Source organism: Trichogramma pretiosum, unplaced genomic scaffold (genome assembly GCF_000599845.2).
Source record: "Trichogramma pretiosum strain Unisexual culture from Peru unplaced genomic scaffold, Tpre_2.0 scaffold147, whole genome shotgun sequence".
In the NCBI taxonomy this organism is placed as follows: domain Eukaryota; kingdom Metazoa; phylum Arthropoda; class Insecta; order Hymenoptera; family Trichogrammatidae; genus Trichogramma; species Trichogramma pretiosum.
The window spans coordinates 1-69058 of NW_019640817.1; the positions used below are offsets into that span (position 1 = coordinate 1).

General features: G+C 42.7%; 5 protein-coding genes across 8 annotated transcripts; 2 read left to right on the plus strand and 3 right to left on the minus strand.

Annotated features, from left to right (window-relative positions):
- Positions 1–36: 36 nt before the first annotated feature.
- Positions 37–48331, minus strand: LOC106651607 (regulating synaptic membrane exocytosis protein 2; the record flags this gene model as incomplete). The annotated part of the gene is made up of 17 exons (XM_023462450.1): positions 47895–48331; positions 46816–47023; positions 30196–30732; positions 29671–30109; positions 16851–17004; positions 16469–16661; positions 14623–14839; positions 13134–13433; positions 11326–11629; positions 11027–11269; positions 10735–10923; positions 6924–6950; positions 4375–4552; positions 4120–4295; positions 3861–4042; positions 3542–3776; positions 37–2208 (listed from the first exon to the last, which is right to left on the minus strand). Coding segments are annotated over exons 1-17 (5870 nt in total), but the record flags the coding sequence as incomplete, so codon positions are not given.
- Positions 23223–28919, plus strand: LOC106651606 (ankyrin-1-like). Of its 3 annotated transcripts, none has more exons than XM_023462554.1 (2): positions 23223–23750; positions 25336–28919. In XM_023462554.1, exon 2 carries the CDS (start codon positions 25379–25381, stop codon positions 28901–28903), a length of 3525 nt encoding a protein of 1174 aa, XP_023318322.1. In that variant the 5' UTR covers positions 23223–23750; positions 25336–25378; the 3' UTR covers positions 28904–28919. The 3 variants fall into 3 exon arrangements, with proteins under 3 accessions (XP_023318322.1, XP_014225673.1, XP_014225672.1); XM_014370187.2 differs by lacking the exon at positions 23223–23750 and adding an exon at positions 24407–24612; XM_014370186.2 differs by lacking the exon at positions 23223–23750 and adding an exon at positions 24407–24578.
- A 3656-nt stretch (positions 48332–51987) lies between the features above and the next one.
- LOC106651356 (exostosin-3) lies at positions 51988–56740 on the minus strand. The gene is made up of 9 exons (XM_014369804.2): positions 56279–56740; positions 55623–56163; positions 55138–55530; positions 54608–55056; positions 54326–54541; positions 54046–54256; positions 53311–53972; positions 53126–53230; positions 51988–53049 (listed from the first exon to the last, which is right to left on the minus strand). The coding sequence occupies exons 1-9, from the start codon at positions 56465–56467 to the stop codon at positions 52945–52947; spliced, it is 2871 nt and encodes a 956-aa protein (XP_014225290.1). The 5' UTR covers positions 56468–56740; the 3' UTR covers positions 51988–52944.
- Positions 56741–56828: 88 nt separating this feature from the next.
- On the minus strand, positions 56829–59730 carry LOC106651357 (X-ray repair cross-complementing protein 5-like). Of its 2 annotated transcripts, XM_023462486.1 has the most exons (13): positions 59674–59730; positions 59499–59586; positions 59302–59418; positions 59017–59237; positions 58811–58942; positions 58658–58742; positions 58455–58595; positions 58205–58388; positions 57926–58059; positions 57720–57860; positions 57506–57639; positions 57080–57434; positions 56829–57017 (listed from the first exon to the last, which is right to left on the minus strand). In XM_023462486.1, exons 2-13 carry the CDS (start codon positions 59517–59519, stop codon positions 57003–57005), a joined length of 1680 nt encoding a protein of 559 aa, XP_023318254.1. In that variant the 5' UTR covers positions 59520–59586; positions 59674–59730; the 3' UTR covers positions 56829–57002. The 2 variants fall into 2 exon arrangements, with proteins under 2 accessions (XP_023318254.1, XP_023318253.1); XM_023462485.1 differs by lacking the exon at positions 59674–59730 and having other exon boundaries at positions 59499–59658.
- A 3758-nt stretch (positions 59731–63488) lies between these two features.
- On the plus strand, positions 63489–65220 carry LOC106651525 (zinc finger protein 714-like). Its single transcript, XM_014370052.2, has 3 exons — positions 63489–63646; positions 63721–64085; positions 64147–65220. The coding sequence occupies exons 1-3, from the start codon at positions 63621–63623 to the stop codon at positions 65085–65087; spliced, it is 1332 nt and encodes a 443-aa protein (XP_014225538.1). The 5' UTR covers positions 63489–63620; the 3' UTR covers positions 65088–65220.
- Positions 65221–69058: the final 3838 nt, after the last annotated feature.

Genomic DNA, 69058 nt, shown 5'->3' on the forward strand with positions numbered 1-69058 from the left:
TCAAAAATATTAACATTTACAAAAAATTCCGCTAACTTAACTAGTCTGCCGGCGTCGTCGCGCGAACTCGTAGGCACGTTTGATAATCTATCGTCGTCGTAATAAAAATAAGGCACATTTTCGTAGCGCGCCGGCTCGACGGTGGCGATCGTCGCCTCGCCCCGACCGTCGGCCAGCCATCGGGCTCTCCTCGCCCTTCGTTGTCCGTCGCTGGCGGCGCTGATCACGCCACCGTCGCTCGTCTCGTAAACCGATGATTGTCGCTGCTGCTGCTCTTGGTCGTCGTAGTAACGATCGGCGCTGCCGTCGTAGCCCTCGTCGTCGACGACGCTCCAATTGTCGTAGAGGCTAAAGTTGGCCGCGTCGCCGCTCTTAACGCGAGGAGGCGGCGGTAGCCGTTGATAGCCGTCGCCGAGAGGCATGTTTTTTCTGCGCCACCTCGACAGCTCGGCGATCTCGCGCGCGAACGCCCAGTCGCGCTCCGTGCGAAACTGCGGCGGCGGCGTGGGACCGCCCCGGGCGACCTCGTCGATGCTGCAGTAAATGTGCTCGCTCGGGTCGTAGCCCTCGTTGTCGAGGCCCTGCTGCTGCGTGCTACTTCTACCGGCGCGTAATTTTCTCCTCGCTCTCCGATCCTCGTCCTCGTCGCCGCTGGGCAGGTAAATTTCAGTCTCGCCGCAGCTGAGCTCCGAGTCGTAGCCGTACATGAGCCTCGGCCTCGCCTGGTCCGCGTAAAATTCGCACGCCGCCTGGTCGTTCTCGTCCAACTCGTTCTCGGGCTCCTCGCGCGGATCCACGAGCAGCTGCAGATCCTTCTCGCGGGCCTGGCGCTTTTTCAGGTGCCTGCGCAGCTTGGCGTCGGTGCCGGCGTCGTAGTAGGACCGGCTCCGATCCCGCAGAGCCGGTATCCGGTCGCCGTAGCCCTCGTCGCTCAGCTCGAGATTGCGCTTGATCTTCTGGCGGGCCGTCTGCAGACTGTCGTCGCTGAACACGTTGCCCGAGACTGCCCGCGCCGGGTGACACTCGAAGCTGCGGCTGCGCCGGGCCAGATGGGCGTTGGCCACCGCTCGCTGATGCTGATGCTGACGCCTGCGGCTGCTGCTCCAAGTGGACGACGACGAGCGGCGGCTGTTGCTGTCCAGGTAGTCGTACTCGAAGCTCCGTGCCCTGGAGGAAAGGAGGGATCTACGCATGCTCGATTGACGGGTAATATTCGCGGGGTTGTGCTGGTGGTGGTGGTGGTGGTGGTGTCGGTGGTGATGTTGTAGTAGATGTTGTTGTTGTTGATGTAGTTGTAATTGTTGTTGTTGTTGTTGTAGATTGTAGCTGTTGTTGTTGTTGTTGTAATTGTTGTAATCGAGAAGCCGCTGATAGTGTCTTCTCGGTGCCGCCACGACGGAGCTGCGCATCAGTTGGCTCCTGAGTCTCGCCGCGTACTGGCTGGGCAGCGAGGCCAGGGCACTGCTGCATCGTCTGCCGCCGTCTCCGAGCGACGACGAGCAGGCCAGCGTTATGTCGGCGAATCGCTTGTTCTTGGCGCGAAACTTGTCGATCAGCCGCTTGTTGAAGTTGACGCTGAGACAGTCCTCGACGTAGATCTCGGGTATGCGATTGGCGTTGCCGTTGTGGTGGCGTCGCGGTTTCAGCAGGAAAGCGTCGGTGACGGTGTACTCGCTGGTCTCGGGGCTGTTGTGGTGACTGTTGTAGCGCAGCAGGCCCTCGTCGACGGTGCGCGAGCGCGCGAACGGCGCGCGTATCTTCCTGCAGAGCGAGCGCACGACCGCCGACTTGCTCCTGACGAGGGGATGCTTGCCGCGATGATTCGAGGGTGTCGTCTGCGTCGTCGCCGTCGTCGTCGGTCGTGTCATTGTCGTCGTCGTCGTTGATGCTACTAGCTTACTACTTTCGACTCTCGGCGGTGGTAGCGGCAACGGCGTCAACGGCGAGTCGTAATCGTCGTAACAGCAACAGTCGATATCGTCGAGGTCGTCGACTTCGTCGTCGTCGTCGTTCAGCAACGACGAGTAGCCGTTCATGTTATGTCTATTGTTGTTATTGTTACTACTAGCGTCGCTACTGCTCAACAGCGGACAATGGCATTCGCTGCAGGGTGACAGCCTAAGTCGGTGCTTGCGCCTAGAGCGCCTAGGGGGTATCAGGGGTATTGGGGATACGACACCGGGTATATAAACGTTTTTAACTGTCGGTCTGCAAACAATCATCAATCTCATGTAATTATAAAGGTTCGTTCTCCATAATTACCAATTCGCAATTCATTATTTTTTATAACTCATAACTAGCTTTAAATTACTCAATGGATCCTTTACGCTAGTGTGTGTATATATCTGTTTGTGTGTTTCGTTTGGGTTTGTTTTTACGTGTGATCGAGTATGTTATTGTTTTTGTGTTCGTGCGTGGGTCATGTACGATGTAATTCGTTCTCGAGAGCACCCATTCTTTTTCGTTTATCGAAATATCCCAAAGAAAAATGTGCGGGTGCACTGTGCAACTACACACAGACTTCTTTCAATGATTTTTAAATGTTATAATAATGCGCGACGCGTAGAATGGGACGCTCTCGATCGATCGATCGATTTATCATTATTGTATCGCGAGTAATCGAAAACCCGCTCGCTAAATGGACATTGGTCAAGTGCATGAAGGAAGTGCATCACTACTGCTGACTATAATGATGATAATGCTACCATTGAAAAACGTCTCTCTCTCTCTACTCATAACGTGGTGTTATCGTCTGTCGATTGGTCGATGGCGACGGGCTTATGATCGAGTTCGGAGCGGGGTGTTAGGGCCTCGGTTCGCACATTAGGCGTGTTTATGTACATCAAGTATGTATAGGTAATGATCCAAGCGATATCGAGGGTTTGCAAGCACATAGGATAGATCCATACACAGAGAACTAGTCTAACGTATAATTCTATATAACGGGGACGCATAGCGATCCTCAATGTCCATTTAACTGGTGGGGAATTTTCCTTTATGTCTCGGCCCCCATCTTTTTTTTTTCACAAAGTTTTCGAGCTATCAGACTTGAGAATCGATTGAGTCAACAAGTGCACTCGTGGAATTATGGCGCTTTTTATCGTGCAAGTATCGCGCGCAAGGAGTCTGAGAGCTGGTAACTTTTTTGTTGTTTTTTTTTTAATTCCTCCGCACTTTCCGATAATATTACAGAATCAATGTGAGTTTTCAAGTTGTGACTCGGGGTGCGTGATGTCTCGATACATACGCGCTTACACGTGTGCGACGATACATATAGTCGATAAAATTTCTAATCTCTCTTTACGCACGTGTAAGTGCATATATACAATTATATAATACGGATTCAATAATCATATCATGTTTCGTGGCGATGGAGTTGTGAATCAAAAAAGAAGAGATGGTCGAGGTTACGAGAGGAAAGGAAGGTAAGAGAGGAGCCAGAGTGACGATAAAGGAGCTTGTGTGTGTGCGCGTGTCCAATATATGTAATAATATAGAAAAGAGAGGCGGCGAAGTTCGTTGCGCGCTTGTGTGTACTCACATGAGCCTGGAGCCGCGCGGCCTCTCGGATTGCGTGCTGAAGGCGCTGCTCGTCACCGAGCCGATGCTCTCCATGTCGGAGTCGCCGAGATCGGCGAGCACGTCCTTCTCGGGACTGATGCGGCCGCGCCGCGACCTGTGCATCCTGTGGGCGTGACTGTGCGAGAACGAGTGCGGCTCGTAGCTTATCGACGGCAGATCCGAGTCCGACAGACCGCTGAAGCGTCTCTCCCAAACTGCGTGCAAAAATATATACACGGTAGCTCTTGGTATTTATGATACATATGATGAAAAGTCGTTTTTCTCTCTCTCTCCGTTACCTCCCATACTGCCTTTGTACATGGTGTGCATGGGCCTGTTGCGGTGCCTCATGAGTCTCGCCCTCTCCTCGAAGTCGTGCGTCACTCTCTCCTTGAGGGCAGCGTTGAGATTGGCTGGTATTTGAGGCAGTTGGCGTTTTTTCGGCGAGCCCGTCGGCGTCACTGTGGCTGATCTCGAAAATCTGTGAAAAAAAAAAATACTCGTTACGCCAATTCGAAATTACTTTTTTTTTCAGTAAAAAATCCGCGTATAAGAGACCTGTTGGTGACGTAGCCGCCCATCGGGCCGTAGGGAAAGGCCCTGTGGTCGGGCGGCGAGAGCGACCGATGGCCCGTGGGGCTCTGCGATCTGCCCCGACAGTGCATCCTCGGCGAGTCCATGGGCACGGCGCTGAGGGATCTGTGACTGAGCATCGCCACCCTGTGCGGATCGTCCTGTATAAAACGCGCAAAAGTTGATTAAAATAAAATCACCGAATATAAACTTGGCGTTGCGCAATCGATGATTACTTACCGAGAGCTGGCGAAAGTTGACCTTGCGATAGGCCGACTGGTATCCGGACATGGAGGCCGGATGCTCGCGCAGACCCATGAGAGCCGCTCGTTTACGGCCCTGGGGCGACAGGTCACGGCGACTGCGATGCTCCCCGTCGACGCAGAGCTCCTTCTCGGGCGGCGGGCTGGAATAGTGGCTGCACGAGCGAGCGACAACAAAAACAAAAGATTAGTCGAGCGTTGACTTTGGAGTATACGAGTTGTTATGTCCATGCGCGATAATGTTTTTTTTTTTTCACTCGTATTGTTCAATACGCATGTATGCTATCTAAGAGTAGGCCTCGCAGCGATCGCAAACGACATTCAAATGCACATCTAATGTTATGTATATAATGTAAGGTATATATATATGCGTGTGGTTGCGCTCGTCTCTCATCTTTTTCCTCTTTAATCGCGTGTATGTATGCTTTTTCACGAGGATGATAAATTGCGCTTATATATGAATTACACATACGAGTATACACACGTGAAAGCTGATATGCGCTCGGCTATGTACTACTGCTGCGCAGCTATACTACTACTGATGCTTGCATGTCGCGGGGAACACGTTCGAACGTCTGTGCGCACGGTATATCATAACGTTAAAAAGATCGGTATATATATAATACGAGCGCGTCTCGGGTCTCGTGGAAGTGCTCTGCGGCACTGAATTTTTGCGTTTCTTCTTCTTTTTTTTTTTTTTTGGACTCATTTCATTACGTACACACGACTCGTCTGCGTGACGACTACTTTATACATATAAAACCGCAACCCCCTCGCGTACAGCGCGTGTGTATGTATGTATACGTAACGGAAGCGGGCCAATGTGTCGCATACAAAGTACAATATATAGCTTTGCGCCGAAGAAAGAAACGTGTATATAAATGAACGAAAAAAAAAACAAGAAGTAGAAGAAGAAGAAGGAATATAAGGCAACGCGAGTATAAAGTATAAAAAACACATATTATATACCGTGCCCGCGTTTACGCAGAAGGTTTTGCATCGTACGTGTGTTGGTGGGTGTGTGTGCGTGCGCGAGCTGCAGCACTGTTGGATCGAATCCAAGTGCCGTTTCATGGGGTCGCGCGCACTGCTGCTGCTGCAGCTTTAAAGCTCGCTCTGTACATCCCGAATTGACCCACACACACACACAGACTCGCAGAGATCCCGACGCGACCAAAATAACCGAATCAAATTGACGTATCCCGACGACGTCGACTTTGTCCAGAATATAGACATGTCTCTCTCTAGCTTTTTCTTTCCCTCTCGGAGCTGCTGCTGGCTGGCGCAGAGCAGCAGCAGTAGTAGTACCAAGCCGCGTATAGCCGCGCCGCGCGCTTCGACTGATGATAACTTTCTAGGCCAACCCAACAAAGAGAAACCCGACAAAAAGCCCGTTTTTCTTTTTCTCTTTCTCCACGCGCGCAACTCTGCTCTGCTCTGCTCTCTCTTACTCTCTCGCGCTCTTTCTCTCTAACCCCCCGCGTGCGAATCGTATAGCCGTCCCGCGCGCTTCGACATTGCAAAAATAAAATTTACGATTTTGCATTCACGCGCGATTCTCTCTTTTCTATAACGTCTCGGTATATAAGTAGGATATTTTGCACACGCATACAAAAAAAAAGAACCGTATAATAATTTCGAATGACGAATTGCGAGAAAAAAAAATAAAGTATAAGATGTATAAGTAGCCAACTTGGCAGAGAAACCGGCGGATAAAATTACGAATGTATAAGACGAATTTTGCAGGACTTCGGCCGCGAACATATTTTTTTGCTTCTTTCTTTGTTTTTTATCTATTCCGCAGTGACAAATGCGGAAACGAACGAAACCGAAAGTATACGCGCGTTTCGATAGGACAGAGAAAGAGAGAAGAAAAGAAATTTGGCCCGGTTCCGGCGTGCGGCAGAAGATGAATTTCACTGTCTTGCGACACATGAATGTTTCAGTGTATCAATAGTCAAATCCGTAGCATTGCGGATCATTTATACTTTTCGTTAGGTCGGTGTGTTACTACAAATATTTCATTTTCAATTAACAGCATATTGTTTTTTTCTCGATATGGTACGGTTTATCGTGGGGTATGAAAATAACGATGAATTGGTTTTACAGAGCATTTACTGCATGACAGCAAGTAGCATAACAATACGTAACAATCATCAGGCGTTTCACTAAGTTTTGTAAAAGCCACTGCTGATGTAACAATAATGCGGCATCTAAATTGGCGATACTTGGCGAAACGATTAAATCTCATTGGCGATTTGGATATCCATCGATCACTATCTATTATGATAATACATGGATCAACATGATCTACTTTGGTACTTGGAGCGTTACAATATTGTATTTGTAAATTACAAATGATACCATTGAAAAAATGAGAGAGGCAAGCTCGGTGGGGACGTTCAATAATATCGATGTATATGGATTCAAACGATGATTTCAGAAAATTACATGAGTGGGTTGAAGCAGCGCATGATTTTTGAATATAGATATACAGAAAAATATAGAATAAATCATTGCTCGTACCGCTTATAATTTGGCGGCATATGAAACCTACAAAAATATAATCACAAGGCATTGTATCAGAAAAACAGGAGAAAAAAAGTCAACTGAGTTTTTGTATTTTCGTTCTATCAATTCATATTTAAAAATTGTATCGATAATATATGAGGTATAATACACGAAAAATAAAAAGAAGAGACAATACAAGTGTACTTCACTGCGGCGCGCGTATATATAATATGTATTTCATTCTTTTCAAGCAAAATTGTTGAACTCTACGTGCTCGCTATCTCTCGCTCTCTTTTTCTCTCTCTCTCTCTCTCTCTCTCCCAGGGGCCACCACAGGTGCGAGATTAAATAATTGATATTCGAAACCTTAGGAGAAAAAGAAAAAAAAAAGAATGGAATTGTCTGATACCGCAATTTTTTTCTTATTTTTATAACCATTTCGAAATTCGATACCTCGCGCAAAGTTCGAAACGACGTGAACGCGCAGTGTGGTGGTTGGTCTCGCGTTATATTTTATACACTCGAACTCTTCGACGAGTTATCACAATTATACGGTAAAAAATCATTTTCTTTTTTTTTTGGTTTTGAAAAAGGTTAATGTCACTAGCGTAACACGAGAGCTTGCACAAGCTTCGTTAATTGCGCGCACGCATAGCACGACATACCCATCGTCGCTGTAATAATATTGCAGATCATCACTGATCATGTTCGTCCGATGACATGTTGGCGAGGTATTGGCGCAACGACGCAACCTCGATCAGGAAAAAAAATTACACACACACTCACGCACTTAAATGAAAAAACAACAGCTCCACGAAACCGCACCGAAAGCTCGAGCGAGCGAAGAAAAGTCGTCGCGGCGCGTCGTGCCCGCGCACTACTGCGGCGGGGTAGTAGTCGCGATTCCATGACTGTCGCGACACGCGAAACCCACTTGAGTTATCCTATTAGTCGCGTATATATTGAACGTTTTATTAAATATGCGGCTGTGCAGCGGTGGCGGTTTTGTAGCGGGACCATCTATCTATACACACGTAATATAGCGGCTGCAGCGGTGGTGGCGGCGATGCGGCCGTGTGGGTGGGAGAGAGTCGAGCTTGCGAACGTTGTATACGTGTGTCTGTGTGTGCGTTCGTGTATCGGCGCGTGCACGCGAGTTCACTGCAGCAGCAGCAGCAGCAGTCAACGCGTCTACGCGGCGACCGAAACGCGAACGAACGAGATCGTCACACTTTCCAGCAGCAGCAGTAGTCGCGCGCCGCGACTCCTACGCGCGTTATACATATACACACATCGATATGCAACGCGTCATATAAATATAATAATGTTCACCACCACCACCACCACCGGTACAGTATGCACTTGCATCGCATCTCGGGGGGCGGGGGAGAGGCTTCGGAATATCAATCAAGTTTTCGATTAAATTCGAGAGTAACTCGTTATGACGATTGAGCGCGCAGACGACAAATCGGCAATATTATTACGTGGTATCGTAACGAGGACGAATGAGGTTTATAATATAGCGGAGAGAGATTCTCGTCCGAGGTAAGCGAATGCGGTGACTTACGAATTCAACAATTTCATGGCATGGCCCAGCACTACAAGCTCTTTGACGTAGCAAGCAAGCCGCTCTCGAAGCTCGTAACGTAATTAGCCGATGATCGAAGTGTAACTTTTTCGAGACACATTGCGACACACACACACGTACACGCGCGCAACTTTGGAATTTTCACTGTACGATTGCTTGGCACTTGGCTAATAAAAAAACGGCGCACTATTTTTCACGGGCTGCAGTGACACTGACACTCGACCATCGGAAGCGCACCCAAAGCACACGATCGGCACTAAATAACTATGAACACACACATCGTATCAAACAGCAGCTGCAATTATGCGGTCGTATTTTTATTATTATATAAAAGAGCACGTAAACAGATGTACACGCTGGAATGACAGCAGCAGCGAGCAAAACACATTTTTTTATCATTACATAGCTGCGCGGCAGCACGAGACTTGCGAAGCGAAGCGAACGAACGAGCGAGCGAGCAAGAGAGAGAGAGGTAGAAAAGAACTTGAACTGACGAACTAATCCGGTGATTGAGAGCAGCGGGTAAGTGGGGCTAGCTAGCTAGCCAGCTCTGCTGCTCTGCTCTGGCCCGTTGTTAATAAACACTCGCTCAAAGTTGTACTATCGGGCAGCTGTAGTATTTATGTATAAAACAGCGAGACGATGTGATCCCTCGGAGCTTTATTTCCGATCCGGTCGCGGCAGGTCCTGCTGCTGCTGCTGCTGCTGCTGCTGCTTGCTCGGCCAAAGGATCTAGATCGACTGTCCGCATCGCGCTCTGCACCCCCGCGAGTTTCTGCGAGTTTCTGCCAGCCAGCCAGTGCAGTCAGCAGTGCAGTGCAGGAGTTCTCTCTCTCTCTCTCTAACTTGGGCAAGTGCACGCTGCTGCTGCTATAGCGATTGGCTTGTTGCCCAGTTTTATAACTTGGCTCGCGCTCCAACGTAGAGAGCTCCGCGATGTACGTTGATGTATGTATACGCGATCTCCGCTGCCGCCATCCACGGCCGCCGTCGTCGTCGTCGCGACTGCTCTTGTTACTACTGTACTACTACATGGCTATATATATATATAGCTACTGCTATTACCGACACACACTCGTGTGCTGCTGCTGCTGCTGCTGCCGCGATCACTGACGACGCGCTGCCCCACGCGTAAATGCACGTACGTATATATACTCGCGCGCGCGCGAGTGCACACACCCCCTACTACTACCACTACTACTACTACCACTACTGCCGCCGTAAGTATAACTACCCTTTCTTCGGCCCCTACACCCGTATATCTCGTATACGTGCGTTTTCCCCTCTTTTTCTCAGCTTTCTTATTCGTGTGTGATGTACGAGGCAAGAAAATGAAACAAAGTAAAGCCGAGACGGGGGTGTGCGAGGTTCTCTCACGGTAGAACAGAGCCACGTTATATATGTATCGCGCACAAAAAAAAATGTGTATGTATACGCGTGCATCCGAGTACACGCGTATAAAAGCGCGCGACACGGCATAACTGTGAGATACGGCGAGCCGAACAAACTCTGGAGCTTCAGGGGGTCTGAGCTGCTGCAAGCTCTCGATGCGCGGCCAAGCTCCAAGCTGCAAGCTGTAATGCACACACACACACACACACACACACACATAGAGACACGTTATCGCACACATTTCGATGAATTATTCCTCTCTTGGCCCCCGTTCGAATTCTCAGTTAGGGTCGTATTATCGTATCTCGTACGTTAACGAAAAAAAAAGAAGATAAGAGCGAACAATTTTGCTTTCTTTTTTCAAAAAAAAAAAAAAAAAAAAAAATTACATACATCGAGCCAAAATTGCTCTTGGGTGCACACACACCCACACACACAGAAGTAGAGTAAAGATGCAAAAAAGGACGCCTTTCGCATGAAGTACACTCGTATTATACATAGCGTCGTAATAGTAATTTTGCGCTCGAGCCAAGCTGCTGCTGCTGCTGCTGCTCGTCGCGCACAGTGTATGTACGAAACTAATAACTTGTCACATATTCGAGATATCTCGCTCTTCAAGATATCTTGCATCCCCCAACGAATATATAGCGGTATTATTATATATTCGTTTTTCAACTTGGACTAGATCGTTCTCCTCCCCCCCAAAAAAAATGAAGTGAGCGAGAGATGGAGAAGAAGAAATTTATAACTTGACCCTCGAGCTACGCGGATATCATCCGTGTATCGCGCACAATGTATTAGAGCAAAAAAAAAAGAAAATAGGTAATAAAAAAAATGACGTTTTACCTGGAAGAGCTGCCGATACTGCTGATGCTCGCGCCATCGGCGGTTCTTCGGTGCTCCCTTGAGCCGTCGCAATCCGTGATGTCGCACTCGGACGTGTCGGAGTCGCTGAGCCTCGAGGTGGTCGACGGCGGGCTCAGATGGCAATCGCCCGGAGTCGTCACTATGTCCTCGCTCGCGTCTTGATAGTAACTGTATACGTGTTGAGCGTTAAAACAAAAAAAACGTCGTCAGCTAGTCGAGACAACCAAAAAAAAAAAAAAGGACGAAGACCGCAGAGCACAATGCTACCGACCTGGGCTGACGATGCTCGTCGAGATAGTGCCACTCGAGCTCCTCGTTGAGCAGCGACGGCGTCAGGGCGATGATGACCTCGCCGAGGAAGTCGTTGGCGCCGTATCTGCCGTAATCCCAGACGGTGATCTCGAGCGAGCGCTGCCTCAGATCCGTCCACCTGATGCCGCTGTAGACGAAGCTTTGGTCCCATCTCGGCTCGTTCGTGTTGGCCAGCGTCTTCGTTCGTCTCTTGGACTTCTCGCTGTAAAGTATATAGGTTTGAAAAAAAATTCACTATTTTTCATTAAATCTTCTTACCTTCTGTCCGGGAGCAGATACATCTTGGCGTAGGAGCTGCGCGGCTGGCCGTTCTTGCGCGGTATCAGGCCGGTGGCGCAGACGATCGACACCACCAGCTGCAGACTGGCCGCGTCGAAGCTGAGCTTCACCTGGAGCCGGCCGCCGACGCTGCTGCCCGCCGCGACGGCCGGCGGAGGTCCCTGCATCGTCCTCAGCTGTCGTTGGTTGGCGGCGTATCGCGCCTGGCCGTAGAGATCCGGCGAGCCGGGCGACGTCACCTTCACCATCGGCTTGTTGTTGCTGCCTCGGCCGTCGTAGAGCTCTGCGATCGTAAGATACACACGGTTTTTTTATTATTATTATTCGACGCCATCCAACACCTCGTGTCTCCGTTTCGCATTTTTCTCTCGTCCTTTTTTTTTTTTTTTTTGCAAACTTATGCAAGAATAGGAAATAGATACTGTATATAACGGGCGGAGGATCAAAAAGTTTCGGGTCGTTCAAAAGTTCGAGGCTTGTTATACGCATTTAGAACGCCGCTCGAGCACTCGGGCACTTTTCTACCCGATATCGATCGGATATCTCGTCGCAGCACCTCTCGACGTCCTGGCACACAGTGTGAATGCGATTTTCGAGAACCACCCAAATTAGCCCGTGTATTCCTCGTTCTCGTTAATTAAGACTAGCGTAATAATATACTTTTTATATACATACATTTGTTCGTGTGTATTTACGTTGTTACTCCCATGAAGGTTCGAAGGGAACAAGCGTAACGACAGGGATCCCTGACAAAAAAAGCATGTCTAGCGTTTCAAATTAATTACGAATGTATAGGGTGGGAAGGTAACACTTTTTTTTTAGGCCTTACGTGGATAATTCGCTTCCATTCTGGTCCAAGCACACTCGGATAGATGAACGTTTACATCGTATATACGTACGCGAAATATTGCTGAAGCATCAATGTATTTCAGTAATTTTGCTTCCGTCGTCGTTGATCGAGTGCACTTTTTTTTGTGATCGTTATGCGAACAGTTAAGATATTATACGTATGAGAAATGCGCGAGTACAGCTGGCACGATGAGATGCAAGAATACATCGAGATTTTTTTTTTAATTGTTATTCAGAGAAAGAAAAGGAAAATAAAATTTAAGTATAGGCTCGTGTAAACACAACATACTTGATAAGTGAATGAATGAGAGATACTTTGTATAATTAATTACACGTGAAAAATCGGTATTGTGCAATCAAAGGTTTAACATCGATTACAAAAATGATAAAAAACGACAGCAAGATGTATCATATACTTAACGTGTGGAGTGATCGTGTCTAAAGTGATGCCTATACAAGAGTATGAATTTCATGAAGGAAAACACGATTTTGTAATGAACATGAGATGTATTCATTTTCCAAAATATTATCATTTCCTCTAATTATGAAGCATAACAACAGTATAATTATCGTGATAGCTATTATAAACTGATAACTAATTATTATTCTACTTCTAATTCAACGTATCTATTTCTCATTCTACCAAACTCGTGTACCATTTTGTTAGATCAGAATATTATTTATTGATTATCTTATCGAGTCTAAATATATTTTATATATTAATTTAGAGGATATTTATTATAGAACGACGTTTATGGACAAGGTAACATTGATTTTCTAGAAAGACGATAATAATAGCTATTATAATGATGAAAAAAAGGGGGATCGAAGCTCGGTATTAATTGGACGGGGAGTTCAGGGAATGGGAATTGATTAAAAAAGAAAAAAAAACCCAAGGATCAGTGCTTTAGGTCCTTACATTATCTATAACTATTCACCTTTCTGTTGATTCGGCTGGCCGATAATTCCCGAGCCGTACTTGGGCCTCCACTGGGCCTGAGCGGCGAAGCGTCTCGCTGCAGTGGGCGTGAGACTGGCCGCGTTCGGATCGTGCTGCTGCTGTTGAACCACCGGACCACCACCACCGCCCATCATCGTCGCGAGCGACTGCTTGCTCGTGTCTCGCGCGACGACGAGCTCGACCTGTGGCTCGGCCCGCGTCATCGCTATTATATCGCTAACCTCCTGGAAGCTCTTGCCCTGGAGCGAGTGGCCGTTCCATTCGAGCACCTCGTCGCCTGTATACACACGACACACAACCACCACCACCATGGTGTGGGCACGACATGCAGATACCACTCAGAGGCAATTTTTTTTTTTTTTTTTGCGTATACGTGTGTGTATGTTCGTGTCTTGATGTTACTACGTACTTTTATACGAGCTAATTCTCACATTTAATCTAGTAACGAGACGTCACTAATAATTGCTTTTCGTCTCTGGTAGAAATGCTCAACGTTAATAATGACCCAATGACCAAAAAGAAAGACAATTTGAAATGTTTCTAAATTTCATTATAATTAATTTGCTGTTTTGGCGATTGTCTTATTACAATTGTGTTAAAAAGGTCAAGCGCATTTAAAATGACTTGAAATTGAATAATTCACTGTTTCAAGAAAATTTAGACTAATTGTCAGTAAATTTGAATACGATAGTACTACTTTGAGCTTTCAACACTAGATGGCGAGTAACTTTATCTGTAAATCTGCGAGTGGCAAAGCCAAAATAATTGTATAAGTCAAAGCACGGTTTTAAAGAATTTGCAGAAGCTGTTGAAATTTTTTCATTGGCAAAAAACTAGCCATAAAATGTTGAGCATTCCTTCTGCCATGAGGTATTCAGACAATTCTTGGCAACGGATCTTAAGTGATTTTAACTAAATCAGTTCGGTTCTAAGTTTTTTCTAAGGTGCTCAAAAAAGTATCATTCATTCTCATTTCGAGTCTGCTATTTGTCGATCGATATGTGGCAAACTTGCAGACTTGAATAATTTCTTTTGCGTTGTTTTGCAACTGTGACAAACTATAAACTATTCGAGCGACTCTCGGCAACTTTTCAATCGGTCGAGAAATTAATATTTCTCTCGAGAGATATCGGGCGAAAATGTTCATTTCGACGTTTCTTAAGAATCTCGATAAAATTTCAAACTAAAGTTGCCAAGTCCTTCGAACATTTATCCGACTATTTGTTGAGGCTATTTTTCATGCACTTTCTAAATTAACCATAACAAAATCATTTACGATCCGATATCACGAATCTTAATACCAATAAGTTTTCGATACATCGTATTTAATGATGGTTTTTCAGCTCACTTACAGTAACGTGAAAAATCTCTCAACAAAGTGATTTAAAAAAACAATGTCAGTGGTGTGTGTCGAGTGAAATTTTTGATGAGAGAGAGAGATTGAGCATGATTGATCTGATTCTCACCGATTCTCAATTGTCCTTCTAAATCGGCGGGACTGCCCTTTTTAACCTTTTCGATGAGGGCGCCGATCGTGCCGTCGTCCAGGAGCTTGCCGCCGACGACCTTGAGCCCGAGTATGCCGCTCTGGCCGCCGTCCGGGCCGGGCGGCAATTTGCACAGAACCATGCGTCCGATCAGCTTCTGTCCGTCGCTACTGGGGTGCCAAGGCGCCGCCGGATGCTAATGAAACGGCGCACGTGTGTGTATGTGGGACACGACACAGCAACGAGAGATGAGTCAGGCCCGGTATCGATATTATGTTTTTTTTTTTTTTTTTTTTCCGAACGAATGATCGTAGTCGGGCCAGTTTTAGCGGTGCGCAGATTAGCGTCAACGAAAAGTATTATTCATAGATACTACTCAACGCTAACACTGGTCGAAGAGGTAGATGTTATGACTTTGAATAAAAGTAAATACAATCTACGCATACATTACATATAAAAATTCAAAGCAACAATTGAAAGTACGAATCAACAAGCAGATGTGCGGAAAAATTGTTCAGCTGAATTAAAAGCAACTACGTTTCAAGCTATAAAAATGTACGCTACAGTATAAGCTACAAAATATTTTAACTTGAAATATCTGTGCGGCATACTCGCAGGCAAATACTATAATGGGCTGTATCGTGACGAGATAAAATTAAAATGTTAACCGAAATACGTAATACTCTTGCAGAGAAACTTGACTACACAGTGACACACGATACATCATACATTAAAATTGAACGAGTTGGTTTGTATTTAGTTGACACTTAATTTTTGACAGTGATACAGCCCATAAGCACAAAATTCATATCTTTATATAAGCGTATTGTTATGTAAGTTGAATAAATGTATTGTATGATTTAAGTTGTATAAGTCATTGATGATTGGTTCGTGCAATAATTCATGGAATAATTTGGTATCGAGTAATTTGGGTTGATTGCGTTGGGTTAATGGATGTTTAATCGAAAAATAAAATTAATCTCAGTTCGAAACTTCTCGTTTTCTTGAACGTTGCATATGATACATTTCTCAACCGATTCGAAATGAGTCTTTAGGAAGTCTCATCGAAATGAAAATTGATTATGGGTAAAAATGAGTTATCGTTATGTAGAAAATTTTACCTGCCCAACTTAAAAAACTCAAGCGCATAAGGAAGATAAGTATATAGTTCATTGCATTCAATCAAAAAGCAACTCTAACGAGTAAAAAAAATGAAGCGCCTTTTATATATATCTGTATAGTGTGAGAGCACTCACGCTTGCTAGACTAAATGAGAGATTCTTGCGATGAGGATGACGATAAATTGATTTTTTTTTCGTACCCATTATCAACTGAAATACTTTGATGGTTTAGCTGATGTATTAAAATTTTCCCTAAACAATTTTTTTTTTTAGTCGAGCATACGTAGGGTAAATTTAAAAGATGGAATCAACCTAGCGTCTACTTAAACAAAACACTATTCGTTTAGTTCCCAGCTGATATTCTAGATTAATAAATTGTTCTACAGACTTGCTTTGACGACCGAGAGCAGCGGATTTGCTTCGGAACAAGATAGAAATTGAGAAAAAAAAAGTACAGCAATAGGAGCAAAATTGTAGCGAGCGCCACGCCGTCGATCGTCGATTTTCAGAAGAATCAATAATTATAGATTTCAAAAAAGTTCAATAAAGTCATTATAATAATACGAGCGCATAGACGTAAGTCAGAGTACGAGATTGCGGTACACGACTTCGTAGCAGATAAAAAAAGAAAAGATAAATTACGAGCGTCAAAAAAACTAGCGAGTCAAGTTTTACACCGGTGCAGCAGCTGGGGGGTGGTGTACCTTGAGCGTACTGTTATCGCCTCTGTTGCTGTCTTCGCTGCTCGTGAAGTTACTCGACGTCTCGATGCCGGAGTCTTTGGTCGCGCTGTCCTGGCTACCTTGGCGATCGGCTTCCCAGGACCAGTCCTCCTGCGAGTCGGCGCTGGTACCGCCGTGAAAGCGAACCGTTTTTTTCTCCCTTCGCTCGGTGAATCTTTTTTTGTTTTTTTTTTCGTTTATACGCCAACCATCGTGTACGTAATCGCAAGGGCCGCAAGAAACAACAAGGCATAATCTATCAGATGCAGGACTTTTTTTTGGTTGATTATCAAGCTCGGGCGTGAGTTGATTTAGCATTTGTTATATAGGGGGAGAAAAAAAGTTCAAGTAATTGTGGACAGACCTCCGACTGTCCGCGATCCGATCGTCGCCGGAGCGTCGAAAGCTTCTGCGCGCGAGGTTGATCTCCTCCTTGCTCGGCGGCTGGCGCTCTCCGTTAAATACGAGGCTAGCTTCGAGGCCGTTCTCCCCACCGTCCTCGTAGTACTGCTCTTTCCCTACGAATAAATCACAATTTTTGGCCCAACAACAACAACAAAACAGACGGTCGAACTCGTAAACAAAGCTCTACGCTATTTTAGCTCGCTCTTGAATTTCCTATCGAACAACGTTGAATTTCGTTTCAACGACCGCGAGATTTCTAATCTATCGCTAGATTCGGGCCTAAGGTAAATACGCATGACCTAAAGCTAGTGCACAAATTATGCAATTTGCTCGACGATACTTTTGCGTTGCGGTGCGGTGTCTTCGCGCGACAACTAGCACCGCAGCTCGTTAGCGCGTTCTCTCGTTTCACGCTAGCCACGATTGCGATTTCGAATCGTTCGAAAGCAAATGTTTCGTTTTCTTGGCTCGTTTAATCAAGAATGAAGGGGGGTTTCGAGGGAGAAAAAAGAATGGAATATTTTTCAATTCAACCCCCTGTGTCTTTTTACTGTATAGATTATATTGTTTTAGAGTATCACAGAGATTTATCGGCACATAATATATAAAATAGGTGATAAAGTGTGGGAGGTAAAAAATGTCAAGTGTATATAAAAGAGATTCAGGATAGAAGAGATATATATACACAGCGACACATTGATATATGTATAAAAAAAAGCAAAAGCTCAACTGACAAATATAAAGTATCCAGACAACGAGGCAATATATATAGTACAGTCGTTGGTGGTGAAAACAAGTAGTACAAGTAAAAATTCGGTCGTACGCCATCTCGAACTTGTATACAATACACAGCATACACAGAAGCGAGCCCCGATATATCTGCTGCGAGGTACGGGAAGTTTTTTTTTCGCGCGACGAATGTACAACAACAGCAGCAGGCAGAGTAATAAGCGATAATTGAGTCGCTTGTCGCACACTCGGGCCTGCGAGAGTTTGTCGCGAGCGAGCGCGAGCGGAGAAAACAATATTATGCAGCGGTGCGACGATGTAGCACGTTGACGACGACAACGACGACGACAACGGGGGATAAAAAAAAATCGATCCGATGGAAATCCAAAAATGCGTGTACACGCTCGCGCGCGCGCGCGACACACACATAGCTCAACAGCAGCAGCGAATAAGTCATAACGAGCTGCTCGCGCGCCCCCGAAGTTTCTCCGTGGCAGAGTTTCGTTCCCAAACTTTGAACTTTTTCCAACTTTACACAACTATACTTGTGTGTGTGTGTGTGTGTCTGTGTATGAGTGTGCAGATGCAGTTTACACACAGTAGCCACCCCCGCCTGCCGCATACAGCAGCCCCGCAACGGCGCGCGCGAACAAACAAATCGAAACTTACTTTATAAATCGAGGTGTCTACGCGGGGGCGATATATGTGTGTCGCTTATCGGCGTTAAGGTGTGTAGTGTGTCATATACGAGGGGACGGTAGTATAGCACGGCCGGTGCACACGTGTGCAGCGGCAGCAGCAGCTCGTTTTCCGTTTATTTATACTCCGGTGCAAGCAGCACGAGCTAAAAAAAAAAAGAAAAAATATCTCGTCGTCGTCGTCGTCGGTATGCTTCTTCGTTATACTCTTTCTCTCTCTCTCTCTTTCTCGCCGTGTGCATACACAAAAAAAAAGCCCAAATTGCGGATCTAGCCTCGGGGCACGAGTGTACACACGTTATACACGGCTCTCAAAATCATTCGCCGTCTCTCTCGTATACCGCGACGAGTTATTATATGCTTTTGATGGCCGTTGGCTTATAATGTGTGTATTATATGTAACGCGTGCATATTATATGGCACACGTTATATAGTCACTGAGTGTGAGCAAAAAAGAGAGAGACAGAGAGAGAGAGATGGAACTGAATCGAGTGAGCTCGAACACGATGCGTGTACGGAATAAAGAGGATAAATATAGCTGCGTATACGTGTATATATAGAGACACTCATGCACATCACGTTTCACTCGTCCAAAGAAGTAACGTAACACGCTAGCTCGCACGTAACACAATTTGACGCTACAATCTTGTTTTTTTTTACCCTTTTTCTTCTTCAACCATCGTTTGAAATTATTATTATTTTTTTTTTTTTAATTTTCCAAGAGTCATAGAATCAAATTGCGCACGTTCATCGATTTACATTTATCGTATATACACACGTGAGAATGTGTACATCATACGCAAATAAACAACGAGCGAGGGTTATGCGTGGGAATAATTACAATTAATAAAACAGAGAGTCACAGATATAACATTATTGTATATAATGGTGTTGGAACAAGAAGACGAACAGCGAGACAGCAATTCAGAATACAGACACATAGAGAGAATATTTTATATCGTAAGTACCGCGAAAAACATCTTGATCCTCTCGTTGGACATGGCGCGTCGTGTCATTTTCTCTCCGGTCGCATCCCTCGATTGAACAGCTAAAAAATCGCCGTTTTATTTTTTTTTGTCTTCATAAAATCAGCTGCCGCGTAATATATAATCAAGCAATTATCGCTATCTAACTCTTTTTACTCTCATTTTAAGAAAAAAAAACTTTTCCTTCGCTAGATGTGTCGAGTTGCAAAAGTCGAGACACCGGTAATTCTCTCTCTCTAAACTGTCTAAAACTAAATATTGTACATCTGTAGTCGGGGGCTCGTTCGTGACCTGATTGTCGGCTTAAATAGCGATTTCGAGCGATTGTAAACGCGAACGTTGCCGTTTCGATACTCCTCCTACCTCCCTGAACGCGATAATGTGTGCGGCGCCATACGCTCGATGATCATCGCCGCAGCACCGGACTTATCCCGACACAAATGGACAAATGAAAAATGAAATTTACCGCATGTTGGACAGCATCGCCCCCGCCCGCCAATGGTTAACCACAACACAGTTCGGTGCAATAATGGATTTTCCCCAATTGACACGCGGTATTATGTATATTCGGGTGCGTGCACGCGTCGATCGGATCACCGATCGGTCAAATTTTCATCGTCGATGCTAAATTGTAAATTCATATATGGATGTTGCTTTGCTGTGGTTCGAGGGCTTACAATTTAGAAAAAAGGATTTTGATTTCCTTTCTGATTGGGATTTTTCTGTTCCTCTCTATTGCAGATTTTTAAAATGCAAATTATTTTTTCTCACTGAGCTACAGGTCTTTTTTAAACTTTTTTCTTTTTAAAAATCAAGACAACTTTGGTAGAAATGTTCAACATTTCATGACTAGTTTTTTGCCAGCAAAAAGTTAAAATAAGCCACATTAAAATTGTTCCAAACTTTGCTTTACTTATTCAATTATTTTTACTTTACCACTTGCACATTTACAGATACTGGTACTCGCCATCTAGCGGTAGAACTTAAAGTAATATCTTACTTAAAGTGGTTAAAAATTCGTCTAAATATTTGGAAACGATTAAATTGCCATTTTTAGGTCATACAAAATGTGCTTACTATTCGTACAATAATTATAACCAAAAAATCATCAAAAATAAGCAAATTGTTTCAAATTTATTTTAAAACATTTCAAATAGTCATCGTTCGGTCATTGTCCTGTTACTAATGTTGAGAATTTCTACCAGGAAAGCGAGACGTATTTTATAAAAAAAGTGAAACGCCAAAAAATGCAATGAAGAAAAAATTAATTTTACAAAAAACTTTTGCAAGTTGAGAGGAAGAAGAATCCCATATCTCCTACAAGTCCTTGATAAACTAATTGAGGTACGTGTTGATATGGCTTTCTTTACTACCCACAATCATCCCCTACCTAACCTTTCGATAATGATCTGTATGAAAATGATTCATTTATCACATAGTAAAGTGCATGCACTCGCTGATTTATCGGATGTTCGAATTAGAGAGATGAGACAATTACATATGATCGGATGCATACACCGGACTTACCTTAGCTGAGGTATATATTATAGCAGCAACGTTCATGTGCGTATGGAAGCTCGTGCTACGCACAAGAGATCGCAGAATTTCATATTTATATCGTGTATAAAAATAAAAAAAATAAACCTAGACTGCTGTACACGTTGCTATATGGCTCATTTTCTATTTCATATTACAAATCTCTCGCAAGTTTGGGGTACAATAGACTCTACGGAGTTGTCACATAACTATCTCTTTGTGCCTACTTGCTCGTATCGTAATAATATAACACATGTATATTTTCCTATTGTATACCGATGGGAGCAACAACGTTGCGTACGCAAAAAGCGCCTGTCGATGAAGTAAGTAGTGTATTTAGATCACTGAACTATTTTTCCACACCATCGATCTTCCCCTTTACATCTCGAGTGAAGATAAAATGTATAGAAATGCGCAACTAGACACCGAGCATCGATGGTATAAATACATTATATACAAAAGGAAGCTCGTATAAGGATACGCACGAAACAGCAACGCACACACGCGCTAATCACGAATTAACGAGGCGAAGCCGAGCACACATTATGATATCGAAAGCTGCGCGCGAGCAAACAGAGTATAGGTATGTGTATAACATAACTACGCACGAAAGAAGCATAGCCCCCCTTTTATAATACACGAGTTACTGCCTTTAATGAAAAGCAGCGGCACGTCCTTCTCTCCGAGAGCTCGTGTGTGTGTGCAGTGTATAGATATATATATGTTTGACCGAGTGTACAGTCGAGAGCCTGGGCCGAGCGAGCTTTGGTCAAACGTTATTAGAGAGCTCGACGACACCTATAGAGGGTTGGGATCGGACAGAAGGCGAAAAAGTCAAAAGGCAGAACGATCCGCTTGTTTGTCTGTCTTTTTTTTCTCACTTTTCCAAGAGAAACCCTTTCTCGCTCTCTGTTCCTCTACCAAGCATTGTTTTATTTACGTTTACTGTATAAACGTGTGCGAACTATAATAATAAAACAGCGAGTCACACTACACACACGGCTTCTATCCCACGTGCGTCTCGTATATAGGCTGCTGCTAGTCGGCCTGCAGTCGAGCTTCTTATATAATGACGTCACCGTATCGTTAAAGCACGTATACGAGCATGGCGAGCGGTGGCATACTATGTACGTTATATACGATATAATAGTATACGGACTGCGAGACACACGAGGAAGAGTCGTGACGTCATCAATTATATATCGGTTATATCCTTCGCGTGTCTGAAATATCCTTTTATATATACACGTACTCCTCGAGGATTCGCTCGCACAAAAAATGTCTATTTAGCGCGCGATCGTGTGCGCTCCGCATTGGTCTCATTAATATATATATGTACCTATATATATGTACGTTATTTTCCGCCACCACTCCGTCTCGTATTAATCGAGAATGTATATAAAGAAACGAACGAGCCGTGCTCTAGGTAGACGCGAGCGCGATTCGACGTAATTTTCACTTGTCACGGAATGAGCTCCGATTGCGATCGATTTTAGAATGCATTATTATTATTATTTACGTAAATGAGATATTCACGATTCCGGAGTTTATTCGAGCATTTTTTGAGTATCTTTAGTAGCTAGCTTATTCGGAGCGGCTAACGCAGGCAAGACACTTAGTTCAGTGTTACATATAAATCGTTGTGGCATAAAGACAGTATAATAAAACATATGGCGATAAAATATTAATTTGTATAACAATACGTTCAAGAAATACAAAATTGTAGTCGTTGAATGTTTCTGGATATGTAAGATAAATGGAAGAATTGAGAAGGTTCCTGTGCCGTAAAGCAATAAAAACCGAACACATGGCCTAGAGGTGATAGGTGTGAAAACGACAAAAGTCTAGAAGTGGACGAGATCGTTGACTCGACTGTATGTACTTGTATAGTTTTGTATCTTGTAATTCAAAATTTATATTCTTAAAAATTTTGAATCTCGAACGTAGGCGAGTCGCTGCTACATAGGCGCATCCAAAATAGTCAGCGGATTGCCATTCTGGGGGCTCTATAGGGGCTTTACACTAGCGATCTCTGTCGACTCGTAATGATTAAACAAAAATGTATAATTATTTACGCGAGGAGAAAGTTCAGAATTTCATGCGTCATAATTGAAAAATAAAAATTTTACTTTGTTTATTTAACATGATGAAAAACAATTTTCCGATATGTTTACAGCGCGCAATGAGCAGTAAGTAAATGAGATGCGCAGTAGACCTTTGCGCAACATGGTCAAACTTTCATATGCAATTTGTTTTTTTTTCTCGTTTAATTATAACAAATAAAGTAAGGATTCTGCATTTGGCTATTGTCGATAGTAAAATTGATTGTGCGCGACTATTGAACCGATTTTTATCGATATAATGTCGTCTACAGATAGGCTACGAAATTCAAAACTTAAACCCTTCCAAAGCGCCTACAAACAGGCAATCCACCACACACACAGCTAGACGCTCAGTTCCGAACGGTCTTCTGGAACAGCTCGGACCGTAGCTTGTGAAATCTAACACCTTTTTTACGACAGTCATAAAAAAATCGACGGTTACTTCTTTCTTTCCGAGCATTTTCATCGGAAGATCTAACTAACTCTCGAATGTAAGTGCAGCGTTTGAGAGCATTTGGACGTTGTTTGGGGAACCAGAAAAGCACGCAGAGAGACAGAAAATCCGAAATCTAATTGAAAACTGAACCAATCACAACTCTCGAAAAGCAATAAAATTGTAGCCGCCGAAAGCCGAGGGAACTGGAGTCTCCTCGAGACACAGATTTCTCAGTCTATTCGTGCTCCAGCAGCCCACCAGTGCAGTACACTTTGAAATCAGTGCTCTCTCAAAATTAGTGCTGTGCTCTCTGTCCTTGGAGTCTCAAGCCAAAGGTTCAGTCCACCGCTGTACAAGAAGATACAACAAATCGTAAGTTACAACTGAAGTATTAAAAATAAATTTAATCTTTCGAAATAAGTCGTTAGCCTCTGAACTTGTCTATCCAAATCGCCGGTCTCAGCCGATCTCTCGCGCTACGTCTCATCAATGGGCCAAAGCGCGAGAAAAAGCCAGAAGCATTTCCAAGGCCGTGCCGAACATTTAGTTCGCAAAACTAAAGTCCCTTCTGGACGTTACACAATGTCAAAAATAATAAGAAGATACCGATAATTTAGAATATGTGTTTTGAGATATTTTCTTTAAAAAAGTAGCTGAAATTATTCAGAATGTCATGGCTAAAATTAATCAAGGAAAAATACACGTATCGTAGTTAATTAAATGTGAGCTCAAATTTGTGATTATTTATTTCTCGTTTAAAAGTCTAAACAGCTTCGACATTTTTCATAAGGTCTGGGCTTCTGTAACACCACAGTGCACATATCGATCGTATCAACTTCGAAAACTTGAAAAATTGAACCAATGAGCTAACAAAAGCAAAGGTATCATTTTCGAAGTTTGTAAGCAGTCGCACAACGGATCTAATAGAGTCGCACCCGATCCTAGTATAGAAGCAGCCTAATTGCTGCGTCTCTGTATTGTATACGGAGTCAAATATCCTTATCTGTCGTTCCCACTCTCTCTTTCTCCAGCGGTGCACGTACAATACGTATTCGTGCTAGTTGCTCATTGTCAACCGACATGTGTGCATAGATCGTGGCACTTCTTTCTTATAGCTTTGTAAACGTGTACTTCGTTTTATCGCGGTGCATATGTACTATAGTCGGTACATATAACGACGCCGCTGCGTGAATAGCAAAGGTATGATCGCATCGTCCGCAGCAAGTAATTAAAAGTACGGGATATTTCTTAATTTATAAGCGACTGTGAATTTGTGTGCGAGTGTGCGTAACGATGTTTGGTGAATTATATCGTGTCGATGCGTGTTTGAAAGATCGATACTTTGGTACCGACCAATCGCGATAATTTTCACGTTCGATGTATCGATACTCGATAACTTTAACGCTTAGTACATCGAAAAGTGCAGATCTAGTCGTTAGTGCGGGCAACGTGCTCGAAAAAAATTGCAATAATAATTTTAAACGCGATTAAAACAGTTTAGAATAGCAATCGTTACCAACCGCATCTACGCAACTAGTGTTTTTTTTTTGTATTTGTAAATGCGTAAAATATTTTCATACAAAAAAGCAAGTAACTGAAACATTCAAGCTGTTGTAGTGTTTTTTTTATCTCTGAAAATGTACAATTGTAAGTAGTCAAATCAACTCAGCTTATCCAACTTGCTAAGCTTGAATAGCACATTTTAAAATTAAAAAACTACTCGAGTTTGATCGTTCCGGCTACTTACGGCTACATATTTAAAGATCATAAAAACTGCCTGCGACAAACTAGGTCGTTTTAGGTATACGTCGAGTCGATTCGGTTTCTTTTATTATTAGTTTAGCGTAACTGAAGATTAAACATTTTTTATAAAATTTATATCATTTTTCCAATCAGACTAAACTATTAACATAACATATAATTGGATATAGAATTAAATAAAATATATTAATTTCAGTTTGAACTCTCTGCAATATATCGATACCACACCGTACTTCGATATGGATTTATTGGGTGACGCCGATACCTGGATGTCCAATTCCAACGACGAGCCCGATGGAATTTTGTACGACGCAGACACAAAAATAGAAATACTAAAGAGTTTACGAGAAGGCGTCAATTGGGAGAACGAAGAAGAGCGAGTCGAATTTCTTCGTCGAATTTTTCCCTTGCTCGTCGATTGGAGGTGCGGACTCCCAAACGTCCTAGACATTTTTCGAAGGGAGGAAATCGAGCTCCTCATATCGGATTCCGTCGATTACTGGGGCGTGGGCGACGACGAAGTTCGAGGATACCTGTTCGCCGAATTCGTGGCTCGCAGCGGCTACAAGGACGAGTCCTCCGAACTCGACGGACGGCCGCTGCCGCGTCACGTCGCACTGGTGCATCGCGTCTTCGGCCGCAGAAACCTCAACAAGAACGTCGTCGCGAATCTGTTCGAATTGTATCCCAGATTCGACGCTGCACATTTTCACGCGGCCTGCGGCTCCGGCCTCGTCGACGTCGTGGAGAAATTTCTCGAGCACGGCCAGGTTGATCCCAACCATCTCGTCCCGGAAACGGGCGATTCGCCGCTCCACTTGGCTCTGGGCAACAATTACAAGAAGGTAGCCGAATCGTTGCTGAGACGAGGTGCCGATCCAAATCTGGCCAACGACAACGACGGAAAGACTCCTCTGCACGTTCTCTGCCGGCACAGCAGCAAGTTCGACTCGCTGAGGTCTTTCTTCAAGATCTGCGCCGAATTGAATCAGCCGGTGCTGGTCGACGCTCGGGACAAGTGCGGTCGGACGGCGCTGCACTGGGCCATGCGTCACGAGCACGCGAGAACGGCCGAGCTGTTGCTGAGACGAGGCGCCGATCCCAATGCAGCCGACGAGGACGAGGACACGCCTCTGCACACTTTTTGCAGGGCGAGAACGAGGGACGACGACCGTCTGTTGAGGCGATTTTTCAAGATCAACCAAGAGCTGAAGCGGACTGTGCGGGTCGACGCTCGGGACAAGGAGGGTAGCACGACGCTACACTTGGCTCTGCACTACGGCTACGGGAAAATAGCCGTTACCCTGCTGCGAAACGGGGCGGATCCGAACCTGGCCGATGCGAAAGGATCGACTCCTCTGCACTTCCTGTGCCGCAAGAGCTGCCAAGTGGACTTATTGAAGACTTTGTTCGAGATCGGCGACGAGACGCATCGGCCGGTGCAGATTGACGCTCGAGACAACGAAGGCCGGACACCGTTGTTCTTGGCTATGCGGCACAACTTCTACAAAATAGCCGTATTTTTGCTGAGAAGAGGCGCCGACCCGAACGCGAGCGATACAAAGGCATTGTTTACTCCTTGGAAGCTCGTTATCAGCAGAGCGAGCCGTAGCGACGATTTCGACCTGGAGGCGTTCTTCGAGGCGATCGGCGACGAGGCGCGGCGTAGGGTGCAGATCAACGGCAGGAACAAGCGCGGACACACTTCGTTGTGCATCGCTCTGGGCCTCGCCAGCAAGAGGGTGGCCGAGTGGCTGCTGAGACGAGGCGCCGACCCCGACGCGGTCACCGTCGAGGGATTGACTCCTCTGCATCTTTTATGTCGGAATAGCAAGGATAAGTATTCCGGCTTGGCCGAGTGGTTGCTCGAGATCGGCGAAGACGTCATGGGTCGGCCGTTGCGGCTCGACGCTCGGGACGATCTGGGCCGGACGCCGCTTTACTACGCTCTGAAAAGGGCCAGCAAGACCGTGGCCGAGCTGCTGCTGAGACGAGGCGCGGATCCCAATCTGGCCGACGCGGAGGGATGGACTCCTCTTCACGTTATCTGCAGGATGACCACCGCTAACAGCCCCGACGAGATCGCGAAGAGCTTCTTCGACGTCTGCGACGAGATGCAGCTTGAGGTCGAGATCGACGCTCGGGACAAGCTGGGCTGGACGGCGCTCAACTCCGCTCTGTACTACGGCAACAAGAGGGCGGCCGAGCTGCTGCTGAGGCGGGGCGCCGATCCGAATGTGGGTGACGCGGAGGGATTCACGCCTCTGCACGTGATCTGCGATAGGGCCCCCTCGGACGACACGGCCGAGTGGTTCTTCGAGATTTGCCAAGAAGTCGATCGGCCGGTGCTGGTCGACGCGCGGAACGACTTCGGCGAGACACCGTTGCATCTGGCTGCGAAAGGCGGACACAGAGATCTCGTGAGGTGGCTGCTGCGCAAGGGCGCCGATCCGAACGCGGTCAACGAGATCGGATTAACTTGTCTGCACCGGGCCTGCGACAGAGACAAAGACGAAGACGACGGCGACGTCGACGACGACGAGCTGGCGAGGATGTTGCTCGACGACGCGGACCCGAAGTATCGGCCGGTGCTGCTCGACGCGCCGGACTGCGACGGCGACACGCCGCTGTACCTGGCTCTGATCGGGGGCCACAGAAGACTCGCGGAGCTGCTGCTGAGGCGGGGCGCCGATCCCAATCACGTAGACAAGGAGGGCTGTAACGCGCTGCACATGATTTGTAGCAGATACAGCAGCGGCGAGGAGGATGACGACTTTTTGGATATGTTCTTCAGGATCGTCGACGAGCTGAATCGGCCGGTGGAGATCGACGCGCGGGACGACGAGGGCAACACGCCGCTGCTCTGCGTCGCGGAAGAGGCCAGATTGCACGAGGTCGAGCTGCTGATGAGACGAGGCGCCGATCCCAATGCGGCCAACGACGCTGGAACCACGGTTCTGCACTACATGTGCAAGGATTATTACAAAGGAAACGAGAAGCATCTGAGGGATTTTTTCGAGATGAGCAGTAGGATGGGCAAGCGGTTGCGGGTCGACGCGAGGGACGCGGCGGGCTTGACGCCGCTGGAGACGGCCGTGGCGGGTCTCTCGCCGGCCAAGGTCGACGTACTTCTGGACAACGGTGCCGATCTCGCCAACTTCGTGTTCCCCGGCGTGAGCTACTACGAGGATATATTCGAGAGGTTGTCCGACGACGCGGACGCCCAAGTCGAGTTCAAATTGTGCCTGGCGACCGGCCTCATGGAGGCACTCGCGTGCTTGGAGAAGAGAGGATACGCGCTGGTTCGTAGCGACGCCTTGACCATCGTGAAAGTGCTCGTCAAGTTCGAGGCGTTCGAGGAGTCGACCCGCAGTCAGTCGACCCCCTGCTACGAGGACATGGAATTCGCCGAGAAAGCCAAAAAGATATGGATACCCCTGAATCCGGGTATCTCGTTCTACGACTTCATTCGGCTGAGTAGCGAGCGGGCGGCCGAGGTATTCACGACGAGCGCCTACTACATGAAGCTGCTGCGGACGAAGTGGCTGAACGTGTTTTCCGAGATGCATCGCGGGTGGTGCATCGCGCGCATGTGCGACAACGTGCTGAGGCGATTCTTACGGCGCTGCGCGACGGACTTTTTCCTGGAGCTGACGCGCCACCGGCTGCCCGTTCTCTGCTGCGACTCCGTCATCGAGCAGACGATGTGCCAAGATCTGTGCAATATTTGCTTGGCCGCCGAGCTGGGAGAAGTTCGCGATTAGGCATCATTTGCCTATAATATGAGCCTATAGTCATGGTCATTTTCTGTTACAGAATATATATTAATTTGTATTATACTCTAGAATGTGAATTGTTATAACTATTGTTAAGTTTTTTCATTCGAATAAATATATTAAAAAAAATTTAATTCATTTTTTATCATTTATATACACTGAAAAAAATCTTAGAGGCAAGTCCAACAAAAGTTGAAAGCTGGATTAGAAAAAGATATTTTGCTGTGTCAGCAAAATCTCTACGATTTTATCAGTGTATCCCTCTCACTACGTAGATTTTCACGATTAAGATGCATAATTTCGCGCAAGCTTATAACGCCTGAAACGTCACGATACCGACGATATTGCCATATGATTGGTTCCATTCGATGATTACCCATAGTTTAGCTGCGCATTTCTCTCAACTTTATTTCACCTAGATATAGGGGAGGATCAATGTACGTCCAGTCGCAGACCGATATCAATAACCCTACTCTCAGATCGTTGGTTCTCTTTGGTTTTGAGTAATTAACGGCAATCGTTGCCACGAAAGAATAGCTCGATTCTTTCTATCTTTCGACGCTGCCAACATTTGGCACGATTCAAAGGCCCGCAAACTTCGATTCGCATCCTTGATCGAGCCGTATACATAGTTTGTGACATATTCGTGATACACGAATTTCGAGCAAAGAGAGTATAAGCGAATTAGCCATAAGAAAAAAAAAGGAGTATAGTAGAAGAAGAAGAAAGAGACGAGGAGGACGAAAGAGACTCACCGTGCTCCCGATCGTCGAGCTCGTCGCTGGCGCACTCGGGCGTGCTGCGCTCCTCCTCGCTGCTGCTGAAGCTCCTCTGGCCCGGAGCGCCCATCACCGGATGGCCCGGATGCAAGTGATGTGGTCCCGGATGCATCTGCATCGGTTGCGGCGGCGGTGGCTGCTGCATCTGCATCTGTTGCGGCCTGATCATCGGCTGAGGCGGCATCTGTTGTTGCTGTGGCTGCTGCTGCATCTGCATGTGCATCGGCTGCTGCTGTTGATGCATCGGCTGCATTGGAAGCTGCTGCTGCTGCTGCTGCGGTTGCTGCAGCGGCTGCTGCATTTGAATTGGTCCTTGGGGTCTGGGATGCATACCGGGCCTCATCATTCCCTGTGGCGTCGTGTTCATCGGGTTCATCGGGTGGCCGTAGGCCATCGCTATTTCCGAGTTCTGCTCCTATATACGCGTCGATACATAAAATCGTTTAATATACAAAAAAAAATAAAAGCACGACGACGCGCTTCTCTCTCATCGTATCGTACCTGATAAAGTTGCCGCTGCCTCTGATAGGACGAGTTCTGTCTCATCAGTCCGTCGAGCTCGCCGCGATACAGGCTCGGATCGTCCTCGGGAAAGGCGTCCGGATGCCTCGGGGTCTGATTCTGGGCCTGCTGCTGCTGATGCTGCTGGTACTGGGCCACGTTGGGCATGGGCAGTGTCCTGGCGTGCGGACCCAGCGACATGTCGACGCCGCTGTCGGTCGTCGAGAGTCGCCTCACCTGGCCCACGCCGCAGCTGCCCGGCTCCTGGTGCGAGTACTGGCGCCTGAGCAGGCTGCTGCTGCGCTGCAGCAGGGGCACGTTCTCCTTCTCCACGGCGCTCTGGGCGCGCTCGAGCTTCGGCCTCTTGTCCTGCAGCGGATCAATCGTGCGCACCGCGGGTGGCATCACGCCGCCCTGCATGTCCTCCTTCATGCGGCGCATCATGGCGCTCTCCTGGCCGCCGGGCTTCATCATCCACTGGCCCGACTTGGACAGCAGCTCCTGCTTCTTGCGGCACAGTATGCACACCCATATTATCTGCAACACGCGATTCAAATGCATCGTTGTTAGAGGTGTTTTTTAATTAAAATTAATGGGGGAGCATAAAAATTTATTATGATGTGGATCGAGATTTCAAAATTATTGATTTGATTTATACAATTATTTTCACTTTGCCACTTGTGGATTTACAGATGAAGGTACGTCGACATCTAGCGGTGAATGTCGACCTTAACTTTTATCGAATTTTCAGACCTTTTCTAGTAATTAGCGCAAAAACTAAATAAGTATTACGACGTTGATTTTCAATCAAAATTTTTAAATTGGAGTAGAAAATTACAATTTTTTGTTTAGCTTTACAGCGAAGTCGATACTTTTCATTCATCGATACGGTTCATCTCGTGATCAGCTATTTATTGATATAAGTTTTTATTTTCTTTTTGACTTACGGATTTACAGATAAAGGTACGTCGCCATCTAGCGGCTACTGCCATCATTAATCTATATGGAATTTTCAGAAATTTTTCAAACTAAATAAGTATTTTGACGTTAACTTTTAATGAAAATGTTTAAATTTGAATCAAGAGATAACTTTGTTCGTTTATTTTTGCATTAAAATTAATGCTTGAGATGGCATTTAAAGTTTTTTGTATTGAACCAGTATAAATTACTATAAATTGCTTTAATTTCAACGTCTGATTTTACATTAAATTTTAAGTTTTTTTTTAAACGGCACGGGTAATTCACAAAAACAGACGCAGCGCAGCACGCGGCTCGCGTCGGTACGCTACACGTTTGCGCGTACATAAGTACATTATGCGAAACTTGTTGAACGCAGCACAGCACACACGGTTCGTTGACGGTACATATATATATCTCTGCTCCGCTGCCTGTGCGAGGGTAGAGCAGAGGCGCGAAAAATTAGCGCGTCGCTGCTCGCTTCGGACGCGTGGGGGCGGAGGCATGCGAACGAACGAAAAATAAACAAACGAAAAAATGGAAATTGATTAAACGAACGCGATTCGATTCGATAAGCGCTCTGCGGCTCCGCCGCGCAAATACGAGCTCACCCCACCGGATGTATAAGGGTAGACTTTTTCATGCTCTCCGCCAAATGACTCGACTTTCAAAAAAAAAAAAAAAAAAAATATCCAAACACTCACACTGATAAAACATTACGCGCGCGATCATCGACGAGCAGCTGCGGCAGTTGTCAACACACACACACACACACGGAGGCAGTGTATACACAGGCGCACAGGTATTGCGTGGCTACAATGCACAGAGAGAGAGAGAGAGGCACACAAGCGTGTGCATACTCGAGCGACCCTTTTGTTAGTGAAAACTTTTATCTTTCTCTCTCTCGGCGAATCGAGGTCACGCACTTGTACGTTGGCTCACGAGGGGCCGAAAGGCGATCGACTGCTGATGCTGCTGCTGCTACTACTATACTATACTATTGCCGTCGCGCATAGTAGTGTACAAGCTAAATAAGCGACCGCTTCGTTGCCGACTCTCTCTCTCACTGTCGCTCTTTTCCCTCGAGGGATGAGTTTATCTATATATAACTATGACTATTATTCGCGCAGACTGCGGATGAAATTTCATTTGGCAATTTGGCTAAATTCGTTATTTTTCTACCCCCCCGACGTGTATATCGTAAAGAAAGAGAGAAATTGAAATCTCTCAGCGTTTAATCGGGGAAATATATGTTTTTTTATTGATGCATTCGTAAAACTTCATTCAACTTGCCTGATTATAATTATCTCCTTCAACGTGTATATCGAGTACGATTATATTCTCGGATTATTCCAGCGGAATCTAAGCTATAAAAACGAATAAATGTCGAAGCCGTGACGAGTAGAATAAATCAATGTCTCATAAGTCGACGAAGAAAACAATTGATCGGTCCAGACGCGATCGGCGCGTCTCAAGAATTACGTAAGCCAAGTAAAAAAATGAAGCTTTTTTTTTCACGTTCGTTGCGCATCATATGCATGCGCGACTCTACATGTGATGTTTTTTTTTTTTTTGGAATTGGCTCGCGGCGGGTCAACAGCCTCCCTTCTGGCACACTCTCAAAATACTGTTTTCTTATATCGTGTATGTGTAATTGAATTACACATCCTTCCTGGCAGAGGAGTACGAGATTCGTCGATCGGGCCCTCGCTGCTGCTAGACGCACACACACAAACTCAAGGGCACACGTATTTTATATCTTGCAGTATAAAAATGACGATTAAATCACAATATACACGCTGAATACTCCGTTTTTATATCTATGGAATTGCGGGTCTTGATTAATATGCAGCACTGACAAATTTGCATTCGGAAATTAGCGAATTACGCGCGCGATAAACTCGTTTATCACACTCGGGCGCGACACGCCGCTCAAATCGAATTATCACTGCGGCACTGATTGACTTTCTCGACTCTCTCTCGACTCTCTCTATCCTCGAGCTTACGTATACCGATACGAAATCACAAATCTCGAAAGCGAATCTTGAATCGTCTTCCGTATAAAAAAATAGAAATAAAATCGACGATGCACAAGTTGTATACGTATCGAGGAGGAACGTCGACGCGACGTCGACGACGCGCTCCGAGACTGAGAGACTGCCTGAGCTGGAGCTTTGTGGCGCGCGTCATGGCGATGAGACGACGACGACGACGACGACAGACGCCGCGCCGTCGACTGTTCTGTGTGTGTGTGTATGTGTGTGTGTGTAGGTGCTGCGCGCGATCGACTATCCGTATACAGCAGCAGTTTATATACTATATATACGTATACAATAAACGCATCGTCGGTGTGTAGGTGAGAGCCGACGATGCAACAACGGAGCAAAGATGCCTCGTCGTTGACGTGTGTGTACCTACGTATACACACACACACACACACCACCCGTCGTCGTCGTCGTCATCGTCGTCTACGTGTACATAGTTTCCGCCGCCGCTCAGCGGAGCCTCATCATGCTCATGCGTGAAATGAAAGAGAAAGAGCGAGAGAAAATGTAAGAGAGTATGTGAGAGAGAGAGAGAGAGAGAGAGAGCCGACGCGCGTACGTGTTTTTTTTTATATACCGTGTGCAGCACGCGCGCGAACGAGGGCCTATATGTATGCGTGTCGTATGTGTGTAATACCAGGCCTGCCAAGTGTGAGTGTGCAAAAACAAACGCACGAACACACGTACGGTATCGAATACGTATCGTAAAGATAAATACACTGTGCATCTGTTATATACCTATAGCTCGAGTCTGATTAGAGAAAAAAAAAGAACGAGAGAGAGAGAAGGCCTATGCCTACTTGTTGGATTAATTAAATCTCATTTGAGTACTGCACACACACACACACAGCAAAGAGAGACAGAGAGAGAGAGGGTTGAATAATCACGCGTGACGTCAGTGTATAGCTCTTCGCATGCGAACTCTTTCTCTCTATCTCTCTCAGCTATTATGCATACACTACCCTCGAGAACTCGTGTGCGTTGGCACTCTTTAATTACTTCTTATTCTTTCTTTTTTGTCGTTTGTTTATACTACGCATCAGCCAATTGCTATTTAGACGTTTAAAAGCTCGCGTCACTGCCATATGATATACTATTTACGAATTATTGCGATCTCTAATGCCTGGCGGGCTCGGCCGACGATAACGCAACTGCGAACGAATAAATACGCAGAGCCTCGAGCTCGTGTCGATGAATTTTGAGCTTCGCGCGGACAGGCGAGGATTATAACGAAATAACTCGTATATGAGTGAAACAATCGATAAATGGTCAGACCTCGCACGATCGTCCGAAACTCGTGTACACGTAACTTTGTATATGAAATGGCGTGCAGTCACTTTTATGGGCGATTATCATTCCCCCCTTTTTTCCAACCACCCCTCCGTTTTCCATCGGCTTAATTAAGCAGCTGCAGTCATTTCTCTCGATCAAAGCTCTCGCCCGGCGCTTCAAGATCGGCTGCTTTATACAGACCCGCCGAGAAGTGCGGGGCGTAAGGTAGGTATACGGTGGGTAGGAGAAAAGCAGCGAAAGAGCGGAAAAAATGAAAAAAATTCTCCTTCTCCTCCTCGCCCCTCTCCTATAGCTGCTCCGAGCGCGTCTGGCGCGGAAGTCGAAAAATAAACGCCGCTGCACAGACAAAGACAGGCGCGCGCGCGCCTCTAGCTTGGCAACAAAGATACAGAGAGCAGTATATAGTATAGTGCAAGGTAGAGTTCCAGAGGTCTGTGAGTTGTGCATGCAGTGTGCTGCTGCTGCTGCACCTCCCACACCCAAAGAGAGAAAGAGAGTGAGAGAGAGAGAGGGTGCATTCTCAAGAGGCACTTTTGCACGATACACTCACTACTGTCTCTGTCTCTCTCTCTTGCACCCGACTGCAGCAGCAGTAGTAGGTGGTAGCTCAGTAGTCGTGCTGGTGCTGCTACAAATATATACAGCAGCCACTATATAGCCAGCCCCGCTACAGCGCGCGCCGAGATGCCTAGGTAGCAATATGTCAAGAGCCTGCTACTGCTGCTGTAGCTGCACACTCTTGCGCCTCTGTGCTCGTGTATAATATGTGTGTGTCTCTCTCTCTCTCTCTCTCGATGTGCGGGGCTCTTTTTTTTTTTAGCTCGGCCCCCGAGATTTTACTTTTCCGCGAGACGCGTGCCTTTGTAGATCGGTCTTTATGTACATCCGAGGCGCTCGCGCCAAAGGAACGCGCGCGGCACCGGCACGTACCGGCGCGCCTACGCGAGAAATCATCCTAAAAATTCCACGCTATACGCTTATCCATTATTATATCTAGATATGTGGGTATATCTCGTGCGGATGCGTTCGATACGAGGAAGATGAGGAGGCGAGCTTTAATCGATAAATCAGCCCATTGGTTATTCGTTCCAAAGCATATGTCTTACTTAAAAAACCGTGCTTTGACTTATACAATTATTTTTACTTTATCACTTGCTGATTTACAGATTTAATGATACTCGCCATCTAGCGGCGGTGGCTTGAAGTAGTACCCTACTTTATTTCAAAACGGCTGAGACTTTGTCAATATTTTTTCGAAACAGTTAAATCGTCATTAAAGGTTCATTTATACCTTAAAAGCATATTATTTTAAAATGCTTCAAAAAATAAGTAAAAATGAAATCCGATTATTTACATCATACCCCTTGTGTCATAAACTCCCAATAGAAAAAAACGCCCTAGAGAGAGAAGAAAAAAAGAAGAAGAGAATAATATAATTTTAAGTTATATATGAGTCTTCAAATGATCATTCAACTGTTTCGAAAAAGTATAGACAAAGTCTCAGCCGTTTTGAGGTAAGGTAGAGTAATACTTCAAGTCACTGCCACTAGATGGCCAGTATCATTAAATCTATGAATCAGCAAGTGGTAAAGTAAAAATAATTGTATAAGTTAAAGCACGGTCTGTCGTGCCATATCCATCTGATTGTACCAATCTTATACTTATTTATTGGGCCCCAATAAAAACACTAATCAATCAAAAAAAAAAAAAAAAATCATCTCTTGGAATACTGAATCGAAAATTCGGGGTTGTACAGCTTACACGGGAAGCACGTACAAACACACGAGTATTTTTAGCCGCACGATCGTTTATGCGAAAAGGTGAATGCACGCCAGACACGATAAACGTATATTATATGAATACAATTTCCCGTTCGGTCGGTTCTTATATGGAGCATTCATTCTCATTTGTATATCCTCGGCGCAGAGGCAGCAGCAACCCCTGAAGTATAATAAGTTGTATCGTAATTATGAAGCGGAGGTTTTTTTTTGTACCAGGCATAGCGGGTAAACACGTATAATTAAAAGTTTTTTTTATATTTGTTTCGCGAGATACGGAGCAATCGATAGTTAATAAAATAAAAAAAAACTGCGTATAAATTATGCTTCCACCGTCGTAAATAAGCCGCTTTTGTTTGAAAATGAAATTATAACAACGCAAAATAATTACCTCAAAACTTACGTACTGCGAAGACAATTGAAAAATATCGGCGTACTATGCGCGTTAACACGTACAAATAATGAAGATAAGAGCGCATGATTCACGAGCTTCGCAGCTGCATAATCGAATTGCGGTGTACATAGGACAATAAATATTACCCTCGATCGGTACTATCGATACGTGATTATTTTGAGGAGTAATTAAAATAACGTTGACGAATTAATTAACGATCGCCTTGCTGATATCTCGCCAAGAGGCTTATCTATGAAACCCCAATTACCAAAATGTATGCAAGAGAAGAACCTAACTACGTACTGAGAGTAGTTAATACAGCTAAGCAAATTTTAAAATAAAATTTTACAGATTTACAACATGAACATATAAATTGGTAACTTAATTGTAAACAATATGATCATAAAAACGACTTTGACATAGTCTCTCGACACACTGATCATGTTGATAGTTAAATCAAATTAGTTTGTATCGTACCTTTACCGACGTCACAAGCCATAAGCCATATTTATATCAAAGATAAATTTTACTCATTCAATTACCGTGGTACTACATAGACGGAACTATCGTTTGATTCGGGCACCAAAATGGATAAACGTGAAGATAAAATTGAACAAGTTATCACAAAAAATAACTCAAGTGAACACGACTTTGTTATTTCAGTTGACAAAGAATACGTTAGTGATATTTGCCAGGAGGCATTTACTCTCGAATCAAGCATGATAATGCATCGAGAAATAATTCACAATGAGCAAAAAAATTACGCATGTGACAGATGCGAAAAGAAATTTGAGTTAAGAAGTCATTTGAGTAGACACCAAATAACAGTTCATAAAGGCCGCAACGATTTTCCATGCGACATATGTGAGAAGAAGTTTGTGAAAAAATCGAGTTTGTTCACACATCAGAAATTAATTCACGAAAAACAAGACGACCTCTCATGCAACAAGTGCGAGAGGAAATTTGAAAATAAATCAACTTTACTTAAGCACAACAAAATATTCCACGAAGTTTTCAAAGATTACTTATGTGAAAGATGTGCCAAGAGATTTGGAAATAAAAAAAAGTCTGCTCTTGCACATAAAGACAGTCCATGAGCGTCGCAACGATTTCGCGTGCGACAAGTGTTTAGAAAAATTTGTAAAAAAATCACAATTGCTCTTTCACCAAAAGATAGAACACGAACGTTGCAAAGATTACACAAGCAACGAGCAGGAGCGAAAATTCGAAAACCAAACGACTGTGTTAAAGCACCGGAATAAATTCCACGGAATTCCCGAAGATTACGCACGTGACAAATGCGAGAAGAAATTCGGTTTAAAAAAGCATTTGTTTGTCCACCAAAAAACAGTACATGAGGGTCGCAGAGATTACGAATGCGACAAATGCGAGAAGAAATTTGGACAAAAATGGTATTTGCTCTTTCACCAAAAAAAAATCCACGAAGGTCGCAAAGATTACGCATGCGAGAAATGCGAGAAAAAATTTGGAACTAAATCAGATTTGCTCAGACACCAAAGGGCAGTCCATGAAGGTCGCAAAGATTATGAATGTGACAAATGCAAGCAGAAATTTGGAAGTGGAGGAGCTTTGTACAAGCACCAAAGGACAATTCATGAAGGTCGCAAAGATTACACTTGCGATAAGTGTGATAATGTATTTACGCAAAAAACGAGTTTGCTCCACCATCAAAAAGTAGTTCATGAAGGTCGAAAAGATTATTCATGCGATAAGTGTGAGATGAAGTTCGGAAAAAAATCAAATTGGTTGAGCCACCAAAAGACTGTTCACGAAGAGCGAGAATTCCCATGTGACAGGTGTGGGAAGAAATTTGGACTTAAAACCGGTTTGTTTCGGCACCAAAAGACAGTGCACGAAGGTCTTAAATATTATGCATGCGACAAGTGCGATCTAAAATTTGTATATAAATGTAATTTGCTCACCCACCTGAAGACAGTACATGAACGTCGCAAAGCTTATACATGTGACAAGTGCGAAAAACAATTTGGAAAACAAAATAATTTGATTAGACACCAAAATATAGTCCACGAAGGTCACAAAGATTATGCATGCAATAAATGCTCGAAGAAATTTGGACAAAAATCACATTTGGATGTCCACAAAAAGACAATCCACGAAGGTCGCAAAGATTTCGCATGCGACAGATGTGGGAAGAAATTTGGATTAAAAACCGGTTTGTTTCGGCACCAAACGACAGTACACGAAGGTCGCAAAGATTATGCACGTGACAAGTGCGAGAAGGTATTTGCACAAAAATGGATTATGATTCAGCACCAAAAGACAGTTCACGAAGGTCGCAAAGATTTTGAATGCGACAAATGCGAGCAGAAATTTACACGAAAGTCCAGTATGCTTGTGCACCTAATAACAACACACGAAGGTCGCAACGATTTTTCATGTCACAAATGCGAGAAAAAATTTGGACAAGAATCAAATTTGCTCAGACACCAGAGGGCAGTACACGAAGGTTAGAAATATTTTGCATGCAACAAATGCGATGAGAACTTTGGGTTTCAATACAATTAAAGAACACTAACAAAATTTCACGAATTTATTTAAGATTTTATATGCGACAGGTGCAAGAAGAAATTAGGTTCTCCATCAAATTTGAGTTGACACTGAAAAACCGTGAAATTCGCATCGTAATTATCTATCAAACAAGTGTAATAAGTTGTAAATGCAATTTTTTTTTACCATTTTAAAAATCCATAGAAACTTGAAGATGTTTAAGTAAAATTTTGTCTGAAATTTGAATAAAATTTGCGCAAATATGATTGTGTTTTACTCGAGTTTCATGTTACGCTAGTGAACGATTTTGATAAGTTTCCTGATAGACTCAATATTTCTTCTAAGAAAGACATGATCAGTAACATTCTTCAAAATCAGTAAGAAACTGTTAAAATTGCTTTTATTCTTAATAATTTTATCAATCCGCAATCTCATTTTAATACTTCGAATCACACTTATCGATTGTTAAAAAATCATCTGCCTAAAGCTTAATCGTTTTTTCTAATCCACCAACGTAATCAAAAGACAATTCGATCCCATAAATAATCGGTCGCGCGAAATCGCATCGAACATACGCAAGATAATGCACCGAGTGCATATTTGCCGGTTTCCGAGCTTTCTCTTTATATACATAATACGTGGTCTCGGCGTGAGTACACCGAGGGGGCGCGCGAGCCGATATAATGCCGCACGAAACGCGTGCCATGGCCAGAAGGGGGCTTCGAACTCTCATCGCTGCTGCTGCTGCTGCTGCTGCTGCTGTGGTATATATAGCGGGGCGCGACGCAGCAGCAGAAGCAGCAGCAAAGGTCTAGAGTCTAGAGTCGGTGCAGCTGCCACCCGACCAACCAACTAACCAACCAACCAACCTACCTACCCACCCACCCACACACTACTCTGCCTGCACCCGTTCAACGTCCCGCATTGCGGACGAGCCAAACGCACGGGGGGCCAGCGACGTTGTTGCGCGCGGCTATATACGTGTGCAGTGCGGAATAATCTTCCTCTATCTTCTCGTTGGGTTACGATATTTTTCTCGTGCTGCTAATTAGAGTTTAAGCATTTAAATGCGTATATTTAAAAATAATACCGTAGTAATGTAGCATCGTAACTTTAGATGTTCTGTAATACGAATAATGTAGGCACGGCGGACGACTCCCCGATCCCATTCGCGACGGAGTGTCTTCGTATATGCGAAAATCCGATCGATGTAGGTCTCTTTCGTTATATACACATACATCGTTTCGTTGAATTTGCGAATCTCCCTTGGCCCTCTCGACCGATGACTCACGTGTATAATACGTACGACCAAAACTTTTCAATCGTTCTTCCAGTTTTTGATAGCCGCGCGGAAAACCGGACTGCGCACGATATAATACGAACTCGACGTTTACATCGAAAGAGCCGCGGCCGATAAAGGATTTTTTATGCGCCATTGATAGGACGCGTTGCGGCGAGAATTGATGACCGGTTCGTTTGTTCATATCTCTTTTATTTACGGAGTTGCGAAAGAATCGATGCGCGCGCGCGGAAAAGTAAAACCAAAAATAATCCAGCCGGAGTGAGAGAGCTGGGGGCCGCCGCCGCTCGAGTATATACAGGTATAATGTAATGTGGAAGGTCGAAGGAAACGAAGAAAACTGAGAAGCAAAGAGAACGGAAAAAACGGAACGGGCCGGGGGGAGGGAAGGAGGGAGAGCAGCAGCAGCAGCAGCAGCAGCATCAGAAGAGAAGCTGCGAGCCTCGCTTTGGCACGTATATAGCATAACAATAAGCCGCGCGCGCCGCACAGCACAGCACAGCACACAGCGGGTGCCGCGCACGAGCAATTTATAAATCAAGATAAAAGCTCAAGAATTACTTGGGAAAGAAAAATATCGAGGTCCTTCGTTTTTGGCCCCGTTCGTATATATATAAATGTATCATTTTATAAATAAATTTGAAAATGATTATACTTTTATGCGAATCTTTTCCTCGGGAGAGACGAACTATTCAATGATGAACACAATGAAGAAAATTCGGAAGACAAGTTAACGAAATTTGTTTTGCCACTTGCGGATTTACAATACTCCATCTGTTGATGAAATCGAAAAGCTCATAATTAAATTTGTTCACCTTTGATTTAAATAGAATCTTACTGGAATTTACAGCGGATTATGGAAAATGATTCATTACATTTTCCGACAAGTATATGGCTCATTTTTATAATCGAGTAACCTACTGCGTGTGCTAAAGCTATTAAAAGTTGAACCTCAATAAAATTTTACAAAAGATCGAAAATAATTTTTAGAAAAATTCACGGAACAAAATGTACTTTAAACCCACATTAAAATGTATTAATAATATACTTCTACGTGCATTCATAAAGATTTGTATTGGACGTGTGCATAAATACGTATGCACATAGAACCCCGGCCAATTCCAGCGAGCAAAATACACTGACTCTGAGCAGTCTATATTCCCTAAGATTATCGCGCTCGCTTACTCGTGTCTTTCACGGATTCACCACCCTATATATACCAAACGTCCCGTAAGAAGTTTTAGAAAATAAAAAAAAAAAGGGAAGAAACTTGCCGAGTCTCGTGGCGAGAGCGCGTAACACAAGCGCTGTCCCGACAAGCTGTTCTCTATATGTACGCACACGTCGTCGCTCGAGCTTTTTTTCCCCAATATATAAGTATATCGTAAAGCGCCTGGAGGCTATTGGACCTTCGATAGGTCTACAAGCTATTTTTGCTCTCGTTTTTTTCTTCTCGGAGCTCGTATATACCGATGGCATACATATTTACGCACGCGTACACACACTGCGTACGGACCAACAAATACTGCAGTTGACAATAAATTTCGAGGTATAAATGCAAACCAACGTATACGAGACTATATATGTAGCTGTGAAAGTTCCGCGTGAAAATCAGCGACGCGTAGCGCTGCGCACATTCAGCTCGCGAAAAAGCGTGACACGAACGACGACACGGCCGATGGTTATACGTGTATACATTTTTGGAGAATGCAACAGCAGCAGCTGCAACGACGATCAAACTCGAAGGGGGTCCTTGATATAGTCTACAGGAAGGATTCGTTTTATCGATCTACTGCACGAATTTGAGACACACACACACACACACACAAACTCGCGCGTTATCCCTCGCCAGGAGAGAGGTAATCGTATATCTTCTCCTCTCTCAACTCTCTGTCTCTCGTCACTGCGGAATAACGAGTATTTCATGAGCCATTAAAGGCGGGGGTGTTGAATGTCCAGTATTTCTCTCTCATACACTACGTGAGACTGTAAGTTTGTGGGTGTGAGTATACGTGTGTTTACATTTACCGACGACGACGACGACGACGACGACGCCCTTTGCCCACTTCGCCCACACTCGTCAGCTCGTCAATATTGGTATTTTCCCCTTACTCTTACGCGTATACGTGCGTGCGTATGCGTGCGCGATCCATTTCATTTCGTTAAGGCTTCGGAGACGCGTATAAAATTGATTAATATTTTTTTGCCCCCTTTATAATTTTTCGTCTACTCGTCATTGACTACCGCGAATGACTGCGGGGGCTACTGTACTCGTGCACACAGGTACACGCACGCACTTTAGGCTATACTAATATACTCGTGAGAATTTTTCTCTTTGCCTATCGTACTCTCCGCGTATATGTAAATCAAAAGCTGCACATCTCGCAAAAGACTGTGATTATTCGCGATACGATGACCTACATCGAGTTTTTATAACTTCCCTTTTTTTTGTCAATTTTTTTTTGTCAATCTCTCAAACGGCGCACGAAAAATCAAAATCGGCCCGTATTAATACATACGTTTCTCGATTCTTTTTCTTCGTATTCTCGTATTCTCGTATATGTCATAATAAAGAGGTGAAAGGGGTAAGTTTCAATTTACGAACCGTCGACCGCTGATCCCGATTTTTTTCCTCCCACCAAAAATCATTTCGATTCTAAAAAAAAAAGCCTAAGACCGATCGAAGGCACGCGCGCGTGTTACAGCGGGGATATATCTGCACGCGCGGATCGGAAAGCCAAGCCAGGGGAAAATTTATCCTTATTTTTCCTGTATTATTTCAACGAGAAGGGGGGGGGGGGAGAAAGGGAGGAGAGGGATGAAATCTATATCTATCCCCGAGCCTTAGCGGGTAATATATAAATCCAACCATCGCGAAGCCTCGTCTGCGCGCCGATCGGACTTAACGCGCGCTAGTGAGCGTATATAAGCGAGGTATTTTTCTTCGAGGTAAATCCTCCAAGTGTCTCTTTTTCTCATCGAATGCGCGCGTTGCAAAATAAATGACTTATGTATTTTCGCTGCGTACGGATTTCGAAAGTGCAATCCTTTCATTAACTGGTCTATGCCGACCAGACACTCGTCTTTTTGACCTTTTTGTTACTCGATCTTGACAGAGACAAGAAAAAATGTATGCATTCGAGAGTTATTAATAAAACGGCTTATCTAAAGCAAGGAGTTTGTACACAGTACATCATAGAATTGAATAATACACAAGCACACACAAAGCCTCCCACGCGCCATAACTAATCAAGTAAACCCTTGAGAGACTTCATCTCGGATATAATATTAATATATAGGGTAAACACAAGGCAAGGCTGATTCGATCTCGCGAGAGACAGAGAGAAAGGCAAGGGTTATCGCTCATCGATCGAGAGGCTTGCTGCTTGATGCATTAGCGATAACCTTGAAATTAATGAGAGCTCCTTTACATATGTATCGGATATCGAATTACGTCGCGAGTCGTTAATTTTTCTTCTGCTTGTATACATGTATTTCTCAGCTGAGGGCGAAAATCGAATTCGAGGAACCCCCCCGGAGGTGTATTACAGCCAGGCCTCTGTGTAAAGGTCAGTAACGTGCACGACGCGATCTGAATTCTCAATGAAGCGATGCCGCTATTTTTGTAATGTATGTGGAGGAGGTTTCACGCCGAGAAGATGTTGACGAATGGTGTAATGTATTCGTTGATTTCGAAGATATCGGAAGAAATTTCTTGTACTTTTCCGTAACGCGTAACTTTTACAGATGCAGGAGATCGATAAAAGTTTTTGTTGAAAAGATGTGTATCAGATATTTAAAAAAAAAAAAAAAAATAAATGAATCAGTAAAATAAAAAGATAATTCTTTCTTTCACTGATTTTGAAATAACTTTGAATCAATGCTCCGTTCAAAAGCAATTTTGCCTGAAGTAACAACTACAAATTATACGCGTTAAACTGATTTAAAAAATGAAAAGTTGGGAGTAGAAGATAAAAAACTGACAATTTATGATTAAAATAAAATTTATCCAAAAACTCATAGCCATACCGACAATGAGAGAGATTTGAGTCCAACCGGTCCATCGTGGGACTAATACGACTCGTACAGCAGCAGGTGTTTACGGGGGTATCTATCATTGCGTTGGCGTGGATTGAACATATTTACAAAATCGAGTAGCGCGCAAAACGATGCGTGTAGTTTGATGCATATACGTATACATTCGGTATAATATGCATATAAGCACGAGTTACACAAGAGCAGCTATCAGCATCGTGCAGAGAGAGAGAGAGAGAGAGAGCACAGCTGTGTACTATATGCTGCATGTCTACATGTATACTATATATATGCGAGAGAATTGAGTCAAGTAAAGAGTCAAGCGCGCGTAGAGGCTTAAAATGTGTCGTAAGGCGCTCCCGTGTATACACGCGTTTTTATATACCTACTTCCGCGCCCGCACTTTTCCTCTCGCTCGCTCGGCTACATCTATATAACGCATATATAAATGCCGGGGGCAAATTGCCACGACCTTAAGTGTCCCTACCATCGCGCTCCCAGCCACTCAACGACTAATTTGGCTATTTCGACGGCGAATATAAAAAAAGCTCCATCCACCGAGGATATAAAATGCGCGCGGGTCGTGAAAAAAAAACCTAGCAGTAGGAAAAAATAGCTCTCTCTCTCGCGCTCGCGTCGATCGAGTTGATGTATACGATTATATTACTACGGACGCGCGAAATTCGATCGAATTGCGCTGCTGCACAGCAGCATCGTCTCTTCCGTGACCCTTCCAGCGCTCGCGCGGCCCGAAATGATATAAATAAGTAACGCGCCGCGGGGTCTCGCTCGACGTTGAGTTGCGCTACTGAAAAACTGCGCGCAGCACTGAATGAGTGAGAGAGAGAAAAAACATTAACGTTCGTAAAATATTTTTAATGGCTTTTAAATCGCAGCATAATAGGCGAAATTCGGCGATAAAAAAGGGGTCTATTTTTAGAACAGTTTTATAATAAAATTAAATGCCAAATTGAAATCGAACGTATCGTCGATCTTTTTAACGAAAAAGAAAAAAAAAATTTCTCCGCGATTCCTCTGTATAAATTTCAATCGATCGAATCGGGGCCGATTTCGCGTAAACAATTCCCACGTCGTCGTTTGTACTTTGTTAAGATGCGCGTGCGATGTTATGTATCGTAGGATTTTGCCTTGACGTACAGTAGTAGCGGCCCAAGTCCGGTCGGACGTTATACGTATGTACACGATGATGACGACGATGACGACGACGCGGCCTTGACAGTAGCACACGCGGCTATAACAGCGAGAGAGAGAGAGAGAGAGAGAGCATTAACCAGTAAGCCGAGTACAAACACACGCATATATAATATACATATCGACGCAGCCGTATACGTAGTCATCCCTCGCGTCCAGATTTGTTATATATAATACAATCTATAAAAGAGATCGTAAACGACGCGCCGAAATGGCGAAACGCGTATATAACAACGCACGCAGCGAAATAGTAAACGCGCCAGTGATATATTCGTCTAGATCCTGAATATATATCGCGCACGTATTGTAACGAATACAGTGCGGTGTATATGTATGTATATATAGGCTGACGAAAATGTGTGCTGCGAACGAAGAGAGAGAGCGAGAGAGAGAGAAAGGTGCACATATCTGACTGTCCTATTTTCCGCGCGTCGGCCTCGCATGGCCTCTTTACCTCCCTTGCACTCGCTCTCTCTCTCCGATATATACATGCAGCTCTCGCTTGTGTGCTGCACTTACATTGCATATGTGCTGTGTGCTCTCTCTCTCTGTTCGCACTCGCGGAGCGCGCCTCCTATATACCTACTATTATCCTTTCGCAGCGAGAAAGAGAGGCTTTTTCGAGAAAGCGAGCACGCAATGGCAAAGGGACACCTTTGAGTACCGAATACATATTTTGTTTGTTTGTTTTTTTTTTTTTTTGTTGGTATGATAGCGAGTCGACGAGTTCAACGACATAGCGATCGCCACCGAGATAATACGTGTTCGGAGCAACAAAAAAAATTAAAAAATATAACAGTCATGGCATGGGACTGTAGAAAAAAAGTAGGTATATAGCACGAGAGGAGCCCGAGAGAGAATGAGAAGAAGAAGGCAAGGAGTTGGTACGTGCGCGATAATGCCTGCACACAAACACGACGGAGTGTCAGTGACTCGTGTGCATGCCGCAGTGCCCCGCTCCGGACTATATACCGCGAGAGAGGAGAACAAGAGGAGATATATACTTTTTCGCTTTTTTTTTCTTTCTTTTTTTTTTTTTTTTTGGACAAGCTGTAGTCGCTAGTAGCTCTAACTAACCTTGTTGGATCTTAATGAGACCTTGCCGCCGCAGCGGGCGCAGCACCTGACGCTGCAGTAATTGCAGATGTGGCCGACGCCGTCGGCGAACTTCGTCTTGAGGCATATCTCGCAGGTGGCCTCCAGGTCGCAGGCCGGATTCTTGAGCATCTCGCTGCGCGTACGCGCTATCGTCTCCTCCAGTTTCAGCACCTCGGACTCCTTTCGCCTTTATTTTCCGTTTTTGGATGATGCAGAAATGAAAATTGTATCTTTCGTTATTATCATTGTTTTACAGAATTAAATTTTTTTTTATCCAAAACTACATTTAAATACGTTTAAACTAGTTGCACAGACTTCTTTTTTGACCGAGTCAAATGAAACTCGTGTATCTCGGTAAAAGAAGCTGTGCTGCGGCAAAACATGTGCGCATATAGATAATATGCAAGAGCCATGCGTGTGATAAGTAACACAACGAATAACAACAACGTGTCGCGATCAAGTAAGTTTTCTGCTGCGGCAGACACACAAAAAAATTATACAATCGTTCCTTACATATTTCCACTTGTTTGATTTGGCAAGTGTGTGTGTTGTGGCTGCGAGTCTCGCTCGCGCTACATTAGCTATAGTGGTACAGATATATCGGGCTGGTACTACTACTACTACTACTACTACTACTACGATATTATCGTTATATAGTGGCGGCGCGTTGGCACGAACGAGAGAGCCCCGTTGTATATTACTCGGGTGTACACACACACACATACACATCTATGTAGCAGACAGCGGTGTTGCGTGTACTTGTGACTAGTACTACTGTTATACTACTGTACAAAAAGACGTCTGCTCGCTGCCGCTGTGTGTGCGGGTGTATGCGTGCGTCTGCGATAATACGTCACAACGCACACACATCGTCGATCGTGACACATTATATTATCGGGATAAAGGCGGAAAGAGAGACGGAGAAAGAGTAAAACTGTTGCGTTACTCGGCTCATATAACGTTGCATCTCTCTCTCGGTCTCTCTCTCTCTCTCTATATCTTGACCGTGTGCGCGTGAATGAATTAAAAAACGAAAAAAGATATCTGATCGAGCTCACCTCAAAATTTCGCTCTGGTTCTCCTCCTCCTGGCGCTGCCTCATCATGACGCTCTCTATGTGGCGTCTCTCCTCGGGCGTGAGGTGCGACAGGTCCGGCATTATTTCGTCCATCATGATGACTTGTACGACGACGCGCCGCGCTCGTCGTGCTTGCTTTTTTTACGAAAAAAACGTCCGCACTCGCGAGGCAGCGGACACCGATTCTACCGCGACGTCGTCGTCGAGGAGCAGTCGAGGAGCTGGTGATGTCGGTGGTCGTCTCGTTGCCGAGAGCAATGATAACGATGTGGCTGTCGGCGGCGGTCGAGCGTCGACGACGATGCCGGTGGTCGCGACGACGACGACAACGAAGAATTTTCCGCTGCTGCAGAAAGCCGCAGAGACTACGGCGACGACGAAGATGCGGTGGAGGTTGATGTGCTGTTGTTGTTGCTGTTGTTGTTGCTGTTGTTGGCCGCGGCGGCGACAGCAGCTGCAGCAGTTGCAGCAGCGACGACGACGACGACGACGATGATACAGGCCCGCGCCGCACTCGCCTCATCCGAATCATCCAGCCGATGTGGCGCGGGCCCGCTCGATTCTTCCGTGCTGCTCTGCTACTGTCGTCGCCAGCTCCTTCGTCTGCTTCCGTTCGTCGTTTATTACTCCGCTGCTCGCTACTACTACAAGTTTGACGATTATTAACCGCCGCAGTCGTTGGTCGTCGTCGTCGTCTTGGGTATCAATCGGACGAGTCCTCCTCCTCATCGCCACCTGCAGCAGCCTCGAGGAGTAGCTACAGTGGTACAAGCCGCAGCGGCGGCTCAGCGCCTCCTCCGACGACTGCGTCACCCGAGTTCCCTCGTGGTTGTTGTCGTTGTCGTTATTGTTATCGCTAACGCCACTACTCGACTGCTCGGTCACTGTTGAATATTGTCGCTCTGCCTGACTGCTGCTGACACTGCTACTGCTGCTATCATGCGTTCGAGCCATATTACGATTCTTGTCGAGGGCTGACAGCGACGACGACCGCGAGGCGCGTCTCCATGCTTTTTTTTGGCGTGACAGAGCGCAGCCTCGAGCTTTTTTTAATTTTTTTTATTAAAACACTAGGTTATTACGCTATTTTTATCATTATAACGTTAGGTATAAAAAAAGGGGGGTCCTCGATCTCTCGACGAGGACTCAACTTGATATCGATGTCGATGCACACCCCCGCGCACTGCTTCTTGTCTTCTTCGTATACACACGTACACACACACGCGTTCGCTGCACAGAATTCCGCGCACTCCAGTGTACTACTACCAATGCTGCTCCTAGCCTATATATACTCGACTCCTCGACCGTGTGCTCCTCCGTCACTCACTGTGTTATATACTACGCACGACGGCGACGATGACGATAAAAATGTCGTTGCGTAGACTCGTAGTAGTAGTAGTAGCAGCAGCAGCTCTCGGTCATCGCTACTATATACGCGATGATATATCACGCACACGAGCTACGACGATAACGCCGAGGATCACATATCCGCGCGACCACTATACTCGCACTACCACCACCACCACCACCAATATGAAGGGCTCTCTCTCTCTCTTCTTCGCTCGTGCTGTCTCTCGTAACGCGAACACTGACTACTGCTACTGCTGCTGCTGCTGCTTTTCTGTAGCCGAGACTCTCTAGGCGATTGTGTGTTTGTTACGTGTGTGTGTGTGTGTGTGTGTGTATGCACTGAAAACAGCAGGCCCGTGTGTATATAAACTCTGTCGTGCTCGCGCGTATCGCTGCACACGAGTTCTGCACTCTCTCTCTCTCTCTCTCTATACTCGTCCGATGTATACAGACGACACTATATATATCGTACTGTGTTGCTGCACAGTGCACGGGACAGAGTGCAGTTTACGTCGCGTATATACTATATACTACTTACGGCGCGCAGAGCAGTCAACTCTCGCCACGAACGCGAAAAATTTCGCTGCTCCTTTTTCTAATACGGAGCTTTTTTGGCCGCACGATGATCCTCTCGAGCACACACACGTTGTTATAACGTTGTTACGGCATCTCGCTGCTGCTACTCGTGCCCCGTGATGATGTACTCGCGTTCAGAGTTTTCTGACTCGTCGCCGCCACCGCCGCCGCTGCTCGCGCACCATATCTAATCTATACCACCTTTTTTCCCTGCACTCGCTCCGTGCGCGCAAGCAGACACACACGCAGGCCAACACACGTATATTATCATATATATATATACACACAACAATAATTGCGATTTGCCAAGTGAGCTGGTTTATAAAAGGTATAATATAAAGTGGTGGTGCTGCTGCTCTGTGCTCTCACTGCCTGCCTTGCCTGCCTGCTAAGCTTGCGCGCCTCCTCGGTCGTTGGAGCGGAAGCGGCCCGACGCGCAGTCGCACCAGCACCAGCACCAGCAGTCAACCCCTAGGTGTATATACCTTATAATACCTACCGTAATACAACGGCAGCTGCTGCTGCTGCTGCTACCCTCGCGCGACCCCCCTCGAGGCGAAAACGTATACATAGGAGAGATAGATATTGCCGCGGCGCGTCGACCGTGGAGATCGCGCGCTACTATACGCGCGATTCAGTTCGGAGTTGGCGCCCCAGTCCTACGGACACTGCACTGCACAGTACGCGTCACGATATATCAAGTAGTTCGAGTCAGTCCATGATGCAACTGTAACGGATCGCGCGCGTTCGAATTTCAAATCGGGCGCCGCTCGCTGCACGTTCTTTTATATAAGATTCTCGACTCGCGAGATTCCAAATTCGAAATGCAAGCTTACATTTCCTTACATTAGCCGTTTTCGGTTTTAATGTATCGCTTGCGTGATTCTTTTTTTGAATAAATCGGAGCGCGACTACTTTGCAGTAGTAGTAGTAGTACGAAAGAACCGTTGAGAGGACCTATCTATACATATAACGTTTTGTTATAAGGAACGTCGGCACACGTACACACACACAGATACTGCACTCACACATACATACGTGTACGATACGGAGCAATGGGCGTGGGCTTGCGTCACACTGCGCGCCGATCGCTATATGTACGCTACTGTCGGTGTTGGTGTTACTCGTATATCTATATTCAGCTTGTGTATACACAGAAGCAGCGTACACTACACACACACACACATTCGCACTTTTATTGATCGGCTTTTGCGCGCCGACGACCGAATCTTCGGTTATACCGTATAGATACAAACGCGTTTACGACGATTGTTATATGTATTAGACCCTATCTGTCCGTGTATACGTGTATCTGTCTCTTTTACTTATACCTATATAGGTGTGTATTTCTTATTGCGGAGCGTCGACCGCGCGCGCGCGGCCAGTTAAACGCAGCGCCGATACAGTCCATGCGAGGTTGATCCATTGTGTGCTGTATAAGAAAGGATGTACAAAAAAGGGCTCGAGCTTCTACATTTTCAGCATCAGCTGATAAGATATTATGCACCTATACATAGGAGATGACTCGCGACCTCTGTCACCCCCGCGGGAGGCTCGTTGAATTGATGCTGCTGAATTATTCTCAGATTAGAGGCGAATAGGCTCGACCGGCTGCGGCTGCGCTTGCGCCCCCCCCCCCCCTGATATTTTATTCCACCGACAAAAAAGTGGATGAAATAAATAAAAACACAATGCCTCAACTGAGAAATCGTCGAGTTTATGTATTCTAATAAATTCTTACCAGTCCGAGTGACTCGTTTGTACGGAGCTCGATCGTCACTCACAAGTCTGTATAATTACATTATAATTTCTAGAAATATACGAAGTGGAACGAACGATGGGAAATCGTTGCAAATGAAATTTCGACGACAAACTTTTCCATCCTTCGATTTAATCATTTTATTAACGAGTCGATCGACAGAAAATAATAATAATAATAACTTGTTCCTCTGCTCGCGTATACATACTTATAATTGAAAAACGATGCCACCGCATAGATTCGTTTTAATGGAATTTTAGCGAGCTTTCGTCGGAGATCGAATTACAAATACGCTGTGCATATTATAAATAAAGATCGCTCTCGCGCGCACACACACACACACACACACACACACGGAACAATTGACTTTGCGAGTTATAGAGAAAAATTTTTCATTACGCAGTTTGAAAAAATGCTCTTTTATTGCACTAGCTTCTCTAAGCGAAGCGAACGAGTGTCATTTTTTTTCTGGTAGAAATTGTCATGATTATACATTAATTATACATTAAAAAAAGATATAATTAACGGTACACAAACATCCGGACGAATGTGTATTTACAAGTATAAATCGGTAATCGGTTGCACAATGAGCGAACGGTTTCATTTGATATATTTATATAAAAAAAAAGTATCCTTAAAGTCTATTATCGACGTATTTATAAATTCTAAATACAATGGCATATATACATAGAAAACAGCTTTTTTTTTCTCCGCTAGTTGGCTCGACTCAGAGTCGACTATATAGATCGTACAGTTTGTTTTTTCTATAAAGAAATAATAAAAAATCATCGCGATTGGCAAAAAATTTTATGTACAAATATTTATGTAAATCGCCGAAAAACTCGCTATGGCATACTGTTTACAGTTAGAGAGCTCTCGTTCCCGAGTCTATTTACAATTTATTAACAATCGTTTTTTTGTTACTTAATTTTTTTTCTCTCAACAAGACTATCAACGAATTTAAAGTAACAAGGACAATAACAAACGATATCATCCATTTATTGTCTCAAGCACGTCATAATAGTTTTGTCAGCGTATTTGCTTGAGTCGAATTATATATAAAGATTATATAAAAAAATATTATTAACATAGCAGCATTAGCACTATGGTTATACAGAATTACATGATTACACCTATTTACAGACAAATGTATACAATTACGAAGCGTAAAAAAATGCGTTACGCACAGTTAAACTGTATTTACGGAACATTCAACTAAATGGCTCGCGGGTCATTGACTATTTATATTAAATATTTTTTCACGATCGTTCCGATCGTGTCAATGTTTCAACAGGTCCGAAAAAGTCTATCCAATCACTGGCAATATAATAATCATCGTCAACATTTATATATACTTGAAACATTTCTGTTTGTCGTGAGGAATTCTCGTTTTGAAAAGTACCGAATCGGCACGATATTGCGTAGTGAGTAATGGCATGTAGCCAAACACCTGTGAATAAAATTGAACATGTGTAAACATTTCAAATCGTCATATTCGTGCAATCGGCAAGTTTACGAATACTCACTTGTGAAAAGAAATTCATGCATTTGTGTCTTTCTTGGAAGTGCGAGTCATCCTCGGACAGCGATACCGGGCATCCTGGGCATCGGAACGTCCAGCGCGACGTGACCTGGAAATATTTTCGCAATCGCATTAGGAAACATTTTTGATATTTTATTTTCAACGCTAAATGAAAAATTTCCTCCTTACCTTGACAGGGGGTTTACGGGTGACGTGCGAGACCAAGAAATTCATCGCTATGTCCTCGCAGTTCATGTACTCGTCGACCTTGTCCCTTATGGCTTGGGGCAACCAGTGCGTGTAGAGATATGTATAGTGCTTGTGTATGAAGGCTGCGCCCGTCAGTATCATCGACAGCTCGCACGAGTAATTCGAGTTGTAGTTCCACGAGTTGTGATTGTTCTGATCCCAGTTGTGGAAGCGCGCCGGGAAGCCCACGACTCGGTCGCGATGCTCTCGCCAGACCCTGAAGCCGAACATGATCTCGTCGTGGCGCAGGTGGGCGTCGTCGTCCACGGACAGCACGGCCTCCGTCTCGATGGCGTCAAACGGCAGAAATCGATTGTTCAGGCTGTTGCGCTTGGTCTTCACGACGATTATCGGCACGCCGATGTCGGGCCACCTCAGGTCCTCCACGGGCGGCTTGGGACTGTTCCACACCACGATCACCTTGTTCAGGTAGGGCAGCCCGTACAGCCGAGCCAGAGAATTGATGAGGACCTGCTCGCGCTCGTAGGTCAGCATGACCACGGTGAACTGCTCACGCGGATGATTGCCGCCCAGCGCCTGGCTGAACTCCTTGCCCGCGCCACCTGCTCCCTTGCCGATCGGCCTGAAGCCCAACTCCGAGCCTGATGAGAATATTAGAGAAATGTAATCATGAATCTAATTAATTGAGCTCGAACGCGAAGTGCCCAAATTTACCGATGTGTTTGGCGTCACTCGGAAGAACAGTATCGAAGGGTAGGTGAGGATACAGATTGAATGGATCCACCCACTCGTTCCAAATCTCGTGACCCTGTACCAATAACGTGGTGTAGTTGCGCCTGTAACTCGGGGATGGATATGGCGGTTCGAGTGGACCCAAGCTTTCCTCGCCCACGTTATCTTGAACTATTGTGTCCGATCTCAAAGGCTGAAAAAAAATTCAATTTATTAATTTCGAGTAAACTTTGCTAGCGTGACTGCGATCGTTTGTACATACCACAAAGGATGAATTGAAAACACTTATACTAGGCGTTTCTGGAGCTGGCCTCGGAGGTATTCCCAGTCTGTCTCTGATAACGGCGACTATCGTATCGACGACGCTTTGCGCGGTACCGAAGTATCGCTCCCATACGAGTCTTCCCTGTCGTCTCATCGTCAGCAAATCGTTATCGGGCACGGCTCTCAACATGAAGTGCATCTCCGTAACTCTAGCCTGTAAACAATACCAATGTTAAATATCGCGAAAATGATTCAATAAAACCTATAGCCGGAAAATTACCTTGGGTAAGAATATGGCGGCTCTTCTCCAGGCGACGACCTCTTTGTAGCTCAGGGCGACGCGATCGCCGCCGAGGATCACCGGTATGGCGCCCGATCTCAGGGCCTCGTACAGGCGAGCCTGCATCACGGCGGTGGACAAGAAGCTGACGTTGCTCGGCGCCAGTATCAGGGCGAAGGTGGACTCTCGCAGGATGGATTTTCTGGACGACTCCGTGCCGCAGAGCGACCAGTCGAGCACCTCGTTCGAGCGCTTCTCCTCCGAGGCCGGCACGCACTCGAACTGAATGAAAAATTTGTCCGACGTCGGGCCGCTGCTCATGTCCTTCAAGTGCTGAATGATGAACATGTCCAAATTATTTTCGTCCATCGATGCTCGCTCGATGTCGAGCTCGGCGTCGTCTATGATCTGATTGGTCGTGGAAAGAATTTTCATGGCCTTCATTTCACCTACATAATGATAGAAATTTTTTACTTTTTTACAACAGAGTAATTATTATAATATTTTACAGTACAGCATCTTGAATGTACCTTGAAAAGAAAGCAAAAACTTTCTTCGAGCTGGCAGCATATGAGCACACTCTGACCATACGTCACCACCTGGAGGGCCTAATATAGGAGGAACAACTAGATCAAATCCCTCGCGAAAGCGTTCTCGAAAGAACGTTGATTGCACTACTATAGCTCTGCCTGTATCAACGCTGTTTAACAATGCTCCTGAATCGGCAGATAAATCACGTCGAGCAAGGTTCAATAAAATATGGTTTCTGCCATCACCGCCCCAATAAGGAAGCGAGTGCAGTTTGCTAACACTCAGTGGTCCTCTAGAATTATTAGCCTTGTAAGAAGATGTCAGTGCTTCACCGACAAGGACAATGTAGATACATGCTTCAGCTGGATCATTTGTTAGATGTGGGTTGTAACCTACAATCATAATTCAATATTACAATTGAATATTCAGTATTACAATTATGAAAATATATGTAAAAAAGCAATAAAATTTTTAATCAACATACCTAGCGTCTGCTTTATGTAAATTTTTAAAAAACCATCTATATCCCATCCATCATTGACGATAGGAAAGTCTTCAGGATCATACAAATATACTGGAAAACCACTTGTTAAAGCACAGCGACTGTGATCAAAACAGTTAAACATTCTGCAGTTTTTGGAGTTGGAGTGGAAAGGAGTGTGTTCTGGAACATATTCACTTATTATTCTTTTAGGTGCTGCTAGTTCAGGAGTATTTCTTTCTACAGCTTCACGATGAGATTCTTGAGCTTGAATAACACTAATTTTCAATCTTTCTAGCTCCATTGTCTGATGAGTCACTTCTTGTTTTAATTCATCAATTTGTTGAGTCAAACTGCTGACTTCATGGTGGAGTTTGCGACGCTTTGTTTCAAGATCTTTGAGTTCATTGTTAACTGATGTTTTGATTCTCAACATTTCTTCTATGCGAGCTTTTAACTCGACTGCAGACTTGGCTGAAAAGTCTTGAAATGTTTCTAGTCTGGAGCGCGTTTGAAATACATCTAGGTGCCCGCTTGCTTCCACCTATAATAGTAATTTTATTAAAATTAAGTTAAATAAAGAAAATTTCAACGCTTTAAAATTTATTCTCATGCACTGTTCAGCTAATTTGACAGTAAACAAACAAATTGAACCTCACCTGTGATAGATAGTAATGAATGAAAAGTGGCAGTATACAGAGGCATGCCAAGGCAATTACTATGGCTCTTGGTAATTTTGCTCTGGCTAACCATACTGCGAATTCTCGGCCGGCTTGATAAGCTGGATTCTGATGCAGGTGATGATTGAGATTATTATTGCCACCTTCGACGCCGCCGATCACCGTCATCGTACAAGTTGGTCATTAACTTAGCACCGATTAATTTTCACCTCGTTATCATAGTTATTACTGAACTAAAAAGCGTTGGCCCATTGTTAACACGTCGTCGCAGGACTCGGTTAGATCCTACTCGAGTCTGCAGGACTATAACCGAGCAGAATACTACTTTGTGTTGATGACAAGTGCAGCATCCACCACCACTCCGAATTGCGAACAAGTAGACACTGTGATTGACTGCTAATAGCGCCAACGCCGAACGTGCCAACTTGTGGCGCCACCGAGCGCAAATTTAAATGACACATAGCATAAAGAACTTGGAGTAGAACGGGATATGCGGTATGTTTGGATTTTTTTCATTCATCATTCTTGATAAATTTCATAGCAAATTTATTATCACAGTGATTATCAATACATTTCAATAGAAAACTTAAATAATCAATTAGTTGCTTGCTGCAGTTGATTTAAAATTTCATGTCATTTTACAATTTGAAAGAAATAAATAAATAAAAAATATACTGATTAAGTTGTTTCTCGCCCAGCAAGATTAAAATTCATCAAACTGAAATGATATTGTTTTTTAAATGAAATTTTTACGAACAACAAAATTAATGATATACTTACATCTTCAGCTTTTAGTTCTATATCAGCGGCAGAGAACATAACTTCTTCTTTCATTACATCAACTTTTTGTTGTTGTTGTTGCTGTTGTTGTTGAACCTCCATTTCTTTATCTTTTCTCTGATCAGGATTGTCACTTTTTTTCTTAATTTTACCACAATTTGGAAAAACTGATTCCATGTTATCAACAATTTCTAAGAATTGATTCTTTAATCTGGCAGGAGGTTCCAAAACCTTTTTTATGTATTCGTCCATTGAAAATGCATCATCAGCCTTTAAAGCTCGAGCTGCAATGGTATTCCAATGATATTGTTTATGAACATTTGGAAATATACCTTCTCTTAAATATGCCGGTTCTCTGGAAGATAAAAATATAGGTCAAATGAAATTAAAAAAAAAGTAGTTAAAGGTACATTTTAAAAAACCTACTGTTCAGTGATTGTCATCGAATCTATAAATTGATCCATCGCTTTTATTTTTTCTGAGTTTGCTTCATTCTTTATATAATTTGATTCGACTGCTCTGGTATCATGTCCAAAAGGCAATTCTAAATGAACAAGACACTTAAATAGAAAAATACAGGTATTAGTGCAGGTGAACATTGAAAAAATATTTCAAAAATATATCAGGAAAGCAAAATTACCCAAACAGAATCAGGTTCAGTTTTTGGAAAAAGCACACCCATTTTTGGAGCATTATCATTTTGGTAAACTTTACGTACAATTGCTACATAATTCATTTCAACCATTGCTTTTACAAGACTGTAAAATGCTTTTGCATCATCCTGATAAAATAAACAATATTTTTAAAGCAGTTCAAAAATAATTTGATGACTTAAGTAATATTTACTTCAGTTTCTGGAACAATAATTCTTGTTCCAATTCCAGTCCAATATTCAAGTTTAACATCTTTTTGTAGTGCAAAACCATAAATTTTCATTCCCTTTTCAGTTCCTTTAAACGCCATTTGCATTTCATCTTCATCTAGTAAAAGATTAAAATGACTAATGTCAATTGATTAAATGCAAAATCAAATTTAGCAAAAACCTTACATGCAGAAATCAACACAATCATTAAAAGAATATGAAATTGTTACTTTTTAAATACTATCAAGTCTTTAAAAGCCAACCTGAAACTGGTATATATTTTTGACCAAATTTGTATGCCTTAGTCAATTCAACAGATTCCACCTGGTTTCTAGATTTATCTGATATTGTGACTTCTTTATGAAGATATTCTTTTTTCGGCTCTTCTGCAATATTTTCTACCAATGCATGCATTTTCCAAGTTTCTAATTTTTTGGATTCAGTTATCTGAAAATGTAGATTTGTAGAATTTTTAAACATGAAATTTAATAATATTGGAAATTATTTTTAAACCTTTATGTATGATGCACAACTGATTACGATCTCATCCCATTCTAATGGGAACTTATAAGTCGCTGGATGACTTTGTGGAGGTGTAAAAAACTGTCGACCCTCTTTCATATCATTTATCTCTTCATATTGTACAGCTGCACACTATAATGAAAATTAAATTCAAGATAAAATCAAGTTGTTGATAATAATGCTCAATAAACTACCTGCATTGTCATTGTTTTTGCCATTTTCTCACTGGCTGATTTTAAGTCATCATAGTTGACATTATCATTTAGTGGATTGTCTCCTCTAGAACAAAAGTAAATTTTATTTTTTCCAATATACAAAATATTTTTCAGTACACAATATAAACTTACACCAATATGACATGCAGTTGTTCAAATTCAAGTAGTTGACTTTCTATAGCCTCAATATCATATGGTTCGATTGATTCATCTTTCTCTTTGAAATTGTTAAAGATAATTAGAATACATTTAGCATCAGGATCACTGAAACAATTAAACTATAATGCATAAAAATTCAAATTCACTATATGAACTTGTTTAAAAAAATAATAACTTACCTTATATTTTTTTGTATGAATCCTAAACTGACAAATAAAGCTTCAATCCAATTACAATCATATGGTTTACTTTGTAAGTTATTAATGTAATTTACCATTTCCCAATCAGGAACACGGGAATTTTCTTGGTACAATTTAATATTTGGCAGTTGATCAGGGTTTTCAGTAACATCCTCACCCATTGTTATAATACCGAATTCATCATTTGGCTCTAAAAAGATCTGTATTGACAGAATTTTAAGATTCTGTTATGCAACAATTTTTAAAAATAAAATAAATTTTTACCTTTTTTTGTATCAACATTTTCATAGTAAATTTAGCTTTATCTAAAAAGCTCTCATTGTCTCCAGGAATTTTTTCTGAGCTAGAGCAACCAACATTCGCTACTAAAATGATGTAGCTCTGTAAAAACAAGAATTGTTTCAAACATTAATTTTAGTAAATTTAGAGCAAAGGTTTGATAAATTATAAGATGTTACTACCTTTTGCTTTTTGGGCGGCATTTTGAACGAACTCCTTCTTTTTACGTTCTTTTACAGTGTAAACAAAATATAACGATGAAAAACTCTGGTCTGCTTCTTCTTCTTCTTCTTCTTTTTTTGGCCTTGGAATCTTAATAGATTGCCGGTCTGCCACACTTCATGTTTGGTTGCTCTGGTCTGCTGTTAAAATCAAACACGATATAAACAAAGCAGCAAATCGCGTCGTCTGTCACCACGCCGTCACCTGTGGCGCTCCGTAATCCGAACGCAGCGCTCGATTTTTGCAAGTTCAGACAAGTCTAAATTTCAGTGACTCATTCTCAAATCTCATAATGAAATTATTATAAGTTGAGATAAGTTGAGATAAAAAATATAATAGTTGAACCATGATTTTATTCTTATTCACTTTAAGTCTCAGACGTATCATTCATTGTCATTATGCCATTCCGATATGTTTTCGACCTTCCCAACATTGAAACAATATCTTACAGTAGACAAAAATAATTGTTTATGTTTATTCTGCGGCCAATAATAATTGTGCCCATTGTTTTTGATCTTGAGATACAGTGCAGCAGTTCTATATTCGACATTTTTTCAAAGATTTGAATTTTGTTGTTGTTGATGTAATTGATATAATTTTGAAAAGAAATGATTATTATTTTATGACGAGTAAGCAATTTATGCAAACAAAATTATACCGAATCGTAATAGTTATACCCAGCTCAATCTAGAGCATCAAACTAGTTTCATCATTTCTTAATGTGTCTTCAGAAACGTCTTCAGAATTTTGCATTAATCTTTGTCCTGCTCTAGATTGAGGTAGGAAGCTCCAATCGAACTTTTGAAAGGGTAAAAATTTATTAAAATTTGACAAGGAATTCAAAAAAAATTTTTTCAAATTTTTTCACCGGAACCATCGGGTTCTAGGAACCTTTTTTTGTTAAAAATAGCATTTTTCGGCTCTAGAAGCTATCGCCTTCAATTAAAAAATCTGAAAAAATTTGAGGTTATGTATTTTGATGGAAAAAACAAGAAAAAAATTTTTCGTAGATTTTTCGAGGCTCCGCACCGTCCTAAAAAAATTATTTTCGTCAAAGAAAGCGGTTTTTGGCTTCAAAAGGTGCGTTAGGTAATCTGAGAAAATCTGAAAAAAATTGAGGTTATGTTTTTCAATGCAATAAGAAACTGAAAAAATTTTCGTTTACTATATCGGCTCATATCGCCGTATCTCGATTTTTAAAATTTTCAATGATTTTTTCTGAAGGCCTGAAGCACTTAAAAAATCTGAAAAAATTCAAGGTTGTTTGGATTGTTGAAAAGTATTTTTGTGAATTTTTTCAGATTTTTTAATTGCTTCATATCCTCAGAAAAAATATAGATCGAAAATGGACGTTTATACCGGAAGTGGGGGGTAGGAGTGGGGAGGGGGTCTAAAATTTTTTTTTTGGGACCTTTTTACCATGTACTACAACATACCAAAAGCGCGTCAAGATCAGTGACATACGTGCGCACGGTTTTGTAAAAAAGTATTATTTTGACCCATATACATTTATAATAAGTTTGAGACATTTATATAAAAAATGCATCACGATAAAGATAAATTTGAAACAGTTAAGTCATCAAATTATGTAAAGAATAGCTTCAATAAAATATTATTGAACTTGTAGGAAGGAACCTTCACATTTTTCGTAAATAACTGATCGGTCATGTGAAATTATGGCCCTCATGAGCAAATTGAATGTGGAGAATTAAATTACGATTACATGCAAAATTTGATTCGATGATTGTTGTCACGATATGCGTTACATTTCCTAATTGTACTTTTCCGATTCTATAAATTTCATGGTATGTCAGTGTCAACTACAATTTGATGGACTACATAATTTCTTCTTGCACTTGTCGCACGTCAAGTCTTAATTGACATCGTGGATTTTTTTTTGGTGCATTCTTAAATTTTGCTTAAGCCCGAATTTCTTCTCGCATTTGTCACATGTAAAATCTTTGCGACCTTCGTGGATTATTTTTTGGTGCGAGATCAAACTCGATTTTTGGGCAAATGTCTTATCGCATTTGTCGCATGGATAATCTTTCTGACCTTCGTGGACTGTCCTTTGGTGTAAGAGAAAAGTTGATTTGTATCCGAATTCTCTTCCACACTTGTCGCATACGAAATCTTTGCGACCTTCGTGGACTATTTTTTGGTGTTTCAACAAATCTGATTTACTTCCAGATTTCAGCTCGCACTTGTCACATGCGAAATCTTTGCGACCTTTATGGACTGTCTTTTGGTGAACGATCAAAGTGCTTCGATATCCAAATTTCTTCTCGCACCAGTCGCATGCGAAATCTTTTCGACCATCATGGACTGTGTTTTGGTGTATAAGCAAAGACCTTTTAAGTCCAAATTTCTTTTCGCACTTATCGCATAGAAAATCTTTGCGACCCTCGTGGACTATCTTCTGGTGCTTTATCAAATTAGATTTTTGTCCGAATTTCTTCTCGCACTTGTTGCATGCAAAATCTTTGCGACCTTCGTGTACTGTTTTTTGGTGCTGAATCATCATCCATTTTAGTCCAAATTTCTTCCCACACATGTCGCATAGGAATTCTCGCACTTCGTGGATTGTTTTTTGATGACAGAGCAAATTCGACTTCAGTCCAAATTTCTTCTCGCACTTGTCGCATGCGTAATCTTTTCGTTCATTGTGAATTGTGTCCCGGTGTGCTATCATGCTGGATTCTAGTGTAAATGATTCCTTACATATATCACTAAGGTATTGTTTTTCATCTGAAATAACAAAGTCGTGTTCACTTGAGTTATCTTTTGTGATAACTTTTTCAATTTTATCTCCACGTTTATCCATTTTGGTGCTTGACTAAAACGATAGTTCAGTCAATATAGTACCACGTTAATTGAATGAGTAAAATTTATCTTTGATACAAATATGGCTCAGAGCTTGTTTCGCAGGAAAAGGTATACATACTAATTTGAGTTAACTATCAACATGATCAGTGTGTCGAGAGACTATGTCAAAGTCGTTTATATGATCATATTGTTTACAATTATGTTACCCACTTATCTATTTATAAGTTATCCTTATGACTTTTGAAATAAAAATTATATACAACCGTTTGATGAAAACAAATAGCACATTTTTCTCAGGTTACGTGACTTTTCAACTCACTCATAATCGATCGTAAATGCTGAAAACTGATCAAAAACGCTTATCAAAAGGCTTTTTCCTCTGACACATGGACACATATGAGATAAATCGCCTTAAACAGTCAAGTCGAGTTTTAATATTAAAATTAATTTTTGGGAATTTTTCAATTACAATACTAAAAAGAAAAGGAAAAAAGTCGATCGATCTTTATATGTGTTATTTTTTTTTTAGAGTCGTGTAAGCGTTGGTTAGTGAGCTAAAGATATAACACTTCGGGCCAAAAATCCGGCAATTGTGCGGGGTGGAGGTCTTATGCTGGAAGCACTAATTGTAGAATTAAGCACTCATGATTGAAACGAGAGTATAAAAAATTGTAAATAATCTTGATGAGTACCAGTTCATTTTCTAAAATCTAAAGACCAATCACAACGCGGTTATTTTGAGGACAAAATCGAGTTATCACTTTTATAAGAGTAGAGTATAGTTAAAGGTTATTATATGTAATTGCTGATTGACGTATGTAGTTATTTTACTCTCATTTGTAGCCCTATATTGACCAATTGAACTTCGTTTCTAGAATAAAAAGTGTCGTGACATAATGAACTGGGTTGGAGGGGGTTCAAATATGTATTTCTCCTTTGCGGGAGTTGTTCATCTGGGGACATGCAGTTTTCACTCGTTTCAATGACATGCGAGTATATTCGAAACATCACAGTACAGTACATTAATTGCGTTGTACGGCAAGTTGTCGGTGGAAGGGGAAAGTAGCGCCGCAGGAGCTGTCACAATTGCGAGATCACCTCACTCAAATGTATTGAAAACTTACTGCGTTCAGCTGGTAAATTTCTGCTCTAAGCAAGTGCTTACGTAATCTAAGTACAGTGTTGGCTACTCGAGGTGTAATTTAACCTCAATTTATATCGTCAAAATCTAGTGAATACATGTATTGAAACAAGATATGGAAAGCAGCGAGAACATAGTTAGGTACCTGACTATTATTAATGCATGCCATGATATTTTTTCAAAAGATCGCTTCGTCAAACTTAATTATTCATTAGGGTGAAGCATGAGCCAAATGATACTTGGACCTATACAGGCAACGATTATATTCTCGATGCGGTGGACTCTGTTTTTGTCGAAGCAGAAAACATTGAAACAATTCCGTTTTATGAAACACCAGTGAGTTTCAAAGATGTAAAAACTGAACTCGAGTCTTTAGCGACGACCACCAGCCAAACTGAGTATCAAAATTTTCAACTTATTGTAAAAAAAGAATACAAAAATGAGGTTGATGACGTCAATGAAAATATATTCATCGATTTTGAGTGCAAACATTTAAAAGTTGAACTGACTTCTCCATCACCCACCATCTGCAAAACTGAGTGTCAAAGTGAACACTCAAATCAGATTAATGATTTTAAAGGTAAAAATCTCGCGATTTTCTTTAAAAAAACTCGATAATGATAATAATTTGTAATTTCTAGACAATTTTAAACTTGGAGAATTCGAGAAGGCAAAAACAGTTGATAAAAGAGCTCGAATAACATTATCTCAAAATTGTAATTTGCTTCGAAGAACGTATGAAAAAGAAGCGAGTCCAAAAAGACTGATCAAGATGACACATAAAACCGTTAGACCATATGAATGCGAAATTTGCCACAAATCATTTGGACCCAGAGGTAACATCAAAAGACATATGAATGCAGTACATGATCAAAGCAAACCCTTTGAATGTGAGATTTGTCATAAATCATTTGGCCGCAAGGATCGCCTTAAATCTCACTTAACTGCAGTACATTATCTTAGCAAACCCTTTGAATGTGAGATTTGTCAGAAATCATTTGGATACCAGCATACATTAAAAGGTCATATAAACGCAGTACATTTTCGAAGTAAAGCCTTCGAATGTGAGATTTGTCATAAATCATTTGGACGAAAATGGGACCTCGAATCTCACATAAGAGTAGTACATGATCATAGAAAACTATTTGAGTGTGAAATTTGTCATAAATCATATGGACAAAAAAATAACCTCAATGTTCACAAAAATGCAGTACATAATCGGAGCAAACCCTTCGAATGTGATATTTGTCAAAAATCATTTGGATACCAGCATACATTAAAAGGTCATATAAACGAAGTACATTTTCGAAGTAAAGCCTTTGAATGTGAGATTTGTCATAAATCATTTACACGAAAATGTAACCTCGAATCTCACATAAGAGTAGTACATGATCATAGAAAACTATTTGAGTGCGAAATTTGTCACAAATCATTTGAACGGAATCATCGCCTCGAATCGCACATAAAAGTAGTACATGATCGTAATAAACCCTTTGAATGCGAGATTTGTCACAAAACATTTTCAGGAAAGGGTAATCTTAATAGACACTTCAAAAGATTCAAATCTCACGTAAATGCATAAATTTACAATTTAATTACACCATCGTAAAAGCCAATCGAATGCAAGAATGGTTTCAAGTCATTTAAACACAATGAAGATTTATACACGCCCACAAATAAATATACTCTGGAAAATCTTTCACATGAATATTTTTTAATTTTGTGAAGAGCAATAAAAAATTTCGAACTGTTACTAATTTTGTCGTGATTGCGAAAATCTTCCTCTAACGTTTTATTCATAAACTTGAATATCAACAAAATTTCGTCTTCACTTCAATCTTTGAAGGACTGTTGTTAAACCGAATTTTCAAGATTAAAATTATTAATTAAACTTCATCACAAATATCTGCTCCCTATTGGTATGCAAGTAGAAAAGCCTAATTTTAAAGTACTAATTATTCATTAAGCATCGCCTGACAACCTCAACAACTAATTTTCATACACTCGGAAGATCGAACACCACTGCAATCGTGTAATTTAAAAAGTCATATAACAATTTTACTAATAATGTATTAATTCATACCTCATAAGCCACCATGCAATGCGCTTCGAATGCCCAAAATATGTATTAGCCCGAAACGCGCGCCCCCATATAAATTCCAAGGACTAATCACACTAATTTATTTCGAGGAAACGATTTTTTTACAAGTATCAATTAAACTTATAATTTTTAGGAAATCACGTACAAGAAAATGTACTAAATTAATTGTGTTCAATCAATTTCGTGACTTGCATCATTGCGCGAGGTTCATAAAAAGTATAGTAGTCAATTTAATCCCATACTCGTCCCATATACATCTTCAAATATTATAAAGTACAAATAAGACATAATCATATGCAAAAAATATTTTAGAAATGTTCGGGCCTTTTTGACCCTTCATTAGAGGCCCAAAGTTAGCCATTTTAGCACTTTTCTGAAATTCATCAATAATTGCAAATATTTAAATAATTCCTAGCTCCGTGTAGAGTAACTCAAACTTGTTTGTTGCAATTTCACGCATTTTGGGTCATTTTTCGACGTGTGTTGCACACATTTCGAAACTCAATGATATCTACAGTCCATTAAACTTTGAAGTTCATTACAAAACTTTATCATGTAATAGTCGACATCTACAGAAAGCTATTCAAATAGTTTTAGAAATGAAATCCGGGTCTAACTCGACTAAATTTTAACTTTTTTTTTGTTTTATTTATTTCTATTTTACAAGCTTCTAGAGTACTCAGATCACTTTGGAACATATTTTTCTGAAAATTTGGACAATTTCTAACGAAAAAGCTCATTGTCGCTTTTACATTTGAGTTATTCTACATCGATCATGGAATTATTCAAATATTTGCGATTTTTAATGAATTTCGGAAAAATGCTGAAATGTCCAACTTTAGGCACCTAAAAAAGGGTCGTAGAAGGCCTAAAATTTTTTTGGAACAGTCTGACATCGGACAAATATTTTTTCATAATTGCAGAAATAAAATCTTTTGGTGATTCGAATTCATTCAGAATCGGCCATGTATAATTTTTTGTATTTTTGTCTTTTATCTTCCCTAAGTCACGGCTATTCAGTGCCATTACTTGCGTCAATTACATCATAGAGTACTATTATGTCTTTAATTAAAATATTTTCATTTGAATTAGCTCATAAGATTGAATTTTTATCTTTTTAGATAATGATAAGGTTTTTGAGAGAGCAGTTTGCAAATTTTCGCTCCGAATCGTATTATAGAACGCCGCAGTGGCGCGCGATTTAGAGTATGGTGATAAGTACAAAATATGACAAATCTTCTTATCTTTCGATGACCTTAGAGTGTGTGTGAATATTAAGATCTACTGATCAGCATACATGATACATTATTTATTAACCCATGAATTTTTCTCCAAACTAAATAATCAGTCTTGTAAGTCGGGAATTTGCACAATTTGTCATTTCGGCTACGATTTCTTTTTCTACTTTTTTCATTCGTGTTGACGCAATAGTACTAACTGACGTCTTTTTCTCTCTCTCTTATATATTTAATGCGAAATATGTAAGTAACATTCAATAAAAAATGAGCATTTTTTGATAATAAATAAATAAATAAATAAATAAATAAATATCCATAGCAAAAAATCACGTTTTGACTCGTTAATCACTGTACTTGATTGGATAATTCAATTCTTTCAATTCGCATTTCAATTCAAGCTTTCAATTCGAATTACTTTACAAAATTTTAAAAAGATCACTTGAATCATAAATCCAAATTTTTTCAAATTGCTATTTAGGTAAACTTGGTATACAACATATCTTATTTTCGTATGCGAATATTTTTCAGGGAAAATTAATATTAACTACTATTGTAGTTATTTGTAGTTTCGTTTGTAATTTTAAAAATTTGCATGTGAAAGTGAACATTTTCGTGTACGTATTTTTCACCTCAATATTTATGAAAAAAATAAGGAAAAACAAGTCGAACTTGTAAAAGTATTGGTAGGATTTTGAAATTAAGTACACAATTATTGTCATTTAATTTGGCTATGAATTTTTCGGAATTTATTCCAGGAGTTATTAAGTACATTTAGTAAAAGTAGAAAATTACAGTATAAAAAAAAAAAAAAGAATTACACATTTTATTTTAAATTAAGCAATAGAATAATCAATAACAATTGAATCGAATACGAACTCTCAATACATACATTATTATTTACATTATTAAAAATATTCCATTGCTAACATGTTGTAAGGATAGTTTGCTTTTCATTTCTTTTTTCTAAATATCTTTAAAATCTTTCGGTTCGAAGCACTTCGATTGGAACTTCGTAATAGACCGATCTTCAATTGCAATCTTGATGCAATCGAAGCTCACGCAATAATTGCCTTGACCATCTCTGAAAATTTTTTCATACTCCGAATGCCCACGGCACCTCATATCGGTATTCACAAACTGTTTGGGTTTCCCGTCCAAACCGATTTTCACTAGTTGCTTGTCATTCGAGGTGTAGTATCTATCGCCGATATCGGACACTGTGAAGATCAAAAATCCTTCGCCGCTCGGCAAATTGTACATAGACTGTGTTTCGTAGGGATTGACGATCAAACTGACTGAAAACCAGTTGATCTCTTCGTCATCGGGCTTGAACTGGGTGCATTTAAGGGTCGTGTTCTCCGCGGCGCATAATCCGATCAATCCATTGTCCAAGGAGAACTTAGTCAACGTCCGAATTAAAAAGTGAGTTAAATTGCGTCTTCGACCTGGAAGTGTGAAAAATGTCTTATTAGTGTTAATGTAAATCCCGAAAATCAAAACATGTTTCTTTATCAATTACCGTTCGGCTGAATAAGAGATATAGCCATTCCTGAATAAGATCTATCGGGCGCATCGAATGATTCAATAAGCAAATAGCCCTTGTCTTCCGACAATGGTAACATAAACCTGCTCCCTTTGTCCCAAATGGTGATTGGGTCAGCGAGCCGCGAATTATCTACCTCCGAAGCATCTCCTTCAGCATTGATCGAATATTTATTAATGCTCATCGAGTCAAATAAAATAACTTCAAAATCATCTTCTTCTTTGAAACTGTTACCACTGATAACCCTACTTTGAAGAGGTGAATAATCATAATATGGCATAATTTTTTCAATATCAATGTCTTCCGGAAGTGTGGTCGTTTTGACTTTGCAATCGGAAAAATTGACGATACTGAATCTCAAGCGATACGTCCTCCGGCTCCCATGCTTTTCCGTTTGCTCCATCCAACAAAGGATCGCTCGATCCTTGCCCATAGGAGCGATACCTATTTCGGGCCCCCAGATGTGGCTGTCGGACTCGGGGTGCAGCTCAACGATGCACTTGTCATCCTTAATCGGGCCGCCTTCTGAGAAGCTATTCTGTACTCGGTGCACAAGGCACTTCTTCGGTTCGGCGTGATATTTGCACGAGCTGTAATAGACGAAACTGGTGTTTCCGAAGGACCACTCGGCGTACGCTGTATAGCTCGGGCCATCGGCGTCGACTTCGAAC

What these genes read in the sequence shown, in the direction of transcription:
- LOC106651606 (XM_023462554.1), top strand. Translation starts at nt 25,379, where the DNA reads ATGGATTTATTGGGTGACGCCGATACCTGGATGTCCAATTCCAACGAC.
- LOC106651525 (XM_014370052.2), top strand. Translation starts at nt 63,621, where the DNA reads ATGGAAAGCAGCGAGAACATAGTTAG. An exon ending in AGCAGCGAGAACATAGTTAG is followed by an intron (nt 63,647 to 63,720) that starts GTACCTGACTAT and finishes ATTATTCATTAG; the next exon opens with GGTGAAGCATGAGCCAAATG. An exon ending in TCAGATTAATGATTTTAAAG is followed by an intron (nt 64,086 to 64,146) that starts GTAAAAATCTCG and finishes TGTAATTTCTAG; the next exon opens with ACAATTTTAAACTTGGAGAA.
- LOC106651356 (XM_014369804.2), bottom strand. Translation starts at nt 56,467, where the DNA reads ATGACGGTGATCGGCGGCGTCGAAGGTGGCAATAATAATCTCAATCAT. An exon ending in CCGCCATATTCTTACCCAAG is followed by an intron (nt 54,542 to 54,607) that starts GTAATTTTCCGG and finishes TATTGTTTACAG; the next exon opens with GCTAGAGTTACGGAGATGCA. An exon ending in GAGTGACGCCAAACACATCG is followed by an intron (nt 53,973 to 54,045) that starts GTAAATTTGGGC and finishes TATTCTCATCAG; the next exon opens with GCTCGGAGTTGGGCTTCAGG.
- LOC106651357 (XM_023462486.1), bottom strand. Translation starts at nt 59,519, where the DNA reads ATGCCGCCCAAAAAGCAAAAG. An exon ending in TGCCGCCCAAAAAGCAAAAG is followed by an intron (nt 59,419 to 59,498) that starts GTAGTAACATCT and finishes TTGTTTTTACAG; the next exon opens with AGCTACATCATTTTAGTAGC. An exon ending in CTGAACCTGATTCTGTTTGG is followed by an intron (nt 57,640 to 57,719) that starts GTAATTTTGCTT and finishes TTTCTATTTAAG; the next exon opens with TGTCTTGTTCATTTAGAATT.